We start from the raw sequence: 72,089 nt of genomic DNA on the forward strand, positions 1-72,089 counted from the left end.
TGATTGTTGCCACTGGCCTATGGCTTTTGTCCAGAGAAGATGGGAATGGGGGTCCAGTTACCCAACCCCTTCAGAACAGATGGTTTTTCATGCCCAGGGACCTTGGTTACGGGGTGTGAACAGGATTCTCCTAAATATTTCAACTTCAGAAGACCTGATTGAAAGTCATCTCAATTAAGCAAGGACTGAGAGCGTGCAAATATTATTTGAATGTTGGTTAACTTTTCCTTAAATGGAAATGAATGAGCAGAAAGTCACTTTGATGAATCTTATACAGAGCCTCTGTCCCAGAGTCCTGAAACTTCACCTGATGGTCATAAAGAATCAAAGTAAGTCCTCTTGCCAGGCTGCGTTGGGTTGGAGTGGGTGGGTGAAGTGTCCTTTCAAATTTTGTGGATCCCAGTACGTTGCATGTACAGGGTATGTGTTTAAACGATGGGTAATTGACCCACATAACTCCCCACCCTCCTGCCTCATGGTTAGAATGTGTGTGCATTAGGGATTCTGCATACATTTTCATCACATATCTACTTTTCTGGCTTCTAAGTAATATCCTCTCCTTTGTTTTTTGCCAACAGTGTTCATGAATAGTGAATGTAGGAAAGCATTATCATTGCTATGTTTTATTTTCACACTGTATCTCAGTATCAGGCTATACTTTCAATGTACTAACAACTGTCACTGAGGCAAAAAGTTTTAATTAAGCTCACACATTATTATTTTCCAGCAAACAGAGCCTAATTGATGAAATTGCTAATTGTACTTCCAGGTGCAGTCAGCAGCCAGTAGTGCATCGTTAGTATGCAATATGGCAAGGGCTGTTACATGGTGTGATACTAGATTATATATTTACTACGAACATATGTATTGTTCTTCAATGACATCTATTTGTTCATTCAAAAAATATTTATTGAGCACGGACTCTGTGCCAGTTATTAGTTAGAGTAATAATAGCTGCTGTGGCAAATGAGTTTCCTCACCTAAGAAAAATAAAAGTTAATTATTTTTTCTCCACATAAATGTCTAAAATGTTCTGCCGCGTGCCTTCCATGTCATGATTCAGGGACCCAGGCTCCTTCCATCTTGTGGCTCCCCCATCCACTAGGTTCTCAGACTCTTTCATTTCCAACTGGTGGTTGTTGAAAGAGAGAGTGATGAAGGCGTACCCCACTTACATCTTACCCACTTTCACCTAGAAGTGACACATCACTTTTATTGATGTTTCATTAGCAAGAATTGTCCTGCAACACACTTGGAGGAAGGGGGCTGGGAAATTCTGTTCCTGGCTGTGCACTTACCGTATCATATGTATTTTATGACAGTCTTTGTGGGATAGCTGGCCATCTCTGCCATGGCTAGACATCATTTCAGGCTCTAGGGAAATAGCAGTGAAGAGAAACAGACAAAAATATTTGGCCTCATGGAGCATAAATTCTTGAATTAAAATTCTTAAATTCTTCATGGGATGAGACAGACAATAACCAGGCTAAATCAGTATGTTGCAAAACAGTGAGAGCTGCTAAAACTAAGCAGAAAAAGGAGTAGAAAGCATGAGAGAGAAGGATTTGAGATGAGATAGTGTGGTCATAGAAAGCCACACTTTCTATGAGCATGAGAGAAAAACTAAAGCAGGAAAAGGGGTAGAAAGCATGAGAGAGGGGTTTGAGATGAGATAGTGTGCTCATAGAAAGCCTCTTGAAAGAAATGATATTTTAAGTAAAGAACCAGAGAGCATAAGGTGTCCAACTAGGTGAATATCTGAAGCAAAAACATTCCAGATGGAGAGAATAGCAGGTAAAAGGACCCTGAAGCTGGTGAAGATAATAAGGGTGAGAATAATAGAAGGTGAGATCAGAGATGCAATGGTCAGGCCAGACTGTGTTGGGCCATTTAGGTTATAGTAAAAATCTGGCCTTTTTTTTTTTTGTAACTAACTTTATTGAACTATCATTTTCATAAAATATGCCCATTTGGTAGGTTTTAAAAAATGTAGACATGAAGACATACATGTAATCACCACTACAATAAAAATATAGAACATTTTTGTCATCCCCTAAAAGTATCCCTATTTATAGCTCATCTCTGGCCCCAAGCAATCCCTGATATGCCTTCTGTCATCACAGATTAGTTTGTTTTTTTTCTAGGATTTCATATAAATGGAAAGGAACAGTATGTACTCTTCTGTGTCTGTATTCTGTCACTCAACATAATGCTTTTGAGATTCATTCATATTGTTGTCAGTATCACTACTTTATTTCTGTGTTTACTGCCATTATATGAATTCTATTATGTGGATATACCACAATTTATTTAATCTTTCACCTACTGAGAGGCATTTGAGTTGTTGATAATTTGGGGCTGCTATGAATAAATCTGCTATGAACATAATGTGCAATTCTTCTTTTTGGTGGACATATATTTTCAATTTTCTTACATCTAGGAGTGGAATTGCTGGAAACCATAGGGTAAGTATTGGTTTAACTTTAAAGATTAAACTGTCACTGTTTTCCTCAGCGGTCATGGCTTTTCACACGTCCACCAGCAATGTATGTGAGTTGTTCCATATCCTCACCAGCCCTTGTTGTTGGCAGTCTTTTAAATTTAAACCATACTAGTGGGTGTATAGTAATACATTATTGTAGTCTTAGATTGCATTAATCTAATGACCGTGAATATTGGACACCATTTCACATGCTTTTGATCATTTATACAACTTCTTTTGTTAAGTGTTCAGATCTTTTGCTTGTTAAAATAATTTTTTGTCCTATCGAGTTGAAATAATGTTAAAAATATTTTCTTGATGTAAGTCCTTTGTCAGATATATGCAGTCCATGAATTATTTTCTCCTAGCCTGTGGCTTGCCTTTTCTCTTTCCTAATAGTACCTTTAAAAGAGTATATGTTCTTAGTTCTGATGAAGTAAAATGTATTTAATTTTTTGCATAGTTAATGCTTTTTGTGTTCTAAAGAATCTTTGCTTAGATTTTAAAGATTTTCAAATTCTAAAGATTTCCTTTTGTTTTCTTCTAGAATTTAATTTTAATTTTTATTTTTTAGTTTTAGATTTAACCTTTAGGTTTATTATTGATTTCAATTTAATTTTAGCATACAGTGTGAATTGAGGGTTAACATTTATTTTTTTACATGCAGTTATCTAGTTGTTTTAGCACAATATATCAATAGAACTATTTTTTCCTTTTTGAATTACCATGGCAGCTTTCTTGAAAATCAATTTACCTTACAGTAAATATGGTAAATTTGTAACTCTATTTCTGGACTCTCTATTCTGTTCTACTCATCTAAAGCAATTTTTCACCTATACCACATTGTCTTGATTACTCTTGCTTTATTGTAAGTCCTGAAATCAAATAATTTAAGCTTTTTAACTCTATCCCCTTTTTTGAAAATTGATTTACTATTTGGTTCTTTGGAGGTTGTTAATTTCTTTTTTTTTCTTTTTTTTTTTGAGACGGAGTCTTGCTCTGTCGCCCAGGCTGGAGTGCAGTGGCGCTATCTCGGCTCACTGCAAGCTCCGCCTCCCGGGTTCATGCCATTCTCCTGCCTCAGCCTCCTGAGTTGTTGGGACTACAGGTGCCCACCACCACGCCCGGCTAATTTTTTTGTATTTTTAGTAGACATGGGGTTTCACCGTATTAGCCAGGATGGTTTCGATCTCCGGACTTCGGGATCCGCCCACCTCAGCCTCCCAAAGTGCTGGGATTATAGGTGTGAGCCACCGTGCCCAGCCTGGAGGTTGTTAATTTCTACCAAGAAGTCTTCTCAGCTTTTAACAGAAGTTGCATTGAATACATAGATCATCTTGGGGGAAAATTAACATTTTAACAACATGGATCTTTCCAACTGTGAGTGGTATACTCTCTATTTAAGCCTTCTAAATTTCTCCCAGCAATATTTTGTAGTTTTTAGTGTATAAATCTTGTATACATTTTGTTAAATTTGTACCTATGTGTGCCATATTTTTGGAGCTACTATAAATAGTATTTTTAAAAATTTATTTTCTAATTGTTCATTGCTGTCATATAGAAAAAATTTGATTTTTGAATATTGCTTCTGTATACTGCACTCTTGCTCAATTCACTTATTAGTACAATTAGCTTTGTTTGAATTGGGCCTTATACAACATAAGAAGTATTTTGGCTTTTATGCTGATGAATCATATGTGGGTATGAGAGCAAAAACTTTTGGATCTTAGTTTTTGAACATGTTAGAGGTAAACATGTAAGGCTGCTAGTTAAATGCATCTGGAAGTCAGAGAGGGTTCATGGGTGAATATGTGCATTTGAAATCACTAGCTTAGCAATGATAGTTAAGCCATAAAACTTATTCAGATCATCAATATTTAGGAGTTAATGATGAGTAATCAGCAAACCAGTTTGAAAAGCAACAGTCAGAAAGGTATGGGGAAAACCAGGTGAGTGCGATACCTTGAAAACCAAGAGAAGAAAATGTTTTAAGTAAATTGCTTTGGGAGGCCGAGGTGGGCAGATCACTTGAGGACAGGAGTTCGAGACCAGCCTGGCCAACATGGTGAAACCCCATCTCTGCTAAAAATACAAAAAAAAAAAAAAAAAAAAAAATTAGCCAGGGGTGGTTGTGCATACCTATAATCCCAGCTACTCAGGAGACTGAGGCAGGAGAATTACTTGAACCTGGGAGGTGGAGGTTGCAGTGAGCCAAGATCGTGCCACTGCACTCCAGCCTGGGTGACAGAGTGAGACTCCATCTCAATAAATAAATAAAAATAAAAATAAGTAGATTGGTCTACTGTATCAAATATTGCTTATAGATCAAGGAAGATGAAGGCGGAGCTAGACCCTTGGAGTAGTAGATGTCGTTCATGACCTTGACAAGCAGCTTTGGTGGAGTGCTGGAAGTAAGAGACTGCTTGGAGTAAGTTGAGAAGAGAAATTGGAGATGGTGGGTACAAAGAATCCTTCCAGGGATTTTACTCAAAGGAGAGAAATGCAATGAAAGTTGGAGGTAAGTGGAGTCAAGAGAGGGTTTTTTTTGTGTGTGTGTATGTGTGTGTGTTGTTTGTTTTAGTTTTCAGTAAGAGAAAAGCACAGCAGATTTTTATGTTAGTTTGGATGATGTTGAATGACCCAGGCTGATAGGGGAGAGTGAGAGGAGAGTTGCTGGACAAAGGTTTTGAATAGGTAAGAGGGCTTGGGATCTAGGTGACAGGAAAGGCACAGATGGCTCATCCACAGGGACTGGAGAGAAGGGAGGGTAGGTATATGCAGATGGATGTATAGATGGGTGGCAGGAACTTGTGAACATTCTCTTCTTATTGCTTTCATTTTCTCATTGAATTAAGTTAGGTTGGTTTGTTGTTGTAAAACATTTAGAACAGTGCCTGGCCTACAGTAAGTGTGATGTAATTCTTTGTTAATTAGGTGCTTTTTCTGGTTTCCCAGAATCCAATCATAGAATGATGATTGGATATAGATTTTCACCTTTGATGCTTGAGTTTTATAGGCTTTGAGTGACAACCAACACCCGAGTTTGGGTTATTGCTTGGTGTTACCTGTGAAGAACTGTGATCTTGTTGGGTAACTGCTGCATGTGGATCTCTGTTCTACAGATAGCATAAACAGTCTATAAATAGTATAGATAGCTAATAAATAGTGTAGTAGCCTTCCTTCCTACAAGGCTTCTACACTATTTATTCATGGAATGATAGAAGCCCTTCCTCTTCTCTAAATGATGAAGGCCTAGAGGCATGGGCCTGTTGTTTTGTGGCCAAGTGCATGGACAGGCTTATTAGTATTATGAATAGGTAATCTAAGCTAATATATATATACACTCAGCGTTTACCAAGTAAAGTATGTTATGCTAAGTGCTTTCTATTATTTTCTTTAGCACACTCAACAACCTTGTGTGCATGGTCTTAGAAACATTCTATATTTGTGGAAACTCAACTCAACCTGCACCAAGCCACTCGATAAAATTAGATACCAGGTTTTTGTCCTCTAATTGTGCTCTTCTGCTCCACCTGCTCCCACTGCCTCTATTGTCAGCTATCACTGAGCAGCGGACAGGAGCACTGGGCTATCAGGTGACACTGGCTCTTGTGCCAGCACTACAAATCACCGACTGATTGAACTTGGGAAGTGACTCACCTCTTGGGGGATTTTTCATCTGCATTCTGTGAACTCAGATGATCCATATCATTTCTTCCAGCTCTAACATTCTGAGACTTTAATATTTCCACGGCTGTCATGTTCACTCCCCACATTTTTTAAGTATCTAGGTCAGGGCCTCCCTAGGTGAAGGAGTGATTACAGGTTTAATCAGGGCAGATCCTGAGGCAGCTCTGGACAGCGTGAAGCCACCATCTATTGCTTTATCTCTGTGCCTTTCCCACGGGTTACCAGCAGAATTAAATAGCTGACACGCCCCCAACCTGGGCTCCAGGAAGAGCCACGAGACAACCTGCTAGGTCCAAGCCACAAGCTCCTCTGGCTCCTAGAACACTTGTCCAATGGCCTGACAGGCTAGTTTTAGTGCCTGGTGTTTATTATCTTTGCGGAACCTTGGCCAGGAGCCTGGATCCTGGACGTGCGGGGTTGAGTGATTAGACACGGGGCTCTCATACATCTAACTTTAAAAAATCTCAATTACATCAGAAAAAGGGTCCAGGGTAACAGATGGGGTCCTGGGGACGATCGTGTAAATAACAAACAAGTGCACTTGCCGTGATGCATGGCTGGTCCCAGGGAGCAGGAGGAGCTGGAGCTGGCATTTGGGCATGCTCCCCAGCTGGGGCGCCCAGAGGCAGAATATCCAGCAGGTGGCAGCGCTCACAAACGATACAGCCTGCACTGACACCTGCAGCGTCCTGGGGGGGCGCCAGCTCTGGGTGAGGGGGTTGGGGGCGGCGGTGGTGGGGTGTTCTGGGATTTCACAGGGGCTGGTCAGAGAAGTGTTTTATGAAGCAGGTGGGTGGAGTCAGGAAATGAGTGAACGTCCAGAATCTTGCAGATGCAGGGACAGAGTAGAGAAGGCACAGACCAGGGCAGTAAGTATGATTTGGCAGTGACCCCTTGGATGGGACACTGTACCCCTGGAAACATAATTCAAAAACAGAGGACACATTTTCATTGAAAGGGAGATGGAGAGATCTTTAATCCAAACAGCGTTTTTGCAGGTAAAGGATCGGAGGCCCTTGGGGAAGAGGCTGCCCAGCTTGGTTGGTAGATGGCCCTGATCTAGACTCCACAAACACCTGGGTCCCTGGGTCCTTCTCCATTCCTGCTACACTCAGCTCAGTTTCCTGTAGTGACCAGCTATGTTTATAAACAAGAATTTGGTCCCTTGCTTCTGTGGGTGTCCCTGAGATCTCACAACCTGACAAACAATTTGAGGCTATATGGACCTCCCTGGAGAGTACAAGGCTCCATGGCCTCTCTTTGTCTGCAGTGCCATGGCCAGAGAACCATCCTGTCTTTTTCTCATATGCACACAATGCACACACATGACACACATGCTTTGCTTTCCTGTCCTTGACGGCGGTCCTTTCTTTCTGCGTGTTCATAGTCACTCATGGTGAAGAGTGCTCATTGAATGGTTCTCTGGCCATTAGGCTGCAGGCAAAGACAGGCAGGCCATCGAGGTCCAGTGGCACGAGGAGCATGGGGCCCCATTGAAGGGCACTGCTCCTGCAATGGAATGGCCAAGTCTGGAGTCTCTGCTCTGCCACTTCTGGACTCAGAACCTAGAATCAGTCACCTAACTTATCTGAGCCACTTTTGTAGGATGGAGCTAGAATTTGGAAGCAACCAAGTGGCATATTCAATGTGAAGGGGCTTTGCATAACCCATAAAATGCAATGCAAATGTGAAACATTCTGATTCTAATATAAAGTCAGGGGAAGTTGTTGTTGGCTGGATTTAGGGATGGAAGAGTATTTGAATATGACTTACGTTGGGGCCTCAGAGGATGGGGGCTTGGGGGAAAGAGGAGGTAAAGATTCAAGAATAAAGACAAAACTCTGTACTCAACACAGTATGTGGAAGGGTTGGAGAGGAACCATCAGGAGGAGTTCCAGATGGGATAGGAAGAAAGGTTTGTTAGTGGGCACGCCGAAGATGGGTGTGAGGAACTTGGATTTGTTTCATGAAATGAGGAGTCACTTGGATAGTCTTTAATGGAGTGATATGACAAACAGTGCTTCGTGTGACCTACTAGGTGGTAGGTAAAAGAATAGATTTATTTATTTATTCAAAGTTAAATATTGAGTGCCTGACACTGTGGTAGATGCTAGGTGTATAACGGTCAGTGAAACTGGATAAGGTTCCTGATTCATGGCACCTAGAGTCTAGTGATGAACTGAGGATGTGGAGCTGCTGGAAAATAGGGAGGGAGGCTTCTAGGGTCTATAGGATCCATGCATGAGGTTCCATTCATACTCAAGATTGATCACCAAGGCCAGGTGCGGTGGTTTACACCTATAATCCTAGCACTTTGGGAGGCGAAGGTGGGAGGATTCCTTGAGGCTAGGAGTTCGAGACCAGCCTGGGCAGCATAGCAAGATTCCATCTCTAAAAAGAAAAAAGCAATAAATAAATGAGCTGGACACAGTGTTGTGCACCCGTGGTCCCAGCTACTTGAGAGGCTGGGGCAGAAGAATCACTTGAGCCCAGGAGTTGACTGTTACAGTGAGCTATGATCGTGCCACTGCACTCCAGCCTGGGTGACAGAGTGAGACTCTGTCTCTTAAAAAAGATTAACCCCCAAGAGAAGGGTGGTGGGCCTCTTGTAATGGGGCATTTTCCAAGAAGATGTAAATCTCAACCACGATTGTTAAAGGCACCATACCTGATATCAGAGCAGACCCAATCTTTTTTTTTTTGTGAAGCCTGAGATCTCCATGAAAAGCCTGCAACAGATTCTGGGGCAAGTCAGATCTCAAACGAATGGTTTGCAGTTGCTTTTAGTTCTGTGTGGGTTACCTCTTGATGCCCCAATATATTAGACGTGGACTTTACCTCTAAAAGTCATCCTTTTAGGGAGCATTGGTTTTATCTCTCTATTCCTCCTAACGATTTATTTCAGTTTGTGCCAATGCACAGTTTTTGAGCATCTTCTTTGTACAGGTTAGAGTCATTTATCTCAGCTCTTAGATACTGGATATGGCAGAGTGTGCTATATGAGTGGCAGAAATAAAAGGCCACCATCCAGGAAAGGAAAGCAAACCATGTGTGTGCATTTTGTGCATATGAGACAAGGACAGGATGGTTCTCTGGCCTTGGGACTGCAGGCAAAGATAGACCATGGAGGCTTGTACTCTTTAAGGAGGTTCATAGAGCCCCAAATTGCTTGTCAGGTTGTAAGATCTCAGGGACATCCACAAAGGCAAGGGGCCAAATTCTTGTCTGCAAACATAGCTGGTCACTACAGGAAGCTGAGCTGAGTGTAGCAGAAATGGAGAAGAAGCCGGGGAGCCAGGGGTCTGGGGAGACTAGATTAGGGTCTGCTATCAAGCAAGCTGGGCAGCCTCTTCCCCAAGGGCCTCTGTTTCTTAATCTGCAAAAATGCTGTTTGATTTAAAGCTCTCTCCATGTCCCATCACCAAATATTCAATTTCCTTTTCATTCCCAAATAGCAGGAACCTGGTTTTTAGGTGGGCACATTTCCAGGAGGAATAGCTAGGGTGCTCAAAGACTGCCATTCTAAGCATTTCTGGCAGCTAGGTGTGGTTACACAGCTAAGTTCTGGTCAAAGAGATGGAAACAGGTGTTGTGTGAGATTCTGGAATAGCTTTTTCTTTCTTTCTCCATTCTGATGCTTTTAACATGGCCCCTGGGTAGCCCTCCATAATCAGAGCCAGGGATGCTGGAAAGATTCTGGGTCTCTCATAACCACAGTGCATCCATATAAGACAAAACTTCCTATCTCTCGGGCTCTTTTCCTAGAGGAAGACATAAATTTCTATCTCATTTCTAGTGCCACCATCCAGGCACTGTGAAACCTAATCGTAATGGACACATTGGGATACAAGGTTCTTTTCTTTCTTTGGGTCCAATATTCACCCTCTGATCCCAAGTTGAACATCTCTGAACCAAGTCTTGACAGCTGGCCTAGGTCCACAATTATTCTTTACCTCCCCTGGGCACACAGCCTATGAAATACCTATGGTATTTCTACTCTTAAAGGCTTTTGGTTGGGTTTAGAGATGAAGAAACAGGCACAAAGCATATGTGACAATGATTAGCACAGGGTTGTGTAATAGCTGCTGAAGGAATAAACGTTACCAGCACCTAGTTTGAAGAATTCTGCCCACTTCCAACCTATCATGGGTGTGTGCTGATACATCTCATCACTTCTATTGTCAATCCCCACCCCTCTTTCTTTTGAATCAATTACTTCAGGAAATTCCACTTTTATTTTATTTATTTATTTGTACAGTTTCATCTCTATAGCTTTATTTCTGGGAAAACGGGTCCTGCAAAGCCCCAGCATCCTAGGCAAGTCCTCCCAGTACACAGCTCCTCTGGTTTCTCAGTACAAAACATGGACCGTACATAACAGTAGTTCAAAAATTCCTGCAATTACTGTCTTCTGCCAGACTGATTCTTGAGCCTATGTGATTTTATGAGAGGGTGTTGCTGCCAAAACTCTGCTATCTCTTTTTCCAGTAGTGTGACATGTAATCCATGATGGTTTATGGATGGGAGTCTGCCTCTTCTTTGCCTCCTGGGTGCCATGTTCATTTTTACAGAGGCCTGATGGTCATAGTGGTTAATGCAATAGGGGGCAGTATGGACACACAGCAGGCTGGCGGAGGAGCCATTTGCAGGCTGTGAGCTATTTGGCACCTTCCATATCACACAGCCCAGGGAGAGGCACCCTTAACGCAGGACTAGGTCTCCCCACCATTCCAAATAGAAGCAAGAGGGCACTTTCTATGGTGGCACTGACTTTCAACAACAGTATCTGGTTTCAGAAGCCTTTTCAAAAGGTAACTGAGTACAAGGATTCACTCCATCCAGATGGAATCAGAAGTAAAAAGGTCATTAGTCCTCTATTTTTTTTAAATGTGCATTTTCAAAAACCAATGCTATACGAAAGCACTGGTTTTATAAAAAGAAACATCAGATAAATTTATAAAGTGTTGTATGCGCACATAGTGAAAGATAATTCAGCCTTAAAAAAGAAGAAAGTCTTGCCATTTACAACAATCTGGATGAACCTAGAAGACATTATGGTAATCAAAATAAGTCAGTCACAGAAGGGCAAATATTGCATGATTCCAAGTATACGAGGTATCTGGAATAGTTTAACTCAGAAGCAGAAAATAGAATGGTGTTTGCCAGGGACTGGGGAGGGCATGGAAAGGGGAATTGTTACTCTGTGTGTATAAAGTTTTAGTTTTGCAAGATGAATAAGTTCTAGAGATGTGTGCACAACACAGTGCCTATAGTTAGCCATACCGTATTGTGCACTTTAAAATGTTAAGAGGATAGATTGCATGCTAAATGTTCTTATACACACATGCACACACACATACATGCACATAAGAACATCAGTAAATTTTTGGAGCTGATGGATAGGTTTAGTACCTTGATTGTGGTGATATCACAGGTGTATACATATGTCCAAACTCATTAAAATATATACATTAAATATGTACAATTATATATGTCATTTGTATCTTAATAAAGCAAATATATGTAATATATAATAATGTAAATATATATACATATATGATATGAGCCAAAAAAGGACATAAGAAAGAAAACCTCGAAAACATGATTTCCTTAGCACTCACCACACCCCACCCAGAGGAAACAGTGGTTAGAATGTGAGTGTGTAGGCCAGGCGCGGTGGCTCACACCTGTAATCCCAGCATTTTGTGGGGCCAAGGTGGGCGGATCATCTGAAGTCGGAAGTTTGAGACCAGCCTGGCCAACATGGTGAAATCCTGTCTCTACTAAAAATGCAAAAAATTAGCCCTGCGTTGTGGTGCATGGCTGTAGTCCCAGCTACTCGGAAGGCTGAGACACGAGAATCGCTTGAACCCAGGAGGCGGAGGTTGAACCCGAGAGGCAGAGGTTGCAGTGAGCCGAAGTTGTGCCACTGCTCTCCAGCCTGGGCGACAGAGTGAGAGTCTGTCTCAAAAAAAAAAAAAAAAGAACAATGTGAGTGTGTATTGCTTTGGAGCTTCTTCTGTGAATGTGTATGTGCCTGTGTGTGTCCTAGATGGCATCCTACTGCTACGTCTTCTTTTTCTCACCCAGTGACATGCCTTTCTATGCAGATCCATCTGGATCTGCCTTAGTTTTGTTCACTGCTGCATAGCCTTTCATGGTATGAATGCCAGAAGCCATTTAGCAGCTCCCATAATGAGGGGATTTATGTTTTTTCCAGACCAGTGGTCTACAAACTGAGCTCTGAGGGGTCTTCAGGAGCCATCAGAGGGGCCTCGGGGGACCCCAAAAGGCAGACAAGAAAAGAAACAGCCCGTGGGGCCTCAGACCCCCAAGCGGCATTAATCAAAGCAACTTTATTTTTATTGTTTCCTTTACCGAGCTTCCACAAAATTGTGTTTGGTAAAAAGAATTTTGGGACTAAATACCTTTTTAAACCAGTTATCTAGTCTAGAGTTCTCACTTTATAAGTTGTTTCAATGCAGGCTCAGAAAGGAGAGGTGACTTCGCTAGGATCAGACAGTCCACGATGGAGTCGGGCTCAAACCCAGGTCTGGGGCTCCATTTTAGTGTCTTTGATGCTCAACCCTCAGCCTCATCCTATTTTCTTTCAAGATTTGTTCACATCAATCACCGATTAGAATAGATTATCTGGTCCCAATCCTGAATTGAGGCAGAAATGTTATTATTACCAACCCACAGGGAGCTAACACGTTTATGGCTTGCCTAATGCTGGATGGCCTAGTTGGAGGCGAGGTTGAAGCCATCACAAAGTCCAGCAAGAAAGCCAACTTGGTGCCTCTGTCAGACGGGGATGGGGTCTAGCTGGCCTATGGCTTAGATGTTGTTGCTGTTTCTTTCATTGCATTCATTGAGTACCTACTTTGCTATGGGTACTATATTCCCATGGACATCATTCTATTTAAAATCATAAATTCTTTATGAGATATGGATCATTCCTACTTTAGAAAATGAGGCATAGAAAAACAGGATGACTAGTTGAAGGTTCAGTGAAAGTTTGAACAAATCACCTTGCTAAAATCAACCCCCTTTCTTCCTAGCTCAACAGCTTCTTCCTGGGCTTGGTCAAAACAGTGCCCAGCATGTTTGTGTGTGTGGCTGCCTTCTGTTCACAGGTCACACGTTTCCCAGCATCTGCATTAAGAAAGGATCCTGGAGACCAGGTCTTGGTGCACACACCTTGCTTTATCACTCTTCACACTTGTCTCCAGGCTACACCAGGAGCTGTGTTTTTCCAGGGTTGCCAAGAGCTGCCTTTTCCTTCTCTGGCTTCTCTCTCTTTTTTTTTTTAGAGCCCACTGGGCAGGACTAATATGCAATAAAACTGATTTGTGCACTTTCCAGCCCTGGCTGAGAACAACAGACGTATACATTAGTTGGGAGGTATTTAATGGATGATTTATAAGATGTTCAAGATAAAATTTGAGAGATACATGGGGAGCGCTGAGGTGCAACATTCTTGAGGAACAGAGAACATTAAGTGCTTGATTGGCTGAGATGATTTAGAGGGCAGCCTCGGGCAGCTGTCCAGTCATCCTGTTGTCATTCCAGCTGCATCGTGGGCTGCGGCTTCTCTTCCAAAGGCTGCAGCCCACAACGTGGGTCTGGGATAGAGATCAGGTCTCATTGGAAACTTGTGCTTCATCTATGACCAAGGCCTGAGGGCTTTCCTTCCCACACCCTCTTAGGGATGCCGCTTGAATTCTGTAGAACAGAGCACAACATTCAGAGGGTGAGCTGTGTCCTGGGGAATGGCCTCTAGTAGGTAAACTGATCTTGCTCTTTTTTAGAGCAGTTTAGTGTAACAGTCCAGCAAAATTCAAAAAGAAACCCTGAATGGGTGCCTGCGATGTTCTAGACAGTTAGGTCTGGGGGAATAGAGATAAGGAAGTCAACAGGGTCCCCAGATTCAGAAAACTCGTTGCTTTTCCTCTCTTGATATTTTCCAAACAAAGCAATGATATCTGCTCTAAGAGAAAATATCAAATCAGAACTATTTAGAAAAACTGTCTCTCTGATGACTGATTCCTAACACAATAAAGACATTGAGACATCATTTGTCTGAAAAGTTCTATTCTTCCCATATTTACTTGGTATGCACATAGTTCCCCTTGCTCACAGTCTTGGTCACTCATGGTCTCAGTGGGACCCACAGTACCTTGTAGCTTACTCTTGGCAAAACTATAACATAGCTAAGTGGCTCCATGCCTCCCCTCTCCAAAGATCTCCTTTCTTTCCTCTCCCATATCACCCTCCTCCCCCAAACAAACAAGATTCACCGATCCTGCACCATCTGTGGCGCCATCACAAAGCTCCTGTTACTGTAGCATTTCCAAAACTGTCATTTGCAAACAGACTTTCAAGGACAAAATAGCTCTGAGACCCAAACAAACGATTTCCCTAGTGGTGGAATTTCTCTCAGTGACAGGAACAGATACTTGAGAGGAGAAACAAGGAGATGATCCTCCCTCGCCTTGTCACATCCTAACCCATGGATAGGCACCTGTTAGTCTTTTTTTTAATTTTATTTTTAGAAATGGGGTCTTGCTATGTTGCCCAGGCTGGAGTGCAGTGGCTGTTCACAGGTGTGATCCCACTACTGATCAGCACAGGAATTTAACCTGCTCTGTTTTCTACCAGGGCCAGTTCACCCCTCCTTGGGCAACCCAGTGGTCCCCTGCCAGAGCCTTCTCATTTTCTCTAGCTGCCCCTCCCAGACCACTGGGATGGGTGAAAGAAAGAACCATGGGTGTTCACCCTCAGGAGGCGCACTCACAACCTTTTTGGGGTGTGATCCCTGGCATATCCAAACCTTTGATTCTGGAGGTCCAATCAGAAAACTAAAGTTGTTAGCTTCACTCAAAGAAACCTGGCTATTGCAAATAGAATACAAATTTACTCAAAGGATGGAATGGGGAGAAAGTTGTTAATTATAGAAAAATGAAGACATTGGGTCCATTTGCAAACATTCAGGAGCGAAGGAGGTTAGCTCCTGTGCCAGGTGACAGATTTGCTCATGACCGTGAGTCACCATGCAGCAGGTGATGGGTTAACTCATCCACATTCCTGCAACTTTTTACAGTTGAGAAATTTGAGGGCCAGAGAAGTTAAGTGGCTGGGGAAGGCCACCCCACTAGTCAGTGGCAGATTCCAGATTTGTATGCACATTACTTGTTATTAAAGTTTTGGCTTTAATCATCATCATCATCATCATCATCATCATCATCATCATCATCATCTCTGGAGTGGGGCCTCTCTGTGGGGAGGAGGGTGCCTGCTGGCCCACCCGCCCAGGGCCATGTTTGTGGCTTTCCGAAAGCGCCATCTGTGTGCATAGGGCTGGCCTGCCTGGTCCTTGCCCCTGCTTTCCGCTGTAGTGGCACCTTGTCTGACCCCAACCCTGCAGCTCTGGTTAATGAAAAAAGAATGCAAGCTAATTAGCCACATTCCTGTTTTATGAAGAGTGAGAGAGAGAGATCCAACAAGAGCTTCCTCTTTTTGAATAATGGCTGCACTGTGGTTCCTCTGCACTCAGCAGCCCCAAGGTCAGAATACACTTCAGACATCATCAATATCCTCAGCAAACAGTTCCCAACCATGGCCAAGGCACTGTGATAGGCCTGGGGAGAGAGGGGAACGTCAGACACTCTTGAGAAGTTAATTTAATTCAATGTAATTGGGGTTTGCTAAGGTCTATGTGTGGTGGATATCATGAAAGGTAATGAGAAGATTAAGATAGAAGTGAGATTGAAGGGTCTTATTGTCTAGTAGGAGAAGTAGGCTATGCTGATGAAAACTCTATTAAAATAGCAGATAGCATATGCCGAGAGTCCATATAAGTAGGGATTGAAACATGAAGAAATCAAATACTAGACGTGTTCTTGAAGACCTGGATTCAACTCAGCGCTTCACCTAGCTGTGCAGTCTTAAGCGAGTCACTTAACCTCTCTGAACCTCACTTTTCTGAACCACAAAGAAAATAGTTACAACCTGAGGTTATCCTGAGATGTAAATAAAAGGTACGATTAATTTAAAAGCATTCAACTTCATATCTGACATTTAGAGGCAGGTAAAAATTTAGACAAATAATTATATATCGGGGGCTGAACACGCTGCTTTATTTTTTTTTTTTAATGGTTTAAAAAAACACCACTTATTTAGCTCACAGTTTTGTTGGTTGGCGATTTGGGCTGGGCTCAGATGGGCAGCTCTTCTGTTGATCTTACCTGAACTCTGCTAGATCTCTATGTGTGTTTGTGGTCAGCCAGCAGGTTGGCTTACAGTTGGACAATCTAGAATCTAGAATGGCCATGCTTGCATGTCTGGTGGTCAGCAGGCTGTTGACTGATATTTCTGATATTTTTTCATCATCCAGCAGGCTAGGTCAGGCTTCTTCACATTCTTAGTTGAGTTTGAATCTAGCAGATTAAAAATCTAGGAAAACCCAACTAAAGTGGCAACAGATGCTTGGGTACTTTAAAGAGAGGATAAAAATAACTCATCATCTTCTGTCTTTCACCAGGGAAGGCTTCCTGGAGGAGGGAGATTTTGAGCTGGGACTGGGAAGATGATCAGGATCTAGGGCTAGTGTAGAACAGAGGGTGCTCCAAGGATCTTGGGAGGCTCTTAAGGGAGGAAACATCCTCACTGATCATTGACAGGGAAGGAAACCAGGTCTAATGTAAAGAAAATTCTCCCTTGTCACACGCAGTCTCCATGCCTGGCCATCAGCAGGTGCTTGCCCCAAAGGGTCTACCCCATTAAAGGAGAGGATAGGGGGAAGGAGGAGTCTGGGAGAGTGAATATAAGATTTATTTTGGAACAATTTTAGATTTACAGAGAAGTTGCAAGGTAATACAGGGAATTTCTAGATATCCTTCACCAAACATCCCTTAGTGTGAATACCTTACTTAACTATTGTACGCTTGTCAAAACTAAGCAATTAACACTGGCACAATATTATTAACTAAACTACTCACTGTATTCAGATTTCACTAGTTTTTCCACTGATGTCCTTTTTCTATTTGAGGATCCAGTTCAGGATATCACATTGTATTTAGTCACCATGCCTCCTTGTTTCTCTCCAGATCTGTGACAGTTTCTCATTCTTTGTTTCCTAAAGTATCCAGGTCATGAAAGAGTATCGGCACTTTGAAGAATGAGTTTCTGTTTGGTTTGTCCGATATTTTCTCATGATTACACTGGGTTTATGAACTTCAGAAAAAAATATCACAGAGGTGATGCATTCTTCTCGTCCGTTCTTAGCAGGGGGAACATGATCCTCACAGCTCTCATTGATGATGCTGACCTCGATCATCTACTGAAGGTGGTGTCTGCCAGATTTATTCCCTATAGAGTTACTATTTTTTCTTTTCTCTACTCCATTCTTTGGAAGAAAACCACTAGGTCCACCCCACAGCTAAGGGGAAAGGAATTAAGTCGGGGCTGACAGAGTGTTTTTAACTTTGTATTTTGAGATAATTGTGGGTGTGCATTCAATTGTGAGAAATAATTCAGAGATCCAGTGTGCCCCTTACCCCTTTTTCCACAGTAGTGACGTCTTGCATCATCATAGTATGATTTTATAACCAGGAAATTGCCATTGATAGAATCCACCAATCTTATTCATATTTCCCCATTTTATATGCACGTGTGTGTGTGTGTGTGTGTGTGTGTGTGTGTGTGTGTGTGTGTGGTGAGGGGAGGAATTTAGTCCCATGCAGTTTTATCCCTGAGTAGATTTGTGTGACCAGCACTGCAGTCAAGACACAGAACAGTTCCATCATGTCGGGAATCCCTGGTGTTGCCTTTTAATAGCCACATCAACCTCCCTCTGCCCGCCCACAATGCCTGGCCAATCACTCATCTGTTTTCCCTTTCCCTAACATTGTCATCTCAAGAATGTTATAGACATAGAATCACATAGTTGGTAACCTTTTGGTATTGGTTTTCTTTTCACATGCCATCATTCCCTCGAGATCCATCCGCATTGTTGCCTGTATCCCTAGCTCATTCCTGGTTATGGCTGAGTCCTATTCCATGGTGTGGAGGTGCCACCATTTGTTTAATCACTCGCCCGGTGAGGGATATTTGGGTCGCTTCCAGTTTTTGGCTATTACAAATAAAGCTGCAGTGAACATTCACGTGCAGGTTTTGGTGTGAACAACATTTGGATTTCTCTGGGATAAATGCCTATGGAAGACTGATTTTGAACAGAGTCCAGGGCATTCATGGTTTTGCTCTCTCCTTCTTGATGCCCAGTTTGATCTTGGGCTGGTCCCCTCCCTGAGGCTACTGAGCAAAGCAAGAGGCAGTGCAGTTGCCTTTCAATTGGCATGAGGTGGCTCAGTTCTTTCCTCTTTGGTGGGTTGTTATGGGCTAGGCTGACAAGGAAGGGAAGCAGAAGCCCTGGTTCTGCCAGGAGTGAACTCAGGGCTTCTACCGAAGATTCCCCCCGGGTCCCCTCTGCCCCTTGGCTTGCCTGTGGCAACACCATGAGGAATGTACCATCTGGCAAGGCTCAGGGAAGCAGCAGGAACCAGAGTCAGGCCATTTGGGGTGAGCTGTGTGAGCTGAGGTAACTTGCATGGTCTAAATGTTCAGTAGCTTCTCATTTATATGTGGCACAGTGAACTGAGACACTCTCACTCCCCTTCTTTTGGAGTAGAGATTTAAGTGTCAGGCATACTCTAACCGGGACCATCACCACTAAGAGGCTAAAATACATTCATTCACAGCTGTTATGGTGACCCTTGCAATGAGAAGTCCACTGCTCCATAGTGCAATAATATTAGGATTATAGTTTCACAGGGAGCGGGTCAAAAGCCCCATTAGTTGGAACAACATGCATCCCTTTTGTGAGACCGCGCTGTGTTATCATCGTAAAATAATGCTTTCTTTCACGAAGTGTCTTGACTTTTTGGGTAATTGGTGAGAAAATTAGGCACTATTCTTGCTGGCGGGAAGTCTGAGCAGAACTGGGCCATCCAACCTTCCCCTCGTTCTTGAGACCAGAGTCCTCCTCCTGGAAGCTGGGCCTGCACAGGGCAAGTCTCCTGGCCTGTGGCACTGGAGTTTGTGAGACATGGCGAGAGGACAAGCCAGAGCGCCTCATTCTTCCTTGAGCTGGAGCAGAGGGTTTGGGACATGGACTAGCAGCTGCCAGGGGATGACAGGGGGTTGAATAAAGAGCAAGAGAAGCAGGGGGCCAATACGTGAGTTAAAGGACTAGTCTTGGATCCTTCCTCGCATGCATGTGTTGGAATGGACCTGCTCACCATCACTGACCTTGGTGGGTTTGTGGTCTGGGGAAGACTGAGGCTCTGGTCTTATGGTGTGAGTCTCTGTGAAAGACTGTGCTAAGGGGCCACTGCCACTCATCTCTTCCCAAGGTGCAAAGTCCATTTTCAGGGTGAAACCTCTGCTTACCCTGTACCTGACCTCTTCTCCATGGGTTAGCTGTGGACACTGTGAGACTTAAGTGCCATGCTTAGATTTCACTTAAAATGAGGGGCTGCCAGAATTAAGATTTTATCTGTATACAGGTCTCCAGAATAAGATGTGCTCACCACAGGAGGTGCCCAAGGTAATCCATTGTGGTGCATAAAAACAATGGAACGTCCCTCCATATTATTATAAGCTTTGCTTTAAATAAATTATATTTCTGATTTTCTAATTTTTAGGTCAATAAAATTACACAATTTTATGAATAAATAAATGCTCACGTACTTAAAAAATATGAGGGATTACATCAGTGTGGTCCCCAAGCCTGCCTGCTCACCAAGACATTGAGAGATTCTGAAAAAAATGTCAAATTCTGGGGCTGATCCTAGAGGTCCTGAAGAATTTCCATGGGGGAGACAGGAATCTGTATATTTTATTGACTTTCCAAATGATTTTGATGAACAACCAGTTTTGAGGGCGGCTGTATAAGATGATCTCTAAGGGGGTAGAGGACGTGCAAACACAAAGATGGAAGCGGGCCATTATTTTTATACTCAGTATCCTTGTATCATGAAATTCCAAAGCTTTCTGCCTACTCTCGTTCCCTTAATCTTCCCATTTCAGGCATGGCAGTAAGAAAAATGCTACACAATTTGTGATGCTTTGGAGAGAAGGTGAAGCCCAAGAGGAACATTTCTTCTAAATTTCTTTCTTCTCAGAAATATTCAGAAATTATTCACCTGACAAAAAGGTCAGCTGGAAAGAACAGTTCACCACAAATTTGGATTTCCTGAAAGAGGCAAACAATGGAGATTCTCATTGCTTCAGAGCTACATTTTTGAAAGAACCTTCTCTGCTCACTCTCTACTAATCTCCCACTGAAATGATACCAGCTGGCAGCTTGATCTGTGGTAGTCTGACTTCCTCTCCCACTGCTGCCCTGAAACAGCTCTGGCTCACATCCCCAGTGACCTGCTCTTTGTCAGATTCAAAGGCTTTTCCATAGTTCTCATGCTGTGTACTGTGACTCACCCCAGACGACTCTCTGGTATTTTACAGAATAGATCGCTCCCTTCTGCTGTCTCCATGAAGCCATTTTCCCATGGACTTTTTGTAATCTCTGGACATTCCTTGTGGTCTCTTTTTCTCGGCATATCTTTTTCTGGCCTTTCCCAGATTGCTCTCCTCAGTCTCTTTTTCTGGAAAGCCACATGTTCTATACACCCATCCTGTGTGATCTGATTCACACCCCGGGCTTCCAGTATCACTTATACCTGGTGACTTCTTAATTTCAAGCCCATATCTTTTTTCCTAAATCTCCACTTTAAATTCTACACATCCCAAACTACGGGGATCTTCCTCCCCAAACACACTCTGCCTGCTTTGTTAGTTTCGTGAATGGCATTACACACAGTTGGCCGAGCTGGAAGTCCAGATGTCGTCGTCTCTGGAAGTCTGTTCCTTCTTTATCCCATGCTTATTCCTCTCTTATCCTCTCTTTCCTGGACTATAGCAAAGCCTCCTAAATGGCTTTCATGTTACCTCTCGCTGTGCAGTTTACAAAGTGATCTTTATATAGCACATATTTTGCCATGTTTTTGCCCAGTTTAAAACATTTGCCAAATTCCATCGTCTATTACCATCTATAGCACCAGCTCCTTAAGGCTCTTTGCTGTCTTGCTCTGTCTGGTCTCTCCAGTTTCTTCTGCCGTCCTGCTCCATCTACCAGCCCTTGTTGCAAGCCTTCTGTGCTCCAGCCACATTGGACTTCCAGAGATTCCTAAACATGTCCTGTGTTTCCTGGATGAGGCCAGACTCTGTGCTAGGAATGCCGTCTTAGAATGTCTTCTCTGCTTGATAAAACCCTACTCATCTCTCAAAACCTGTTTTATAGACAGAATGTTTTGTTTCCCAAAATTCATATGTTGAAGTCCTAATACCCCATGTGGTGTTATTTGGAGATGGGACCTTTGGGAGCTTATTGGGTTTAGATGAGGTTACCAGGATGAGCCCTGATCTGATGGGGTTAGTGCCCTTACGGGAAGAGACACCAGAGAACTTGCTCTCTCTTTCTCTCTCTGTCATGTGAAAATACAGCAGGAAGGTGGCCATCTGCAAGCCAGGGAGAGAGCCCTCCCCACAATCTGACCTTGTTAGCAACCTCATCTCAGACTTCCAGGCTCCAGAAATGTAACAAAATACATTTCTATCATTTAAGGACAAAGTCTGTGATATTTTGTTATAGAGCCCAAGCTGACTAAGACAGTCCAGTTATCACATTCTTTGTGAAGCATTTTTGGACCCTCTGAACAGAATTGACCTCTGCCTCCACTAGGCTTCCACATCATTTTGTTCATGGTGCTAATAGAGCGCTTAGCATATTTTATTATGATTCCACCATCTGCCTCCTTCACTACTGCCAGTGAGAAGCAGGGAGTGTGTTTAGTTCATCTTTTTATTCCTAATAGCACAGTAATTGGCACATGGAAATTTAATAAATGTTTATAGAACAAATGATGCCTTAAGCTTCCACAAAGAGATAAGAATAATAGCAATCATGAAAACCATATGAACTAGCATTTATTTATTTATTTATTTATTTATTTTTGAGACAGAGTTTCACTCTTGTTGCCCAGGCTGGAGTGCAATGGCGTGATCTCAGCTCACTGCACTTTCTGCCTCCCGGGTTCAAGCGATTCTCCTGCCTCAGCCTCCTGAGTTGCTGGGATTAAAGGCATGAGCCACCATGCTTGGCTAATTTTGTATTTTTAGTAGAGACAGGGTTTCACCATGTTGGCCAGACTGTGATCCACACATGTCGGCTTCCCAAAGTGCTAGGATTACAGGTGTGAGCCCCTGCGCCCAGCCCAAACTGGCATTTATTGAAGCCTACTATGTTCCCGGCACTTAAAATATATATTTAGACCTCATACTAGCTCTATGGAATGGGAATTCTGGGTATTATTTTCCCCATTTGATAGAAGAAAGACTGAGGCACAGCAAGGATCAGTCATTTTCCCTAAGTATGTTTGCAGGAGCCACGTGTGAAGTCCCAACAGCCTGACTTCATTCCCTACTTCTCTAGTCTAGAGCTGAAGGCTCATTCTTTCCTGAGTAGGGATTGATGAGGAGGGAGAGGGGCTGGGGGCTTCAGGGAAGGAGCAGAAGTGCAGAAAGAGGCTGGGATCTAGAATGAAAGCAGCTTCCCTTTGCAATTTAGCTAGGCTGGGCTGGCATTGCAACTGCAGTTTTCTTATCTCAGGCTGGGGGATTGAAAAAGAGAGTAACAGAGACAGAGAGATTTTCCTGACAAGCTAGCCCCAGCTTGACAGTTCCAGTCTTCACCATCACCTCAGTCAAATCTCCAAGTGAGAGAAGAAGGAGAAAATCACTCTAGGTTTGAGGAGTATTTCATTTAAAGCATGTAGTCAAATGGCCTCACCACCAGACAAGCGGATCACATACAGATGATTTAGCTGCCATATCGCTGAGTTCATGGAGTGAGGAATTCCCATTCCCATCTCCAAGAGGACTGGAACTAAATAAAGTTGAACTGACACCTGACAGTGCAGTGCTCGGGAATCTATTTGAGTTCCTATTTAAAGGTGCATAGCCTTATTTTAAATTAGTTTCCCAGGATTTGGATAAGACTCTCCAGGGTATCAAAATGTAAATTTTCTTGCACTGTAAAAAGCTTCCTTTGCTTAGAAAGTTTCAAAATATTTCTGTACCACATGCTTCTCTGTCTGTTGGGAACTGTAAGGCTCAAAATAATAGTAATAATAATTACTGTTCTTTCCTTATTTTTTTTTTAAATATAGAGAGAGGGTCTCACTGTGTCAACCAGTTTGGAGTGTGGTGGCATGATTTTAGTTCACTGCAGCCTTGAGCTCCTGGACTCAAGTAATCACTCCACCTCGGCCTCCCATGTAGCTGGGACTACATGCATGCACCACTAGGCCTGGCTAATTTTAAAATATTTTGCTTGTAGAGATGAAGTCTCATTATGTTATGCAGGCTGGTCTTGAACTTCTGGTCTTAAGTGATCCTCCCGCCTTGGCCTCCCAAAGCACTGGGATTACAGGCATGGGCCATCATGTAGCGTAATAGTTACTATTATTTCTGCCAAGTACTTTCCTGTATTATCTCATTGAAATAGCACCCATCCCTTATGGGGCAAGTAGTGTTATTATCTTAAATTTGCAAATGAGAAGACTGAGGCTCAGAGAGGTTAGGCCACTTGCTCAAAGTCACACAGCTAGTGAGGGAGATAAATGAGTATGTTTGCATTCTGCCCAATCTGTAACTCATGGAACTATAAACTTCTACTTCAACGTTAAGTAACACAGGCTACCCAAGCTCTGAACTCTGGAATTTAGGGCACCTAGCCCTCTGCTCAGGGTTTCTTTGCCAGGATCCAGTTTGGGCTGGAAGGCTTAGTTTGTTGGTGATTTGGGTGGGAGATAGCTGCTTAGTGTGTGGCCTTGAAGTAGTTTATATCCACCCCATGTCTCAATTTTCCCATGTATAGTAAGGGTGACAAGCCTCACCCACTAAGTTCAGACACATCTACAAGGACCACATGATAAATGGGTTTAAGAAATTTCAGGCTGGGTGAGGTGGCTCATGTCCATAATCCTCACACAGTTTGGGAGGCCAAGGCGGGATGATTGTTTGAGCCTAGGATTATAAGCCTTCAGTGAACTATAATTGTACCATTGCATTGCAGCCTGGGTGACAGAGTGACACCCTATCTTTTAGGAAGGAAGGAAGGAAGGAAGGAAGGAAGGAAGGAAGGAAGGAAGGAGGGAAGGAAGGAAGGAAAGAAAGAAAGAAAGAAAGAAAGGAAATCTCACTGTAAGTGTACAACACATGGTCAGGCCCAATGAGAGCGTAGGCCAGTGTAGGTCTTGGAGGAGTGTTGGTTGGTGCAGCCAGGAACCCTGGCTCCATAGCCTGCCTGAGCTCGCCTACAGCCTGGCCCATGGGCACCTGGCTTTCTAGAGCTGCTCAGCTTCTCTATCTCCGTCTCAGTGTCCACTTGGGGTGGGGGGTGGCAGAAGAAACTCTGATCCTGTGTTTATTCCCTTTATGCTCCTGGCCCTGTCAGGATTCCTTCCCAACCTGCAGTCTTAATCACACAGAGCAATTACATGAAAACAGAACAACAAATCGGGATCGATACAGACTCAACTGTTGACTGGAAGAAACAAAATTTATGACTTGGCTGGATTATGCTTACCAGCCAAGAATAGCTGTAATTCCAAGCAACCCCACCGACCAGGATCAATCATGGCATTTTATTACTTTGCTAAACCCTGCTAGCTCCCCACCCCACAACCCCCATCTAGTTAGAACCCAATCTCCAAGGAGAATATTGCACTTGTTATCAAATTTTAGAAAGAGAATTTATGGCAAAGGCAGATTGATTTAAAGCCTTCTTTTAAAGGGGAGCAGAGGGAGGTGGAAAGGTAAATTTTGCTTCGTCTTTTAGATTGGTTCTTTTGCTTATCTCTCCATTTTGTGACATAATCTGTTGTAGCATTACCCAGGGTCCTCTGGGCTAAAGCTTCTTGCCTGGCATTAGATAAGGGGGAGATATTGTCTGGGTGTAAAGTTTAAAGCCCGTGGCAAGGGCTCATTTTTCTCATTTCAGGCAAGGGAGAAAGGATATAAAGTGAAAAGCAAGCAATCAATAAAGAAGAAAGATAGAGATCTTCCCCAAAAAAGGAAAAAAAGAAATCTTCACCTCACTGACGACTCCTCTAACTAAGACTTTAACAGGCGGATAATGAGCTCACAGATCCTCTGGTTGGGGCAGGGCTGGAGAGCAGACCCCCAATGCCATCATAATCCACTCCCCCTCTCCTCTTGCATCCTGCAGTAATGGGATGCAACTCCCATTGTGAGCTTTTGGATGTTTTTATAGACAACTCAGCCTTCCTTATTCCTGTGAGTCAACCTTTAAAGTAAGAGCAGAATGGTTAATTACTTATCTGGCAATCAGGATGGGGAATTGTGGTGGTTAGTTAAAATCAAGTAATAAATGCTGCAGTCCTACCTGCTGAAGTGGAGGTATCTACCCCCCACCGTGGCTCATGAGAAAATGAAGGAAAGTATGAAAGTATTCTTTGGTTAATCCTGGAGTTTATGATAGACTAGTCTGATTTAATGGCTCTACAGTCATTCTGTTGTTAGAAAATCAATATTTTCCTAAGAAAGTGTATGGACTGCCATAAATACTCTCCCAGTTATATGAACCTTGGCTACAGAACTTACATACTGCAGAGACCATAATGAGTGGTGAGGAAACAGCCTCCCAAAGCAGCAGGAAAGCAGAGCAGCCCATAAAGAAGCCTAAGGACCTGTCTGTGGGTTCAGCCCCTCGGAGACCCCGAGAAGCTCTCCTGCAACCACTGGGGAGAGAGGGGAATCTATGATTGGTTTTCACTGTGGAGTTCCTTTGGGTCACGCATTCCGGAAAAATAGAGGGGATCATAGACAGGGAACATACCCTCAGGGCCAGACACAATGCTTTCAAGAGGGATAGAGGGGAAAGAACCTCAACAGAAAGGCAAACAATGTCGTGGGATGAACACAGGAGTAGCAATTGGAACTCTGAGTGTGAATCCTTACAGAGGAGGAAAATGAGGCTGAGACAGGTTTATCACAGCTAATACATGCAACTGTTTTGAGTTTAAAAGAAGGTACATGTTGGACATTGCCGTTTATTTTGGCTCCCCAGCATCAAATCCCGCCTTCTGTGTTCAGGAATTTTACATCTCATTGAATCTTGGTGAGAGTTAGAGCCCTCTGTCTGCTAGAGAATCTGAAAATATATTTCCCAGCCTCCTTCACAGAAAGGGCATTTGGGCATTTTCTAGCCTCTTTCACAGGTAGGACACCGCATCCAATGCAGCTGTGGTCAAACACACCTGCCCCAGACTGGAATCATCTGCTTGCATGGTAAAGAAGCAACATTGGTGGGGAGTTCCCTGGCAGCAGTGATGGTTGTGGAGACCTCTGGATTCTGGGTGCAGCTGTTGGTGACGACTGTCCAATGGCCGCAGCATGGGCAATGCCAGCTGTGGAGTCTGGGGTTCAGCATGGTAGCGTGTTACCTTATAAGACTATGTGTAGATAGATTTTAAATGTCATATCCGCCTGTGCAGGCTTAGGGGTTTTGTGCACATTGTCATACTTAATTTTGTCACAAAGTGGACTCCTTCGTCGGAGGGGATGTTTAGAGGTTTGTTATGAAACACGGGATGCTCTGTAAGGCCTCAGATGGTGGAGCTGACAAATGTACTGTGGGTGGGAAAGGCAATGAAACACACCAAATACATCTGAAATACACCCATCTGGAATCACTGTCTTCTCCAGGAAATAGGGATCCAGTGTGAACATCTTATCACTAAGGGACCATGTGGTCTGCTCAAGAGACGGCACCACGTCAGGGGCACAGTATCAATAATTCCTATTGTTGGCAGGTCAGATGTTCAGAAGAGTGGTAATGATCAGGCTTGCTGACATGGAACCCATGCCGCTCAGCCCATGCATGCATAGCCTCTCCCTCTGCTCTGTGACTACTCCATGCACAGGCCCATTGTGCAAGAAATGGCTGAGGATGGGGGCTGAAGCACTTCCATGGGATATGTCCTCATGTCCACTTGCTGGTCGAGAGCATCTTCCCAGGTGAATGCTCTCTTCTCCACACACTCTGTGCGCACTCCCGTGAGTCCACCCTGCTTTATTCCCAGACCTCTTTGTTTCGGATTGTTCAAAGTGACTCCTCCAAGGCCCCCAAGCAACGATTCAATCCATTCGCCACTGCCTAAGAGGAGACAGATATCTTTACCTTGGGCTGCTTCACTCTCCATTCAGATGTTTACTGCTCAAAGTTCTGCTCACTGGAGGGTTTTCCATGCACCACCATCTTTCAGAACTATTCCTGAGGGGGCTGTGTTATTACCGCAGTCCCTTTTACACTCATAGAAAAATAGCAAGCTGACCCTACCAGGAACCAAGCCTAGGTGTTGTACACTCTAGTCAGCTGAGGAGGCCAGAAATATGAGCCAAAAAAGAGGTTCAGTGCACAGAGGTAGCTGGCATGGGGGTCCAGACCACCCTTCATTGTAGAATGGATTGCTGCTGTGACCCTTCAACCTTATAACTTAATGTGTCTGAAAATATCCAGCTCATCTTTGGCACCTACAGTAATATAGTCATGGATATTGCATAGTCAGATGACTTAGTAGCATGCCAAGAGCTGCCTTTTAAATAGTGGGTAATGTTCTGCTGTAGATGTCTTGCTCCAAAGCCCTAGGATTCTGCACCTCAACTCTGCAATTTAGGCTTTCTAGAAATGCCATTAAGCACTCTTATCTGCCACGAATATGTCTAAAAATCATGGAAGCTGATGAATTATATGGGCAAATCGTTAGGGCCACTTGTGCCACAACCTATTGCAAAATGCTGTTTGGCCCTTGTCACCACTCAAAACTGACAATTCTAAGTCATCAGGAGTCACAGCAGTATTCCTAAGAGTGACATGTGCTGCCATCAAAAATCCAAAGAAGCCCACAAGTGCTGAGTCTTTTTCCAGGTGGTAAGAGACGCAAGATACAATAATTTATCCTTTACCTTGGAGAGAATGGCTTGACAGACTGCACCCCACTGGACCTCTAAAATCTTCAGGGATGGAGTCGGCTCCTTGATCTTTGCAGGTTTATTTCCCAATAACTGGTGCACATGTGTCTTTACAAGGTATCCAGAGATCTTGCTATTTTTCACTCATCAAGTCCAATTAATGTGGTTTAAGTGCAGCCACCCAGATGTCCCTATTCCGGGCATCCCTTTTCTGAGTCTAGCATAGGAAAATTACCAGAGCTGTGAAATCAGCCATATTTAAAATTCTGTGATGTTTGGAAATCAGATTGGGGGCCTGATTTTTGGCAGTCCTCTCTTCATCAGCAGAAGATAAGGCCTTCTTTAAACACTTTCATAAAATGATGAATTTTATACAACCATGTTGTGTCTTATTTGTCTCTATTTATTATCAGTAATGGAACCCTTGTCATAAGGCCAGCGAGTGATCTAATTTTAGAATTCCATTCTGAGAGTCTCCTTCTTAATACTACTTCTGGTACCGATTGACTTAAGATTTTCCAAGAAGACCCTGAGACAAGGATATAAGTACCAATATTTTATTTGAAGGAGATGTCAGCTATGCTGGTAAGTAGACAGTGAATGGGAAAAAGTCAATAAAGACTGTTTTCAAGCAAGTTTGCGCTGTAAGCACCTGGAACATAATTTTTCTGGGCGATCTGTTTCCCTGCCCAAATCTCATGTCAAATTGTAATCCCTAGTGTTGGAGGTGGGGCCTGGCAGGAGGTGATTCGATCATGGGGGCATATTTCTCCCTTGGTGCTATTCTTGAGATAGTGAATGAGTTATATAAAAGTATGTGGGACCTCCCTTCTCCTCCCCACCCTGTTGCTCCTGCTCTGGCCATGTAAGACTTGCCTCCTCCCCTTTTGCCTTCCACTATGATTGGAAGTTTGCTGAGGCCTCCCCAGAAACCGAAGCTGCTATGCTTCCTGTACAGCCTGCAGAACCGTGAGCCAATTAAACCTCTTTGCAAATTGCCCCGTATCGGTTATTTCTTCATAGCAATGTAAGAATGGACTAATACAGCAATCTAGAAGCCAGTGTCGAATATGCACTTCAAGGTCATCTTGTCTGAGAGGTAAGAGAGAATGGATATTTATTTATCAACTCCTCTCAGTCATTGTTTGAGGGCACCAATGGCTAGAGTGTGACCCAGTGCATATGGGAAATGGCTGGATACCCGCAGGACTTGCTTCACTTCTGCTCAGCTATCTCTGTGCAGGACCAGGCCAATGGAGGCAAGCAGTGTAAGGTGTAGGATGTGGGGCTATGTCACTGTGTGCCTCTGTGCTGTGCCTAACTCTGAGGGGAAATACGCCAAAACAAGCTCTCAGGACAGCCTTGCATATAGCAGATGTTCAGTAAATTAATCCTGAGTATTTGAGATCCGAGGGATTTAGGGAAGAAGGGGGCTACCAGAAGTATAGCAGACAAGAAGACTGACATCATTAGAGGGCTGGCCTCTGCTGCCCAAGTGCCAGGGCAAGAGAGTCCATGTGCCCTAGATCTGGGGAGATGTCTTTGTACCAGTCCATGATGCCCAGAGAATCTTTTAGAAAGGAATGAGTCCATTCTCCCTTTTCTGTCCCGTTGCTTAGGGCAGGTAGATGGTGCAGGGTGGCTCCCTGGGCAGCAAAGTCTGGTTGAATTGTGAGGCCCAGAGGGCCTCATTATCTCCTCCAGCCGCTTGCCTGGAAGGCTCCTATCCTGGGAAACACACCTGGGAAGTAGGAAGAGAGGAAGTGGCTGGGGAAAGAATGAGCAATTACACATGGCAAGCACCAGCCCCAAACATGCAATTACTTTTCAAACAGGCTATTTACAGCCCATCAGACAGAGCCTGCGGGGAGTGGGAAATGTGTAGTCTGAGACTGGACAAGGCTGCGAGAGGCAGGGAAGGGAGCATCAGGGCTGGCTCATTGCTGTGTGAGGCAGCGAGACAGACACACTGCAGGGAGCCGGCAATTGGGAGAGGATGGAAAGGGCAGTCAAGACCCCCCCCTCTGATCTGCCGCCTCACCACTGACACTTCTGCAGGAGCCCAGCTCCTCACTGTCCTGGTCAAGTCCACCAGGCCCACCCCCTCTCCAAGACTCCACCTTCACTGTCTTCCCCACCCACTGCCCCTCCTTGTCTTTCTCCTGGTCCTCAGCCTAGTTTCTACCGCCCTGGGCAAAACTCCCCTGAGTGCCCCCACCCACCCCGATAATTTACTTTCTGAACCATTGGAACCTTAATTCTTGTTGCCATTCACTTTCCACAGATTGTTTTGTCAGTGTCGTCTGTTCCCAGCTAAAATTCATTGGCTTCTTATTTTTCGTTTGTGTACTCTTGTGATCTTAGTCCAGTGAACAAGATCACTGAATCACTTCTGACTTAATCACCACATGCCTCCATTTCCTTGTTCATGAAATGGGATTCAAAATAGTACTTTATTCTTAGGGTTGCTGTAAGGGCTATAGCAGTGATTGCTACTTACGTGCTTAGCACAGTGCCTGGTTTAGAGTGCAAACTCAGTCAACGTGGAATGGACACATGTGAGTGGCCTTTGCTTGCTAGGGACCTGTGCGGTGTTTCTGGGGCTCAGATAAAATCACGATGGTCAGGTCACTCTTTTACTTCTTCCACATTTTGACTCATTTAAGTTAGAATAGGAAAAATGTATATAATTATAAGATGTATTTTAGAAGAGTTTCTTGCAAGTCTTTCTTGTTTGGAACTATTTAAATTAGTTCTGCATAGTCAAGACCTAAAGACCTGTATTCCAATACCTGAATACCTGTATTGGAACTACTTAAATTAGTATGTATAGACAAGACCTGAAAGTCCTCTTTTGTGCTCGTTAGAGAGGAATTTCAGAACTGTTATATATACCCAGTACAGGTTTTTGGTCAGCCTCATTTTCAAAAGGGATTGTTCCCTGGGGTCATTTACAATTATTAGAGTGAGGCAGATCTTCAAAGTCATGTCTGTGTTAGGAGAAGCAACTAGGACCTTGTTGCCGTGCTGGGTTGACTGTGCTGAAGATGAGAACATTCGATGATGTCATTTAGGATGGCCTTGGCAGATACTGCACCTGCTCCTGTTTTAGGTACGGCTACTGTTAGTTAGATACCGGGTTGGAGCAGCTGTCCCCTTTGCCTAAGTATAAAGCAACTCTGAGCCCCTCGAGGAAAAACACTGGAGAGCTAAAATCAGAGCAGTGCTTAGATCTTAGCTCAGACTTCATGCTGCATCTCCTCTGTTTGTCTTCCAGATCCTTCTTTACTCCAATCCTTGCTCTCAGTCCAGGGACATTGACCTCTGGGGACTGTCTCAATTTGCCCTTTTGCCCTCTGGTTTCTACCTGGGTTTAGCCGACGGGAGGAACCAACAGGAAATCAGAGAGAGAGGTTGGAATAATTATTCTTTGGTTCTTTCCTTCTGTCCTGCAGATTGGCAGAGATTGATCTGTCTGTGCAAGTCTACAGCTTCCCCAGGGCTGCTGTCACCTATAGCTTTCTAGTGTCTTTCTAGCGGCTATTCCCTCCCTTGCCTTGAGAGCCAAGGGATGGGAACAGCCGTTGTTGCCCTGACATATTTCACTACTTCTCTTAATGCTGCTCATAACTTTGTAAAACAGCCCCTGCATTAAACTTTGCTCAGACATTCACTTGTTCTCCCCCTGACATCTATGAGGCAGAGTGGTACAACTGGAAAAAGAGTGTAGGTTCTGCAGTGAGACTTTCTGGATTCATATACCACTTAACATTTTAAGTTTCTCTTTAAAAATTAATTTTAAATCTGTAATTCATATATAACAAGCATACATATTTATGCGATACAGTGTGATGTTTCAATACATGTATACATTGTATAATGATCAAATCAGGGTAATTAGCAGATCCATCACTTTAAACATTTATCATTTCTTTGCAGTGATAACATTCAAACTCTTCTAGTTTTCCCAAAATATACCCTACATTGTTATTTGCTATAATCACCCTACTATACAATAGAACACAAGAACATATTCTTTCAGTTTAACTGTAACTTTGTAACTATTGACCAACCTCTTGCATTACTCCCCTCTCTGCCTCCCAGCCTCTGGTAATCACTATTTACTCTCTACTTCTATGAAATCAACGTTTTAAGATTCCGCATATGAGCTAGACATACAGTGTTTGTCTTTCTGTGCCTGGCATATTTCACTTAACATAATGTCCTCCAGGTTCATTCACCCTGTCGCAAATGACAGGATTTCATTGTTTTATGGCGGAATAGTGTTTTATTGTGTGTGTGTGTGTGTGTATATATATATATATATAAAACATTTTCTGTATTCATTCATCTGTAGATGGGCATTTAGGTTGATTTCATATCTTGGCTATTGTAAATAGCACTGCAATAAACACAGGAGTGCATATAACTCTTCAATATACTGATTTCATTTCTTTTGAATATGTACCTAGTAATGAAATTGCTGAATCATATAATAGTTTACATTTTAATTTTTTGAGGTACTTCCATACTATACTATAAAGGCTATAGTTTTTTTACATTCCTACCAATAGTACCTAATAGTTCCCCTTTCTCCACATCCTCACCAGCTCTTGTTACATTTTGTTTTTTCGATGATAGCCATCCTAACTGGGGCAGAGTGATATCTCATTGTGGTTTTGAATTGCATTTCCCTGATAATTAATGATGTTGAGGACTTTTTCATGTATCTGTTGGCAATTTGTATGTCTTTTTTTGAGACATGTCTATTCAGGCTTTTCCCCCTTTTTAAATCTGACGATTATTGTTGTTTGCTATTGAATTGTTTGAGTTCCTTATATAGTCTGGATATTAACTACTTGTTAGATACACAGTTTTTCTCTCATCCTGTAGGTTGTTTCTCCACTCTGTTGTTTCTTTTGCTGTGCAGAAGCTTTTTAGCTTGATGTAATCCTATTTGCCTGTTTTTGTTTTTGTTGCCTGTGGTTTTGAGGTCTTATTAAAAAAATCCTTACTCAGTCCAATTTTATGCAGTGTTTTTTCAATGTTTTCTTGTGGTAGTTTTATAGTTTCAGGTCTTACATTTAAGTCTTCAATCTATTTAGAGTTGATTTTTGTATATGGTAAGAGATAGGGGTCTAGTTTTATGTATTTATTTATTTACGACAGAGTCTTACTCTGTTACCCAGGCTGGAGTGCAGTGGTGTGATCTTGGCTCACTGCAACCTCTGCCCCCAGGGTTTAAGTGATTCTCCTGCCTCAGCCTCCCAAGTAGCTGGTGTGCACCACCATGCCAGCCTTTTTTTTTTTTTTTTCTTTTTGTAGTTTTAGTAGAGACAGAGTTTCACCATGTTGGCCAGACTGGTCTCGAACTCCTGACCTCAAGTGATCCACCCACCTTGGTCTCTCAAAGTGCTGGGATTACAGGTGTGAGCCACTGCACCCAGCCAGGGGTCTAGTTTTATTCTTCTGCAGGTGTATATCCACTTTTCCCATCGCCATTTATTGAAGGGGTGTCCTTTCTCCAATGTGTAGAAGACATGTGCAGAGTTGAGTGAAGATATTGAACTGTGTAATGGTTAATACTGAGTGTCAACTTGATTGGATTGAAGGATACAAAGTATTGATCCTTGGTGTGTCTGTGAGGGTGTTGCCAAAAGAGATTAATATTTAAGTCGGTAGGCTGGGAAGGGCAGATTCACCCTTAATCTAGTGGGCACAATCTCATCAGCTGCTAGCGAATATAAAGCAGGCAGAAAAAACGTGAAAAGGAGAGACTGGTCTAGCCTCCCAGCCTACATCTGTCTCTCATGCTGGATGCTTCCTGCCCTCGAACACTAGACTCCAAGTTTTCCAGTTTTGGGACTCGGACTGGCTCTTCTTACTCCTCAGCTTGCAGACAGCCTATTGTGGGACCTTGTGATCATGTAAGTTAATACTTAATAAACTATTCTATATATATATAATATATGTGTGTGTGTGTGTGTGTGTGTGTGTGTGTGTATCCTATTACTTTTGTCCCTCTACAGAACCTGACTAACACAAACTGGTATTGAGTTGACCGATCTAAAGAAAAATTTCCAGGGAATAATATTGGGCAGATAATAGCTAAGAATATTGGAGGATGCTGGGGAGTAGGAAGGGTATAGAAGTATTCTGTTTTTGGTTTTTTTTTTTTTTTTTTTTTGAGACAAGGTCTCACTCTGTCACCCAGGCTGAAGTGCAGTGGCGTGATCATGACTCACTGCAGCCTCAACCTCCTGGGTTCAGGTGATCCTCCCAGCTAAGCCTCCTGAGTAGCTGGAACTACAGGTGTGCACCAGCATGCCCGGCTCATTTTTTTTTTTTCTTGTATGTTTTGTAGAGATGGAGTTTTGTCATGTTGCTCGGGCTGGTTTTGAACTCCTGGACTCAAGCAACCCTCCCACCTCAGCCTCCCAAAGTGTTGGGATGACAGGCATGATACACTGCCTGGCCAGAAGTATTTGTTTTTGAGTGTGGTTATTTGAAGAAGTATAGGCAGGACTTTTTGGCCAATGTAATATTCCTCCAAAGTGCTGGAAGGCTGGAATTCCATTAAACTCTCCAATCTTCCAGACATAGGTGAACTCTATTCTAGACTGGAGGTTCTCGTCCCACATTGCCAATTCAATTTTTCCTCAATTTGATTCTTCTTGGAGCAGTTGATGAGCTTCTGTTTCTCTTATAATATGTGGGACATCTTGGACCCTCCATCTTACACCTTCCTGACTTACTTACCTGTGACTTCGGCAATTGCTGCAACAGCAGGTTGCATGCACAGGTAGCCTGATCAGAGTGGCCAGAGCCTTGTGGCTTATCTCTTACTTTCTGCCCTTGAGCTTCTCTGTGTCTACCTTGGAGGATGCTGTGGGATATTGCTCAGTTGTGCTGGTTCAAATACCCATCTGGAAGAGCTAGGGAGTTAAACAATGTCTGGGCAAATTCTTTACCGGTGGATAAGGAGCCAATGCCTGAATATTTCCTTCTCCTTATTGTGGACAATTCTGAAGCAGGGTACACAACTCTTCAAGGGCCTGGTGGGATTGAGTCTCAGTTATTTGCGACTATTGAATCAACTCAGTCATACACCCTGGGATTGACTTTTTCTCCTTTCCCTTTTTACTCTTCCCATTCCCTCCATCCCATTCCATAGGATTGCCATCCCAAATAAACTACCCACTGGCAAGCCCTTGTCACAAGTTGTTTTATGCGTGATGAATACATTCTAAGCTAAGACATCATTTTATTTGGTTTTCAGTTATTATATGCATTTTATGGTTGCATTTTATGCTACTTTAATGAACATAGTTTATACCCTCTTAATAATCCACAAATAGCTGGAAGTGAGCCCTTCATAAAGAAGACCACGATTTCAACAATGAGTCTTAATGGCCATCTTCTTCAGTGAGTTACAAATTCCAGCAAGCTTGGCATCTGTTGAAGCAGGATGGTCCAGTGGAAAGAGCGATAAAGTGGGAGTCAGGAGCATCAGCTCCTTGATCCAGCCCTATAATTCTCTAATTATATGATTAAAAATACTTGTTTTAACAGCTGTATTGAGATGTAACTTATATACCATAATAATCACCCAATTAAGGTGTATAATTCAATGGTTTTTAGTATGTATAGAGTTATACAACCATCTCCATAATCTAATTTTAAAACATCTTTGTTACCCCCCAAACAAATCTTGTGCCCATTAGCAGTCACTCTTCACTCCCCTAATTGTCCCTTCTCGCTCCCCAGCTCTTTCCCCTGCCTTCCAGATTCAGGCAGCAACTGATTTATTTTCTATTTCTATAGATTTGCCAATTCTGGACATTTTATATAAATTGGATCAGGCAATTTTGGTCTTTTGTGACTGGATCCTTTCACTGTGCAGAAAGTGTTTGATGTTGATCTATACTTTAGTGTTGGCTGTGTGATTCTGAGTAACCACCAACCTCTATGTCCTGCTTCCTCCTCTGCTCCCTGGAAGAGGTCTCTGAGGTCCTTTCCAGCCCTAGGAGTCTCAGGCAAGCAATGTTAAGTAGCACAGAAACCTAGAGGAACTATGGGCCCAGTGTTTAATTTTTCACCTATGAGCTAAAAGATGAGGAACAATGTTTATTGCTGAGCTCCTATTCGACAGTTGATACCCGTGTGCGCACAGAAACCAATTACCTATGAGGAGTAATTGAAATCATTAATAGCCACAAACAAATGTGTCTATTCTGCAAGTAATTTGCAGTAACATTTAGTAATTGATAGTAATTTTTAGTAATTAAACACTAAGTAATTCATTTGCCAAGCTACACAGTCATTTTAATGGGGTTCCTTGGTGTTCCCACAGCAAATCTTAATTGTTTAACCCAAGCACCACGAATATTTCTGTCATTTATGAAAAAATATACAGCATGTGCTATTCTGGGTAAGCTGCAGTAGAGAGGAAGCCAAGGAGAGGAATTATTTTCCTGGGCAGTAGTAATTAAAAGACTGAAGCTATCGTTTGGGCCAATAAAAGGTCGTGGAGTGAATCCGTGTGTGTGCGTGTGTGTGTGTGTGTGTGTGTGTGTGTATGTGTATATATATATATATTTGTCTATCTATCTATCTATCTATCTATCTATCTATATTTTGTCTATGCTTCACAGAAAGTCAAAGTGAAATCTGGGTTATAACAACTTATTTCTCTCTCCTCCTCTCCTAAATGTTTTGGCCTAGACTTTATGAGGTTTGTTCAGGCTATTACAAACCCACGCCTGAGGTGCTTGTGGCAGGGAGCAATCATAGAAACCCCCTTTTTTCTTCAGGATACCATCTGCAGTTCTGATTTTGATATTCCCGGTTATTCAGACACCTAACTTCAATAGGCCATTCGTAGTGATTTATTAGTTGTAGAGGACAGATAGTAGCTTGCTCAGCATCTTGCCCTCCTTCCTTTTTCTTCACAGTACCCCAACTTTATTCCGGAATCCATCCCTTTTCCTTGCAGCCTATGTGACTGGGTGAAGCTCTTGCTGGGGTTGATCTTAATTAGTCTAAGCCGGTCATGGTGATTCCACTACAGGCTCTTGCTGGAGACCAGTTCAGGAAGTCAGGCTGCTATTGGTCCAGGAGTGATCATGTGACTCTAGCTGGCTCAGTGAGAGAGAAGAAAAGGGCCTTCCTTTCGCGGGTAGGAGAGAGACTGTCTTCCCTCTCCCTGCCTTTCTGGGTATGAGGAAGGGAGCACATTGGCTGCAGGGGCTGCAGGCAGCCATCTTGATGCCACGTGGAAAACAAGGTCTCAGAACAAGGTCTACCCAAAGATGGACGGAGTCAAGAGAACTGCAGAGAAACTGAACCTAAGTTCTACTGTGCCTAGAGTTCTATTTTCTCAACTTCTAGTCAAGCGAGATGATACATTTTTCTCAGGTTTTTGTCAAGTTTGAACATGGCTGTCTGCCATTTGCAGCCCCAAGTATCTTGACTCATTTGACACCAGTCTTCATCTTTCACCCTAATCCAATTGCTGCATTCCTGAAATAAGTCTCCATACTTGGCTCATGTATTATTGTCACGGCTTGTGCCCCTTCTCTCTTTCTAGGGGAGATTCTGCACAATCAAAACTGAACTTTCAAGCTCGGCTCCAGGCCCACCTCCTCTGTGAAGCCTTCACTGAGCACCTCAGTCCTCTATGAAATTCTGTAAGTTGTTGTCTGAGCGCCGTATTCGACATTCCTCATTTGCAGACAGCATGTACACATCTTCTCAACTACATTCTGCACAACAGTGATGGTGTCACCTGACCTGACAATCCGGAGGGAAAGATGAACTAGACACCCATAGAAACTAACACCGAGAGGTCTTGTCGAGGTAGAAAAGAGAGAGAAGTCTGGCAAACACTGCAGACATTCAGAGGAGGAGGAGGTCATTTTGGACAAGTTTAGCTGGGAAGATGGGGAAGTTTCTTGAAGAGTTAAAACCAAAATGGGAGCTTTAAAATGCAGAGGATAAAGGTTATATGTGAATGTATTCTTTTATTCATTTTGTTATTATTTATTGAACATCTACTCTATACCAAGCATCGTGCCAATTTTTTCCTCCCATGTATCTCATCTTATTTAAATTTCAAAACAACATCCATGGAATATATATGGTTTCCATTTTACAAATGGAGATACTTGTCATCAGAGAGGTATATAATTTTTTCCCAAAGTTGGGGATAGGCATCAAACCTAGATCTCTTCACCCAAAGTTCAAAGCAGTTTCTGTACCTCACAGCTACAGTCCAACTCTCATCAAATGGGGTCAGCAAATAGCATCAGCAAACATTTTTTCTAAAGGCCAGATAGCAAATATTTTAGGTTTTATGGGCCAGTCTCTGTTACAGCTACACCAGTCTGCTGCTGTAGTACAAAAGCAGCTATAGACAATGTGTAAATAATACATGTTCCAATAAAACTTTACTTAGAGCATTAAAACATAAATTTAACATAATTTTCACATGTCATAAAACAATATTTCTTCTTTTTTTTTTTTTGACTCCTAACCACAAAAAAATGTAAAAACAGGCAGTAGGCCAGAGTTGTGGGCCATAGTTTGCTGACCCCCTTGTTTTTTCCTGCCAGGATATTTTTATTTTTTATTTTATTTATTTATTTTTTTTGAGATGGAGTCTCGCTCTGTCGCCCAGGCTGGAGTGCAGTGGTGTGATCTTGGCTCACTGCAAGCTCCGCCTCTTGGGTTTACACCATTCTCCTGCCTCAGCCTCCTGAGTAGCTGGGACTACAGGAGCCCGCCACCACACCCAGCTAATTTTTTGTATTTTCAGTAGAGACAAGGTTTCACCGTGTTAGCCAGTATGGTCTCGATCTCCTGACCTCGTGATCCGCCCGCCTCGGCCTCCCAAAGTGCTGGATTACAGGCATGAGCCACCACGCCCGGCCCCTGCCAGGATATTTTTAATTTCGTGTAGCAAGAACATTTAACATAAAGTCTACGCTTTTAGCAAATTATGACGTTTACAGCACAGTATTATTAACTTGAGGCATGATGTTTTACAGCAGATCTCTAGAACTTACTCATCTTGCATTATTGAAGCTTTATAACATTGAATAACCATGCCCCATTCCCTCTCCCTGCAGCCTCTGGCAGCCCTCATTCTACTCTCTGTTCCTATGAGTTTCACTATTTTAGAGACCTCATGTAAGTGAAATCCTACAGTATTTGTCCTTCTGTGACTGGCTTATTTTACTTAACATAGTGCCTTCCAGGTTCACCTATGTTCCCAGGACTTCAAATCATGAGACTATGGAGAAGTAGGCGGGAAGGTTGAGGGACAGTTACTTCTCCCATGTCTCCCTGTCTCCCATGCCCAATCCTCACCACCTCACAGAGCTCATGGATGACAGTAGAAACCTCCCCAGCAGCATGGGCCTTTATATCCCTGTGTGCTCCATTGGCTGGCTCCAGCCTGTTTATCAGCTCAAGACTCTGTTAATTTAGCAATCTGCAAAGGTCCCAGATGAAAAGCTTTCACCTGCTCTCTTTCTAGAGCCTGACATAATTGGCTACATTTCAGCCCCACCTTCTATTTTCTCCTTTAACTAGCAGTGCCAATCCTGAATCACTTTACAGGAGCGAGCTGCCCCTTGGTATCAATTAAAAGGGAAATGCTTTTCAATGCATAAACTGTAACAATTGTGAACAGGTACAAAGAAAAATCTAGAGGTTCTGGCACTGCTAACAGAGCATAGCACTTTGCAGAGATTGTCTTACACTCTTTTGGAGGAAAAACAAAAACAGGTCCAGCATGCTAGGTAATATGTTACTCCTGAGGGAAAAGGCTGCGCTTGAAAATCTACAAGCCAGAGATTTGGGAGCAGTCCAGTGAGCAGGCCATTCGTGTGTGCTGAAATACTTCAGCTGGGTCTTCTTGTCCTCTCAGATGAAGAAACCATGTACAGCCCCAGTGAGTCACGTCCGGGGGAAATGATTTACGATGAGTGTTTTAGCCCGGTGTGATGTTACATCTCTCTCATTTTCCTCCCCTAAAGTGAACAATCATGCAAGCCTTTTCCTAGGCAGGGGGTGACGGGGAGGTAGTGGGAGGCTTCATTAATCTCTGGGTTCTCCAGGAAAGCCAATTTGATCATCGTGGAATATCAAGCACTGAGTGTATTGTTGCTTGTTAGCTTGGATGTGTGCCCTCCAGAAACTCCATGCTGGGAAGACTAGTCCGTGTGCTAGGGCTGGATGTGAGAGGAGGGGCTGGGAGAGGAGGGGTGTGGTTGCAGATCTATTTAAATTATACCTGCAGCCGAGCCTTGTGTGGATCAGGTAGATACCTGTTAACAGAGTCACCTAGGCAAAACTGGGATGCTGGCAGGGTTATTTTTTGGGTCCTCCAGCTGATTCTTTGAAGTCTTGTCATCTCTTTGAGTCATCCTGTCCTTAATTTTCTGAGATTGGGAGCAGTCATTTACATGTTAGTGTCAGTGCCTTTTGGCACCAGGACATCTGTTTCTCTCTTACTTCTGGTATTAAAGACAAAATTATTTGACGATACTGTACTTGTTAAAGCATGGTAAGTTATATGGTTTGGCTGTGTCCATACCCAAAATCTCATCTTTAATTATAATTCCCACGTGCCAAAGGAGAGCCCAACTGAAGGTAATAGAATCGTGAAGGGTGATTTTCCCCATTCTATTCTCATGATAGTGAGTGAGTTCTCACGAGATCTGATGGTTTTGTAAGTGTGTGGTAGTGCCTCCTGTATTCTTTTTCTTCCTGCCAACTTGCGGAGAAAGTGTATTGCTTCCCTTAACCTTCCTCCTTATGTGTCCGCTTCTTGAGGCCTCCCCAGCCATGCAGAACTGTGAGTAAGTTAAACCTGTTTCCTTTATAAAGTACCCAGTCTCGGGCAGTTCAATTTAGCAGTGTGAGAACGGACTAATACAGTAAGGAAGACTTTATTCAGGACAATCACAACAGCTATAGAACCACTGCAATGGGGTCTTACAGTGGGGGAGAGAGACTGGGCTCGACTCTGAGTACAGCATGAACAAGTGGAAATGTACAGCCAAGGAGCAGTGCGGGGCTTAGTGGATGCAAAACTATTAAGAGTAAGCATCAGGGGCGCTATAGTTTGAATGTCCCCTCCAAAACTTCCTTTGAAGTTTAATTGCTATTGTGACAATATTAAGAGATGAGACCTTTAAGAGGTGATTAGGTAATAATGGCTCCACCTTCATGAATGGATTAATGTCATTACCATGAGAGTGAGTACCTGATAAAAGGATAAGTTTGTACTTGATTTTCTGTCTGTCACGCTCTCAATTCTACCTTCTGCCATGAGATGAGCCTCACCAAATGCTGCACCATGTTCTTCACTTATTAGCTTTCAGAAAGCTGAGCGAAATACATTTCTATTTCTTAAAAATGACCCAGTCTGTTGTATTGTTATAGCAGCAGAAAACAAACTAAGACAAGGGGTAAAGACAATTCTGGATTAACCAATCTCACATGATTCTGGCTAAAGACAGCCCAGGTGATCAGAGTTCACCTAAGGAATGGTAGAAGATGAAAACCTGATCAGGACCGGGCGTGGTGGCTCACATCTGTAATCCCAGCACTTTGGGAGGCCGAGGTGGGTGGATCACAAGGTCAGGAGATCGAGACCATCCTGGCCAACATGGTGAAACCCCATCTCTGCTAAAAATACAAAAATTAGCTGAGTGTGGTGGCACGTGCCTGTAATCCCAGCTACTTGGGAGGCTGAGGCAGGAGAATGGCTTGAACCCAGGAGGCGGAGATTGCAGTGAGCCAATATTGTGCCTCTGTACTCCAGCCTGGCAACAGAGCGAGACTCCGTCTCAAAAAAAAAAAAAAAAAAAAAAAAACCACACCTGATTAGATATTGAGCATAAGTAGATCTTGAGGATGGAGAGTTCTTGCTGAATGGACACAGCAGGGTTCTCTGCTAAAATGGAATTTGACAAGGAAGTTCTCCTAGGCCCTTCAGTGAAGGTTCAGAATCTTGACTTAAGTTTAGCCAACGAAAGAATTTTTCAGCCCTGCTTCATGTTCAAAGAAATAAAAGACATTCTTTTTTCCTTTGAATAATATGCCAGTTTTCTTGTTTGTTTGCCTTGTGTTCATTAAGGAGCAGCTGAATCATCTGTTGGGACTTAGTAGTGGAGGACTCCTGGATAACGTGAGCCCTCAGGTCTTTAATGAGGGGAGTTTAATTTCTGTGAAAATAAAAGAATAAAACGAAGATTAATTGTTGGAACAAATGATGAAGTCAGTTTCTGAGTCTGGGAGGCAGCCAGTCAAGATTTCTAGATGGTGGACTTGAAGCATCTTCAATTGGAGTGAGGATAGGCATTGGCAATCTAACAGACTTTCTAGCAAACCATTCCAAATGGTTTGCAATTTGAATGTCACAAAACTTATTCATACATAAGCTGTTGTGGTGATTTCTCTGAAGTTTATATCAATTTGTCCAGCTTCAGCTTACAGGGCTTCAGGAAAAGAGCAGTTTTAATTTTAGTGATTAGAAGTCATAAATGTGGAAGAATATTGGAAATATTATTGTCAAGAGTCATAGTCAAATATTGGAGGAAATTGGAAGGATTCAGGATGAAGTCCAGATTGCAGAAAAATGATAAAACCTCAAAGCAAACAAGGCTAGAATCTAGTATTGGGTTTACTATAGTTTTCCTCTGAAACATAGTTTTTCTCTATACTGTCACTTCACCTTCTACCAAAGATGATCAAAGTAAGACTGATGTGTTTGCAAAATGAGTTTAGCCTCATTAAATATGGCCAGATTATTTACATAGTGCAACAAAAATAGTGATAGGCCATACAGGTTAAAGTTTGCTTTACTCAAACTTTTGGCAAGAAATGTCAGATTGGACTGGTAAAGGCTTCTGAAGGCTAGGAAGCCAAACCAAGGATGTACCATCAGGCTGCATCTGTGACACCTATGGATGTAGGTAAGATTCTGTCTTCTTGCAGTCTCTAAGATATCATAAGGTTCCTGGGCCTGCTAGAAAATGACATTACTTACTCACCTATAAGGCTGGAAACCCTCAGGCCAGTTTTGTCAAAGTGTTGCTTTGTTGGCTTCATAAAGTCAAGCTTAGTTCCTTAAAGTTGTCTATCCTATCTGAAAATACGGTATTCCAGTCAAAGCCTTGATAATATAACCACTGTTTCCAATTGTGTATTGTTACAAGAACAGATTCTTATTGCACTTATGCAAATAACTATATTGCCATAAAAATAATAATACTTATGAATAGTTTCTGAATTCTGGAGGGATCAGGTAGGGAAAAAAAATTGTTTCAATTTTGATTTACAAAGGCATACTTTACCAAATTGTAAGTTATAGATAGCTTTAAGGGAAAAGGCTTCTTAAATCTGCGCAACAAAACATTTGAAAAACCAGCAATGTTTCAAACAAAATGTAATTAATGTTCAACAGTCCATTTAGTTCCTATGCTTGATATTGAATTAGCAGTTTCATGAAGCCATCAGTTTCTTCATTAGAGTTCTGAAAATTTAGTTTAATGGTATGATCTTAATGTTAGAAACCTGTGTTCGAAAGTGTGTGTCACTTTTATTTTATTTTTTTTTACATGAATCTCCTTGAAGGAGAAGCAATTTTGGACTGTAGCTAATTTCAGTTGTTTTTATGGAAAAATCAGAACAATAACTGTACATGACAAAGACTTAGAATGGCCATGGTTAAAAATATGAGTTCATTATAAATAGAAATTGACAAGAAAATTTGGCTATTTCTGTGGCATACAACATTTAAACATAATAACCAAAATTAGGTATATATTCGATTTCTAGACATCTCATACAATTTTTGGAAAACTCATATCAATAACATACCCATACATATAACTTAAAGAATGTTCAGCATCATTTATTTGACAATGCTTCTTATATTATTTAACAAATAAAACAGGTGTAATTAGTTCAGTATATATCTTTTTAAACGAGAAAGACAGGCTTTGCACTTTCCAGGGGCCCAACTGGAAAATCTCAAGGTTAATTTAAGGTCACAAAGAATTAATTTGAATTTAATTTTGAGAAATTTGTCAAAAATGTCAACAGGTTTAACATAATTAAATATGGTCTTGGTTATCCATGTAGTGGAACCGACAGTAAGTTATTTTAAAGGGAAATACAGAAGATTACATACTTATGATAAAATACTTAGCTCTTTTAACATTGAGAAGACTTGGTTTTCTTAACTAATAAAAGACATGATAAAAGACAACATCAAGCATAAAAAATTATCTTGCCAAAAGATAGTATTTGTTTTCTAGGCCAATTACTAAAAAAAACTTTCACATTCTCAGATCAGTACTCCAAGAAAACTTTGTAATTTTATTAGAGAAGACCAAATTCTGGTTTTGCATCAGTGTACTACCACAACTAATTTTTTAATTGAACTTTATCAATAAAATCATCTAACCTTAGTCAATTTGACCACACAAAATAAGTTTCATTTTCCATGATTGGGTCTAGACTTTTAATGTGTATGTACTATTCAATTTAATTTAGCAGAACGAAGGTTTCAAGTTATATTGAAAAAGTTTTTTAAACCATTTTTAAGTAGACATAATTTAAAACATATTTTTGAAAAGTTTACTTAAAAGCTTTTATTCCACTTAGTTACCTAGTTCATTCTCAACAATTATGTTTGAATTACTCATGAAAAATTTGAGACACTAAACAAAGTTACCTCTATTTTTCTTTGTTATTGTTGACAAATCAGGCAAATATCAAAAACATCACAAAAGCAAATAAACTAAAAAGTTAAAAGTGGTTTTCTCTTTTTCTGCCTCTTCCATGACTGACGTGCATCAAACAATTAAGGAATTTACTTTCTCTGTGCACTTTTACCCTTAGGTTGAATTTATGGTTTTATGTCCTTAAACATCTAGCAGGGACAACACAAATATATCTGGCCAGAAAACCCAGGCAAAAATAAATGTCTGTATTGTATTTAATGCTGATAAGTTTGAAGACATTCCTGTTTTTATTTTACCAACAATTTTACAACTAACTCATTTATCCATCATTTACCCAGCTTACATGAACTAGAAGACAATTGGGTTAGTTTCTGTTTTTCTGAGATAATACTTTAACCCTTTTCCTGATTAGAGAAAAAAGTGCAGCTCTCTGCCAGCACTCATTAATTTTATATAAACACGCTCTTTGAGGCAGAAGCAAATCTGACTGATTTTCAATGTGAAAATGTAAAAACTGTTCTTGGAATTATTTTTAAACAGAACAGACATTAGAATCATGTGAATCATCAGAATCATCTATTTCAAAAAAATTGAACTCATCAAATGAATCTTCAGCCAACAACTGTTCAAAAATCATGTTAACATTCTGCATAGAAATGCTACATTTTCTAGGATTTGACATTTCAATGGTTGAGAATGACTAAATTTCATGTATGGAAATACACTACCAAAAACAATGCTATAAATAGAATGATGTCTTTTGTTTCCACAGTTAATATACTAGAGCAATGCAAAAATAATAATAAAAGCAAGATATTTTGGGGCAACGTTATCTTGGGGTAGGTGCTGCAACAGCACTTACCCCAAGGTTCTCAGTGAGTATTCTCAGGACAAATGGGAAAAGGATTAAATAAGCACTTATTTTTTAAGCCAATTAAATGGAACTCTTCTATATGTTTTGGCAACATTATCCAGAGGTAGAAAAACACATACACATAACATAGATATGTACATAAATATACATACAGGTGCAACCAGATCTTCTGGCTTTTCATTTTTTAAATTTTAGTTCAGTCAGTAAAACAGAACAATACAAACCTGTAGGTGTATCTCTACTTCATATATTTATTCAAATTGTGTTTTCAATGAAAATGGGACAAGATGAGGTTACCTGTTCAACAAGGGCTATAGCTTTTTACCAATATTTTTGAAGGTGATCTTTTAGGGTTTTTATTTGCCCAATTTCCAAATAGTTTATCTTTTTTCCTCTTTTTAGTCTCAGGTGCTTGGTTTTGAGTGGCTGCTGAGTCCCTTGAAAACACCCCAGAAGAGAGTAGGGAGCCTAAATCTCAAGTGAGTGAGGGGCTGGAGTTGGAAGGGACAGGATCTGGCAGGGGTAGACAGAGTTGGCAGAGCATAGTGTCAGCGAGAGCTTGAGAAAGAGGGGTTTCAGGTGACAGAGAAGTTCCTATGGGAGAAGCAGGATCCAATAGAGAAAACAGAGAAAATAGACCACACAGAGAGCCAGAAAGAAGGACTTCCTGCCAAGAAAGTCAGGGAAGAGTACCACTGAGAACAAGGAGCCAGGGAGAAGACCTTCCAGCTGAGGAGGTGCCTTTGAAAAGAAGCCTGAGACTCTAACCCAGCTTCAGAGTCTACTCGTACATTCAGAATTGAAATCTGTCTTTCCCGGATTGACAGATATTTGTCCAGAGCAGGAGTTGAGGAATCTGACTCACCAATGAATCCTGGATTGGTTAGAAGTGAAGACAAAAACTTCAAAGGTACACACCTAGGATCCTAGGTGACAGGCCTAGGAGTCCAGTAATGAATCTGATCTTAGCCATGGCATCATAACGGTTAAAGAGAAAAATATTCAATGATGCTTGTTAAAGCCCGGCAAAAAAGGCTTTATTCAGGACCATCATGATAGATAAGGGACCACTGCAACAAAGTCTTGCAGTAGGGGAGAGGAATTAGGCTCAACTTCAAACACAGCATATGCAAGTGGGAGTTTATAGCCAAGGGCCAGTCTGGTGGCCAGGGGCTGGAAAATTACTAAAAGGAAACATCAGGGTAAGGGGGATTCTGACTAAACTTACCTAACAGGATTCTTGTTCAAGACAGGCCATGGTGATCAAAAGTCACCTGGGAGATGGTGGAGGATGAAGAACCTGAACATATTGAGGATAATCAGATACTGAGGGTGGAGGGTCCTTGCCAAAGTGACTTAGCAAGTTTCTTTGCTAAACTGGATCTTACAAGTAAGTGCACAGAAGGGCTTAGGAAATGGTTCAGAAGCCTGACTAAAGTTTACATAAGTGAAGAACATTCGTGAGTGGAAATAAGTTCTCTTTGAATAAGTACCTAATCAGGGCATTTTAAAGGTCTAAAGTGGTTCTTCATGTCCTCTAAAGCCATTCAAAGTGCACAACAACCTACCGCATCCAGGGATCAGGCTGGTTGTAATACCCTAATATGGTGGATTCACAGTTGCTGTCCCAGAACAGATTGCACAAGGATGCGGCAGCAGCTATTATTGCCCATGGGAGGTACCTGGTGGAGAAAGAGATGCCACCCTGGTGTTGGGCCCCCAGGATTTACCTTCTTTTGATGTAAGGAAGCACGTTGATCTTAAGTTGCTAGAGTGCTTTTCAGTTGGCAAAACACTTACATATTATTTTTCATTGATCCCCTACCCACTAGCAACCTTGAGACATCAACAGAACTAGGAAAATAACTTCCATTAAGTGTATATATTAGTATTTATTATTATAAAATCTTTATCTTCCCATAGAAACAGGCTGATATAAATGTGGTAAATAATAATGGTTGCCATGTGCCTGGCCCTGTTTGCATGCCATGTTTTTTTTGTTGTTGGTTTTTGTTTGTTGTTGTGTTGTAGTGTTGTGTTTTCTTTTTGAGTTGGAGTCTTGCTCTGTGACCCAGGCTGGAGTGCAGTGGCATGATCTCGGCTCACTGCAACCCCCGCCTCCCGGGTTCAAGTGGTTATTCTGCCTCATCCTGCCTAGTAGCTGGGACTACAGGCATGCACCACTGCCCCCGGCTACTTTTTGTATTTTTAGTAGAGACAGGGTTTCACCATGTTGGCCAGGCTGGTCTCGAACTCCTGACTTGAGGTGATCTGCTTGCCTTGGCCTCCCAATGCTGGGATTACAGGCATGAGCTACCATGCCCAGCCTTGGATGCTGTGTTTTAGATGCTGTCATCAATTCTCTCTTGTATTGCATAAGGAAATAGAGATTCAGAGGGATTAAATAGCCTCCAATATCCCATGGTGAGAGGAGGTAGCAGAAAGGAGATTGGAATCTGCATCTAACTTACTCCTGAGTCAGAGGTGGTGAAGCAGAGCAGGTGACACTCAGATTGTCCCCATTTGTCACACACAGATGGTAGAGAAGCTAGCTGTCCTGAACCACAGCTCAGAATTCTTACTCTTGGGAAAAATTCTTGATAGAACTTGTAACTGGTTTCTCCAGGAAACCTAACATCACCAGGATTTTTATATGGACCCATGGCAGTGGCAGCCAAGAAAGAGCTATGTATTGATCTTGTCATTTGTAATTAATGACAACCACAAATTAATAACCACATGCATACAAATTGATTTTCAGAGGTGCAATAATTAGATTTAATGCCTGCCGCAGCATATATTTATGTATTTAATTATCACCTTCATTATTAATGTTAATAAACTTTCAAGATATTCACATACCATTAGATATGTGACTTCTTTCTCATTTATAGATGGATTTTATTCCCTCAGGTCATAGAGTTGACTTTCCTTGGTAAAGAACACTAAATTTTCTATATTCTATTCCTATTTCTCCTCCTCATTCCCACATAGAGAAATTGCTTTGGCAAAGAGATTAGTATCTTTCCTCAAGATTTTTTGTCAGAGAGAAGGAAGTAGAGGAGGAAGTGGTACCCAGCAGTCCCAAGTCTCAGCCTCATTGCTACAGTAACTTACTGTGTGACCTCAGGGAAGTCACTTCATCTCTCTGGGCCTAAGCTTTCTTTTTATTTTTTTGAGATAGAGTCTTGATCTGTTGCCCAGGCTGGAGTGTAATAGTGCAATCTCAGCTCATTGCAACACTGCACCCTCCACCTGCTGGGTTCAAGTGATTCTCCTGCCTCAGCCTCCTGAGTAGCTGGGATTATGGGGATGTGCCACCACGCCCAGCTAATTTTTGTGGCTTTAGTAGAGATGGGGTTTCACCATGTTAGCAAGGCTGATCTGGAACTCCTTGCCTCAAGTGATCCGCCAGCCTCAGCTTCCCAAAGTGCTGGGATTCCAGGCGTGAGCCACTGTGCCCAGCCAGCTTTCTTATCTGTAAAGTGACAAGAAGAGAGGGGATGGAGGTAGAGACTTTGTAATATCTGAAATGGGAATTAGAAGGTAGAGAGTTGGTAATATCTCCAGCTCAGATTACCGGAGACCTCAAATTACCAAGGACTGTTTCTATAAGCAAGAGAGTGAGACTAGGGATGTGGGCATCATTTCCTTGGCCTTCCCCTGCCTGAAACATGGACTCTGTCTTGGCAGGGTATGTGTCTGCATATTCTGTTGTGGGTCTGGCTGTTATTACAGAGGCAGCACTTGGGCTCCAGCCGGGATTACTACCACAGCATTCAGTCGCAATTTGGAGCCTGGGCCACTGGGAAATTGCAGACAATTTGGATGAAAATGGTTGGAAAATTGCAGTGTTTAGGCCTCTCCTACCAGCCCCTTCATTTTTTTTTTTCTTACTTTCTTTTTTATTTCTTTCTTTCCCCTCTCTCCCGCTCCCTACCCCTGAAATTACTTTAAAAGCAGAGGAACAACAGGCTAGACTGGCTAGATTTTTTCCCCAGTCTGCAATATATTTTGTAAACAAACATGTAAATTGATACAGAATTTAACCACCCTCAGACAAAGTGGCTGAAAGATGTGGAGAGGGGAAAAAGGCTCTATGTGAGATCCTGGATTGACTGGAACGCTGGGGTCATGTTGGTCTTGATTAACTGAATTTCTGATTAGCTATGTGTTAGCTAGGAAACCTTTATCTTGTTGCAAATTGCTCTAAAATGAGCCCACTTGCCTCTCTTAGTATTTAATTAAATATTTAAAAATTTTCATACCCTGTCTCATTTTAAAAGACTTTAAGGAACCTTCCTTATTAATAGTCAATTAATCTTTAATTGATAATTGGGATTCATGGTTATACTGCTAAAGGCATTTATCATAGTCCAGCCCAATATATGGAAATGTATAAAGTATGGGAGATAAATTGTACAGATTGTCAGGGATGCAACACACATCAAAGGTTCTCATCAACTTGCCCACCTAGTATATGCTTCTCTTTTATAGTGTCCAGTTGATTTCTAGTTTTTACTTAAGTACCACCTCCTGAGGCAGTGCATTCTATTTTTTGACAGATTTAGTTATCATAAGTTTTCCCCATTATGTTGACCTAAAATTTATTTTCCTACATTCAATCAGTCATTGATCTGAATTCTATCCCCTGGGTCAACACAGAGCAAACAGCTTTCTACATCCTCATGCCAGCGCTTCATGTATTTGAAGAAAGTTTGTTTTTTCTCTTTCAGTGGCATCTTCCTCAGTTCCTACAGAGACAGGGTAGGGGGGTTGGTAGAATTCCAACCCAGGAGACAGCCTGGTGTGCAGCTCTCTGCTTAGTGTGTGTGTGTGTGTGTGTGTGTGTGTTTGTGTGTGAGAGAGAGAGAGACAGAGACCGACCAACCTTGGGGAAACTTCTCAGTCCCTTTGGCTCCATTCCCCAATCTAAGAGATGAGGATGTTAACAGTAGAAACTCCTGGCCGGGCGCGGTGGCTCACGCCTGTAATCTCAGCACTTTGGGAGGCTGAGGAGGGTGGATCATGAGGTCAGGAGATCGAGACTCTGCTGGCTAACACAGTGAAACCCGGTCTCTACTAAAAATACAAAAAGAAAAATTAGCTGGGCATGGTGGTGGGCACCTGTAGTCCCAGCTACTCGGGAGGCTGAGGCAGGAGAATGGCTTGAACCCAGGAGGTGGAGCTTGCAGTGAGCCGAGGTCGCGCTACTGCACTCCAGCCTGGGTAACAGAGCGAGACTCCGTCTCAAACCAAACAAAAAAACAGTATAAACTCCTAATAGCATTGTTCTAAAGACTAATCAGGTAATATAAATAAAGTGCTTAGAACAGTACCTGGCATATAAGTATGGTTGAAACATTTCTTGTTATCATGGCATTGTTCTGTTGTGTTTTTCCTTTTTAAAATATTTAATTGTTTTAAAAATATTTAATTGTGGTAGAAATACACATAAAATTGACCATTCTTAGCCATTTTTAAGTATACATTTCAGTAGTGTTAATTACATTTACAATGTGTGCAAACCAATCTCCAGAACACTTTTCATTTTACAAAACTGAGACTTTGTATCCATCTGACAAGAAGTCTTCATGTCTTCAGGTCACCCTCCTGGCAACCACCTTTCTACTTTCTGTCTCTATGGAGTTGTCTACTCTAAGTATCTCATTTACATAGAATCATATGTTTGTCTTTTTGATACGGCCCTGTTTCACTTGGCATAATGTCCTAAAGCTTCATCCATGTCCTAGTATGTGTCAGAATTTGCTTCCTTTTTAAGGCTGAATAATATGCCATGTACATACCTGAGGAGATTTTTAAACCACCAATGAATGCTTAGGCCCAATCCAGACTAATTAAGTCAGAATCTTGGGGAGGTGGGGACCCAGGTGTTAATGTGTTTAAAATGGTCCCTAGAGAATTCTGATCTGTAGCTGGGCTGAGAACCACTGATGGCTCAAACACTTAGAGCCCATTAACTCATTAATTTCCCCCACTCCTGCATTGCTCCTAGATTCCCCTCTAAGAGAAGGGAATAACCCAGTGTCTTCCAAACTTTACTGTGCATTCCAATCACCAGGGTTTTTTTATTTCTAAAATCGTGCATCCTGGGTCACATTCCATACCAATGAAGTGCCAATATCTGGCGGTCAGATCCTGGCATCAGTATTTCTAAAGATTGTAGGTAATTCCAGTGGGCAGAAAAATTTGAGATCCACTGCATAACCATGGACCAATTCTCTCAGGCTAGAAACTTGAGGGTTGCCTTTGATTCCTCCTTTTCTCACCCTTCAAATCTAAATTCTCATCAAGCCCACTTGATCTTATCTCCTTACGCCGTGGTTCTCCAAGTGTGGTCTCGACTGCGTGAAGTCACCAGTGCATCCCGGTTTGCCCGGGATTTTTCTGGTTTTCACGTTCCAAATCCCCAGGTCCTGGAATCTCTCTCAGTCCCAGGCAAACCTATGTAGTTGGTCACCCTACCAGACCAGCAGCATCAACATCACCTGGAAATGTAAATGATCAGGGCCCAGCCAGGGACCTACTGATTGACAAACTCTGGGATGGGACTCAGCATGCTGTGCTGTCACATGCTCTCTGGATGAGTCTGATGAACACTCAAATTTGAGAACCATTGTCTTAAGTCACTCCCAAGTTTTGGCACTATAAAGATTGGAGTTGCTGCTGCTACTGAAGATGAGAACTAACACTTAAGGAGAACCTACTCTGCAGTGGGTGCGTTCTTGTCTGCATGGACATTGTGGCCTTGAGACAGCCAGGTGGGAAGGGGTCCCCAGAGAAACTGTCAGGTTCAAGTTCAGGTTCCAGCCCATGCTGAGGTCTGAAGGGAGTGGGTGGATAAGCAGACAGCTGAAAGAACACTCGGGGGGCCCTAGGCAGGTGAAATACAGCTTTATTCAGCAGCTCTCTGATGAGCAGCTTACTTACACTAGCTCTTTTACACTGTTCTCTCAGCGGCTTTCTCACACTGTCAGCCCTGTCTCGGCTGCATGAGCCAGCCCTGTGGCTCCTCTCAGCAGCTAGCTCCCACACACAGCTGTGCAGCTGGTTCTCCCTTGGCTTCAGGGTCAGTAGCTTAACTCTTTCTGCAGTGAGCCAAGCTGTGTCCCGCACCTACCCCTCCCACCCCAGTCCGTCTGCAAAGACAGCTCTGACTCTTTCTCTGGGCACAAGCTCATGTACAGTGTCAGCAGGGCAATTACAGCTTTTACAGACAATAGCGGTGTAGGGCCAAGAGATGGCCTTCCCATGTTATGGCTACGTGGCTGTGATAACAAGTAGAGTTATATGTCTGCACTCTAAACTCACTGAGTCATGCAGGATGTAAACATCCTAGCTCAGCCTATCCTTGACCAAAGCACAGCCATGTTCCTTACAAACTCCAACCAGCCTGCACACTGGGAGGAGTGCACGCTGGGCTACAGCCACAGAATTTTGTACTGTTTGCAGCAGGGAGGAGCCTGGCCCCTCCTTTCCTAGGTAGAATCTGGAATTCAATCTGTGAGGTGGGAAGCATATACTAGGAGGACTCTCACTCTGCTGAGTCCCTGTTCCCCCTCCCTTTTTTTTCGTTTTTGCCCAATAAACTCCTTTATTCGCACACTTCAAATTGTCTGTGAGACTAATCTTTTGTGGCCATGTGGCATGGATCCTGTCTGTAGCTGAAACTAAGAAAAAGCCCCTCCCGCACAGTCTGATGTTTCCTCAGTCAGACACTGCAAGCTGTGATGTTGGGGTGACTACAGGACATTTGGCAATATTTGCAGACAGTTTTGGCTGTCAGAATAAGAGGGAGATGCTGTATGCAGACACACTTGATAGCAATAACTTAAGCCCACCCTGAGACTGAGTCTGCATGGCGATGCACCTGAAGGCAATAACTTAATCACACCCTGAGAATCACCTGGGGTCTAAAAAGAATGTGTTGGGAGTTCTAAGCTAAGGAATCCATGAGTAGCTAACCTGGAAATTCATTCTTTATCTCTGAGGACCATCCAAACCCCTGACTCATCTCATGGAACACAGGCCATACAGGGTATTGAGGCTCTTTGTTTTGTGTTAAATGAAGGTTGCCAGGTGGAGGTTGCTAAGGGAAGGTGCTAAGTGAAAATGCCATATGAACTGCATGTTTTTTACAAGTAGTAGTGGTTTTCCTGTCTAGCCTAACATACGGCTGGCTGGTCTGCCCTGTATATCAGTACTCTTGATAAACCCTAGTTCATGGCATTGTTTAAGGCCCCTGTGACTTGTGGGCTCTCTTTTCTGAAGACTCTAGTTTATTTCTGTTATTTTCAAAGTGTAATATTCATTCAGCAACTTTTTATTGAGCATTTACTATGTAGTAGATCCTGGGATATACAAGTAAAGTAGATGCTGCCATCATGGAGTGACATATATCTCCTAGGAGAGACATATATACAAAAATACTTTAATATAGCTATTATATGTGCTACAAAATGAAATTAGGGGATACCATAAGAGTGAAATGCAAGGGCACTCAATTGAGAGTGGAAATGTGAGACATTTGACACGGGAAGAATAGGTAGAAATGAACCAGGCAGCCCAGGGACTGTCTTACTGTGCCCGTAATCCCAGCACTTTAGGACGCCACAGTGGGTGGATCACTTGAGCCCAAGAGTTTGAGACCAGCGTGGGCAACATAGACCCCATTTATACAAAAATTACACAAATTAGCCAGACATAGTGATGCACACCTGTAATCCCAGCTACTCAGGAGGTTGCAAAGATTGCTTGAGCTTGGGAAGCAGAGGTCGAAGTAAGCAGAGATGGTGGCATCACATTCTAGCCTGGGCAACAGAGCCAGACTGTGTCTCAAAAAAAAAAAAAGTGAAAAGAGAATAAATGAACCAGTTGAAGCAAGAATAGAGAGGACTGAGGTGAAGAGAAGGCCATGGGGTCAGAAGTTGAAATATGTTAGGAAATAAAGTGATGTTTCTGGAAAGAACGACTCGGGGAGAGAGTTGTGTGATGAGATTGGAGCTGTAGACAAGAGGTCTCAGGTCATGTGGGACTTTATAGATCATAGTAACAATTTTGTTTTTGAAAAGTTGTAGGAAAACAAGAGCAATGATTGAATTTATATTAGAAATATTTTAGTTGCCCTGGGACAGTAGATACAGAAGACGAGTAGGGGGGCTATTAACTATTAAGGGAGTCCAGTTGAGAAATCATGGTAAGATAGACCAGAAGGGTGGCAGTGAAGGTAGAGAAAAGGCAGTTTTGAGAGAAGCCTAGCTAGAAGGAACAACTGGACTGTTCATGGATTAGATGTGAAGCAGGAAGGCACATCTGCAAGATATCTCCTGAGTTTCCATCATGATCAACTGGGAGGATGGGAAAGGGATGCTGTTTTGAGATGGGCCCCACTGGAGCAGATCTCAAGATTGAGGCTACCGTGCTGTGCAGTGCTCTGGGGAGTTGCCAAGGCAGCCTTTGACATATAGTTCTCAAGCCCTAGAGCCTGGTGATACAAGATTGGCAGATAGATGGAAATTGTAGTCATAGTGAAACAGGAGAGTTCCCTGATCCCCCTTGCAGGATGTGTGACAGGGGTGTGGCTCACCTGTTTGGTTGCCATCGTTGCCCAAACCCCTGAAGGGAGGGGGAGTGTGCAGATGGACAGGTGCAGGAGCCCAAGTGGGCATGTGTTACAGTGGGCTCCTTTAGCCCTGCTGTCTGTGGTTGGCTTGAGTGTTAACCAGCTCAGTGGGCCCCCTGCCTTTTCACAAGGGCAGAGGGCCAGTGTGACAGCTTTCTGTATCCCAAATTCTTGCCTAGCATCCCCAGAAGAATCAGGTCACACATGAGATTGAAGGAGGAATTCTGGGTTTTATTGAGTGTTGGAGGTGGCTCTCAGCAGGATGGATGGGGAGCTGGAAGGGGAGATGGAGTGGGAAGATGATCTTCCTCTGGAGCCTGGCTGTCCAGCAGCTGAACCCCTCTCCAACCACCCCCAGCCGAACTCCTCTTGGCGTTCAGACGTTCCTCCTCTTCTCTCTTTCTCTGCCATGTTCTTCCATCTGTCTGCTTGTCTCCTCATCTCCTCGTCTGCCTCTGCACCCTGGGGTTCGGGGTTTATATTGGTACAGGATAGAGGGCATGGCTGGCCAAAAGGCAACTTTTTGGGTGTGAAAACAGGAATGCCTGTCCTCATGTAGGGCTGCGGGTCTCCAGGCTTGAGGATGGGGCCTTTGCTGGGGAACTGCCCTTTTACCCAATGTTTCCCTGTCTCCTGTCTGTAACAATATGGGATGTGGAATCAGCTAGGGAGAGAATGCAGAAAGAAGAGGAATGGGCATGGGGAGAGCCCTGGAAGGCCAGTAGGTAAAGGCTGGGTAGAAGATTAGGAGGCTGGAATGGGGTTGAGAAGTTGACCAGAAAGGAAGAAAACTAGGAGAATTGTCCGCAATGATTGAGAAACCCAGACAAGAGTGTTTCAAGAAGAAGGGAGAAACAGGTTAACAGGGTTGTTGAAAACCGACTAAGAGGTCATGTGACAGGAATGCTGAAAAGTGTCCAGTGGATTTAGTGATATGGGGGTCATTGGTGATGTTGAGAGCTGTTTTGGTGGTGAAGTGGAGGCAAAAGTCATATTGGACTAGACTGAGGCATGAATGGGAAGTGAGGAATTGGAGAAGCCAAGTATAAACAATTTTGGGGGTGGGGGAAATGTGTGGCTGTGAAAAGAAAGCTAGAAGGGAATTCAAAATGTAGAGATTACAAATATTCTTACTTTCATTAATGGAAAGATTAGATCATGCTCAAATGGTGATAGGGTGGATCTAAGAGGGTGGGGAGGTTAATGGTGCAGGAGAGAGGTAGTAACTGATGACATTATTTCAGGCTGCTGAGAAGGGCAAGACATGGGGTCCAGGATACTCCCTGATGACAGGAGGGTACGGGACTCAATGGAGATGCAGTTGTTGATTTCGGGGGAGTTGAGGATGGATGGCTTGGATAGTCCCAGCAAAGTAGGAATCCATGTTTTAGGTTAGGAGTGAGGATCATGATAGGGAGGATTGGGGGGTGGGGGGGTTGGGATGAACAGTAAGGTTGTCCTAACCTCTGCCAGATGCTGCATTAGTATTCTTGTTTCCTGAGCTGTGATTGGCTCTGGAGGTGGCATGTTATTGAGCTCACTGTCCTGCCTACTGTCAGTGTATCCTCAGGACTGCTAAGCCACAGCTTCCTTACCTGAACATACATAATTGGAATTTCTGATTCAAATAAATACATGTAAATGTGTACGTGGGTCGATTTTTTTTTTTTTTTTTTTTTTTGAGCCAAATCTTCTCCTAAAAGCAAAGATTGGCTTTTAGGAAGAGTATATATTCCTACTAAAAGCCTGCAGGGTGTGTGTGTGTGTGTGTAAGTGTGTGTGGGGTGTGTGTATATGGGGTGTGTGTATGTGTGGGGTGTATGTATGTGTGTGTGTGTTGTGGGGGGTGTGTGTATATATATGAGATAACCGATAGCCTTTATATATGATATTTCCTTTATATATATAGGAATATAGGACCATAGACTGGGACAGATTCCAGTGAAAGTATTAATGGTGCCCCTTTTACCTCTGAAAGCATCCTGCTTGTAAGGTATACTGTCGTTCAGCATTTTAGGAATGGAGTCAGAAAGCAGAAATCATTTCTCTTTACTGAGTGTTCAGGTGAATTGCATCTCAAGAAATCCAACTTAGGTGATATCCCAAAGCCTTTTCGTTCTTCTTCCTCTTCCTGTAAAGTTTGAGCCCTGGGGTTAGACTGGATAAACAGACAACTCCCTCCTGTCCTCCCATGCTAACTGTGACTGTGACTATCTGCCCTACCAATACACACAGGTGTGGCATAACCTTAAAGGACTGAAAACTGAAAACATTTGTATTTAACACACAGTGATGAATTAGGGATACCCATGAAGGAGACAGGCCATTCTTGTTCCCAGGATTTTGTTCCTGGCCCTACAGTGGTCCCCAAGACTAATTGGATAGTATTTCCTGGTAATTCATGTGCTCTTGGTCCTCGTGCCTTATTGATCTCTCTTGCTTTTGGACACCGCACAACCGAGAGCACTTTGCTACCGTAAAGCAGCCACAAGCTTAGTCCATCAATCTATAAAAGCCTCTTGAAACAGAGAGGCTTGTCTGGCTGGGTTTGAGAAACCTCAGCAGAGTTATTTCCTCCTGGTTCAGACACAGCCAGAGATGCTTCCCAAGGAGAAGGGGCAGATGTACACCCTCCTGGCCCCTTCATTCTAGGACTTGTTTCCGAAGACCTGGCTTCCTGACGGTGTTCAGGCAGGGGCCAGGGAGTGGCGGGAGGGTCCCAGAGGGTTGCGCTGGAGGCAGGAGTCGTAATGGTCTGTGACCTAGATTTTTTTTTTTTTTTTTTAAAGGCAAAATGAATAAAAAGCAAGTACCAAGGCATGAATGAGTAAAATCAGGAAAGAAGCAGTGAGTGCCTGAGCCCCAGCACCCTGGCCTTGGGGTGCCTGTGAAAGAAAGGCAGGGAGGTGAGGTTCAGGGACCCCGGGGGGAGCACAGCAGTTACTCAGCTAAGGGCTCCAGCAAAACAAGGCTTTAGGTGGATTTCAGTTGAACAAATAGTTGTTTGTGAGTAATAACGCCTTGGAAATAGCCCCAGGCCATATGTTAGCTCAGTCAAAGCAGTAGTCAGGGGCTGGGAGCCTCTTTCAAGTACAACATTTTCTCGGCAGAAGGGAGAGGGGTCTTCTTAGATTGTCTTTGAAAGCCCAGGAGGCTTCCTCACTGTCTCTGGGCTTCAGAAGACTAGACCCTCGGTAGTGTGCCATCAACGTTCCTGCTCCAGGGGTACTCAGCACCTTCGGGTGCTCTGCAGCCACAAATAGTCAAGTGCAGAAAAGAACCGGATGCTGGCCTGGGAGAATTCGGCTTGGGAGAATCAAAGTTTGATGAGGCTGGGGAGGCCACCTTTAGCTAACAGGTCTGCTGCACCCCAGCAGACCAAAAGCCACATTTTGAGAAGAGCAGAGTTGATGTAGGGAGGATGTCAAGGTGGCAGAAAAGTCATCAAAGCCACATTCTGAGACCAATTCAGGGGAACATCTGTGAGCTGAGGATAGCTGTGAGATGCTTTGCTCCTGAAGGCGTTTTCCAGGTCAGCTGTGGGGTGGTGGGCATAGTGACATCTAGTCCAGCTCCAGAACTTAATTGCTGGACACACATAGAAGAATCACTCAGCCTCTGTGATCTTCCAATTTGCATCTACAAACTGAGAATGATCATCCCTGCCCTCCTTACCTGAGATACATGTTAAAACCAAGCTAAGAAGGCTGAACGGGTGGGGGTGCTAATAATAAGACACGAATGGTTCTCTTTCTAGAATATCAGTGCTGATGGAGCCTCATTAAACTTTGGTCTTTTCCCAAGTTACTGGAGGCAGACCTGGGATTCCAGCAAGGTTTTCTTTCACGTGGCTAAAGCTTATCTTTTTGCAGTTATAAATGTATTCTGAGCAAAGCTGTGATCACAGCCATTTTGTTTTTTGTTGTTTTAATTCCCAGCTCGAATCTTTCAGAGCACACCAGCCTCAGTGCCCTGCACATAGTAGGGCCTTGAGAAAACTTTTTGGCATAGCTGAGCATCAGGGCTCAGGAAGCCAGTTGAGGGTGTGCGTGTGGCAGTTTATCACTTTGAGACTCAGAGGGTTAATCCCAGCCTGGCTCCCCTTTGGCTTTGCCCTAGAGACCTTCATCCCTAAATCCCTCTGAAACAAAGGCTTGGACCCAGGTCCTGGGCAGGACAAAAAGAACATAGGGAAGCTGCAGGCAGCTACAGCTGGTTTTCTTTTTTCTTTTTTTTTAAGACGGAGTCTTGCTCTGTCACCCAGGCTGGAGTACAATGGTGTGATCTCGGCTCACTGCAAGCTCCGCCTCCTGGGTTCACACCATTCTCCTGCCTCAGCCTCCGGAATAGCTAGGACTGCAGGCGCCTGCCACCATGCCCAGCTAATTTTTGTATTTTTAGTAGAGATGGGGTTTCACCATGTTAGCCAGGATGGTCTCGATCTCCTGACCTTGTGATCTGCCCGCCTCAGCCTCCCAAAGTGCTGGGATTACAGGCACAGGCGTGAGCCACTGTGCCTGGCCTACAGCTGGTTTGTTAATGACCAGTCCCATTCCATTGCCTCTCTACATCCAGGGATGTTTGGGTGGGGATGCCGAGACAATTGGCTTGGGGAAGTTAAGGGCAGGCAAGTGGACTTAGCATGCAATGGTGTGGGGATGCGGTTGCTCATGCTCTGTTTCCTTCTGCAAACAAAGTGTTGAGATTGTGAATGAGGAAAAGAGAAGACAGCTGAAGGGACTCACAGGGGCATGTTCCAGAGCCTCTGAGTGGGAGAGTATGACTTCATTTAACGTCAGCTGTCAATTTACATTCTGTCACAGCCAATGGATTCCCACTCAGAATGGGGGCTGCAAACTCCCAAGTTTGAGATCTTGATGGAAATGCACTGGACCAGGAGGGTGGCCTCTTGGAGAGGGCAATCCTCTCAGCTCCAGGGCATTCCCCAGTCCCTGGGAGCTCCAGGCTGCCATAGGGGCTCTTGCGGTTTCTGCAGGGATAAAGGTCTTCAGTGCCTTCCTTTTCTCTAGTCGTGAATGTGGCTAAAAGCAGCGACATCTGTGTTCCTTCTGTGGGATGCACACTAGATGGATATATTAATAAAGCCTGGGTTGGAAAGAGGCCAGAGTGGGTGGGGTAGGGTCAAAAAGGGTGGTCAGCTGTGGTGCTGAGCCAGGTTCCTGTGCTCAGAATAGTAGAGCGGGAGGAAGGTCCAGTATAAGAGTGTGAGTGAAGTGTGTGTGTGGTGGTCTGAGACAGGTAAGACAAAGTACCTTGAAAATAGGGTGCTGAGTGGGTGGGGAGCAGGTGTAACAATACCAGAAGTGCCTAAGGCTTCCCAGGAGCTGGAACAAATAGGTGTTTTCAGGTGAGAGCTGCGGGACCCTAACACAGCTGTCTAGGGAATTGTGGTTTTTTAGACTGTGGCTTCTGCTCACCAGCATCCCAGAATAAAAACCTGAAGAACCAATCACTCTGTGTTCAGTTGACAGCTCTACTGTGAGCTGCCCTTGCTTTCCTCCAGGCCAGGCTCTGCTGCCTTTTCAGGCTGTTACTTCCCAGCAGAGGCAGGTGGGTTTGTCTGTCTGGATTGGATGAAGTGTGAGGTCAGCCTCCCAAGGCCTCTCCCCACATTGGTGTGTTTCTCTGAACTCCCGTGTTCTCAGCCTCTTAGACAGTGAGTGAGGCTGGGAAAAGCTGCTTGAGTTTGAATCTTACCTCAGCTGTTTTTAGCCAGCCTTCCTTGAATATAGCTCCTACATCTGTAAAACAGGATGATGTTACCAATATAGCTATTGTGGAGATGAAATCAGAGGTAATGCTTCATAATTTTTAAATTGTTTTTCAATTTTTATTTTAGAGACAGGGTCTTGATCTTTGACCCAGGCTGGAGTGCAGTGGTGTGATTATAGCTCACTGTAGCCCTGAACTTCTGGGTTCAAGTGATCGTCCCCACTTGGCCTCCAGAGTAGCTGGGACTACAGGTGTGTATCACCACACCCGGTTAATTTATAAAATTTTTTGTAGAGATGGTGATATGGTTTGGTTCTGTGTTCCCACCTAAATCTCATGTCAAATTGTAATCCCCATGTGTTAAAGGAGGGGCCTGGTGGGAGGTGACTGAATCATGGGGGCGGACTTCCTTTTTGCTGCTCTCCTGATAGTTCTCACGAGATCTGATTGTTGGAAAGTGTGTTGCGCCTCCTACTTTGCGCTGTCTCTCCTGCTGTGGCCACGTAAAGATTGTGCCTGCCTTTCCTTCACCTTCTGCTATGATTGCAAGTTTCCTAAGGTCTCCCCAGCCATGCCTGCTAGATAACTTGTAGAACTGTGAGTTGATTAAAACTCTTTTCTTTATAAGTTACCCAGTCTCAGGTAGTTCTCTATAGCAGCATGAGAACAGACTAATAAAGACAGAGTCTTACTGTGTTACCTAGGCTGATATCAACTCCTGGGCTCTAGCGATCCTCCTGTCTTGGCCTCCCAAAGCTCTGAGCCTACAGGCATGTGCCACCATGCCCAACTAATTTTTTTTTTTTTTTTTTGAGATGGAGTCTTGCACTGTTGCCCAGGCTGGAGTGCAGCGGCGCCATTTCGGCTCGCTGCAACCTGTGCTTCCCAGGTTCAAGTGATTCTCCTGCCTCAGCCTCCCAAGTACCTGGGATTACAGGCTCCTGCCACCAATCCTGGCTAATTTTTTGTATTTTTAGTAGAGATGGGGTTTCACTATGTTGGCCAGGCTGGTCTTGTACTCCTGACCTTGTGATCTGCCTGCCTCGGCCTCCCAAAGTGCTGGGATTGTAGGTGTGAGCCACGATGTCTGGCCGCCCAGATAATTTTTAAAAATTTCTGTAGTGGCAGAGTCTTGCTGTGTTACCCAGGCTGGAGTGCAGTGGTGCAGTCATAACTCACTGCAGCCTCAAACTCTTGCACTCAAGTGATCCTCCCACCTTGGCCTCCTGAGTAGCTGGGACTACGGGCATGTGCTATCGTGTGCAGCTCCATAATTTTTAAAAATTAGGCCTTTGTGAGGGTTAATTGAGACTAATGCAGAAGGACTGTTCCAAAATAGTAAAGGTGAGGGAAATGCTTCATCTGGATTGAGAGGGTTGGACTCCATAACCTCTAGGGCACCTTCCAGCTCTTGGACTCTAAGGGTCTCCCTGGCCTCTGTTTCTATACCTTCTGCTTGGTACCTTTTTTTTTTTTTTTTCCCAGACGTCCTCATCTCCCACCTTTAGGTTGTTCCCACCTGCCACTCAGGTTCAATCCAAGCTGAGCCGCCACATGAAAGACCTTGGAAGGGAAAATCAACTGTTTATCAAATTAGCTGAATTCTCAAAGCCTGGCTACTACACAAGGAATCAGATGCTAATTAATGAACAGCCAACACAGCTCCATTGCCGATTTGCATAAATATGGATTGTCAAACTGTTAGGTAAACAAAAGCGGATAACTGCCACAGAGCCAGAGTGATTATGCCGGACCCTCCTAGTGAGACTTTGCAATAGGGATTACGGCCTCCATGATTTTTTTTAAAGTCATCCTTTTATGTTTCTTTGTACATGCCCTCCCTCCTCACTCTGCTTCAGGTTCAGCTCTCTTTGCAGTATCAGCTACGAAACACTGCACGATGCAAACCAAGGCAGGGCTGGCCCTCCAGTGAGCAAGATGACTTTCTTCTGCCACTTCACATTGCCTGGGTCTCTTGCATCTGGTTTAGAGACGGAGGGGGAGAGACTAGTATGAGGTTGTTCCTGCCTCCACCCTTATCTCAAATGAAGATACAAGAAGCTTGGGGGTCTAGCCATAAAACTTGCCTGATGGATGTTTTTAATCCTTGCTAATTACAGCTAATTGGAGCCGTCAATCATTTAAAAACCCTGAAACTGAGTCAGAGAGGTCAGGTGATTCAAACTTACCCAAGTGTACCGATAATAATTAGATATATTGACGTTAGTAAGTATGAAGAAAAGGGGAAGCTCTCACTTGCCTGTGCATAAGGAATCTTGGAAGATGCAGCTGTGCTGAAGCCAGACTTGTCCTAGAGAAGAAGTGAGATCTGGCGGCCTCAACCCTCCTCAGTCTCTTAGAGTCAGCGGTGGCAGCACGGATGGTACCTGTCAGTTTATTTCAGAAAATATTTATTGAATGTCTGTGCTGTGCTGGGTGCTGTCGGAATCAGGGTTCTGGCCTTGGAGGAGATCCCTGTTTCATTGGGGAAACAAATACAACCAAATATGTAACGGAGGCTGGGTGAACACCTAACTAGTCTGTGGTAGGGCTCACTTTTGTGTCCCCTAGAGTATCTCTGAGCTAATTTATTGATGAAAGGGTCCTATTAATGAAGTGAATCTACCTTTGGGGAGGAATTTTCCATTTGGGGTGGATGTTTTCTGGTTTATCTGTCTTCCTGCCGCAGCATGAAGTCAGGCAGGTCTGTGTTCATGTGCTCATCTGGGATGACTCTTCTGGCTCCTGAAAAATGAGGATGCTGATTGCCTCCTCACCTAATCCCAGTGGACAAAGCCAGCAAAGAAGCCAAGCAGGGCTTCTGGGGAAGAAAGTCCGGGGCCTTGCAAAGGAGGGCAGTTTCCTGTGGGCCAGTTTGCAGAGTAGCATTTGCCCATGTGCTGAGTCTTGAGCTCCCATATAGGAGTCCTCATGCCTCCAAATACCTACCAGTACCCCTAATATCTACCAGACTCATCTCATGGGTCTGAGATGCTGAAATCTCCACTCAGTTGGGGAAGGAATGGGAGTTTACCTGTGGTGAATGTCTATTTTACTGAGCAATTTGTATCTTTTGTTACCTTTATTTCTTATAAAATCATGTAATTCAGGTACTAATGTACCCACTTTATAGCTAAAGAACTGGAATTCAGAAAGCATAAATGACTCGTTCAAGGCATCACTGCAAATGTCCGAGTCAGGATGTATACTTAGCTTGGTATCAATCCACAACTCAGCTCTTGATCCACTTGTGCCCTACTCCTTGCTGTTGTCTTTGTTTACTGTAGACCCCTACCCTGTCAATAATAATAGTAATGGTAACTCTGACCCCAACTTTCATTGATGATTTGGGTAGCAATTAATCCACTGGGAAGACATGGCTCCGGGTGGAAATGGCATAATTCTGAAGCCCACTTCCACAAGGCCGGGAAGCAGTGGCCTCATGGTTCAACCAGCTGGCTAGGAAATCTGCAGACCTGAGGGCACACGCCACAAAACTTCGCCCACCCACATGTGGACCTGTCTGGCCGGCGGCAGAAAGCCCACTGTGAGGTATCATGGGGCAGTTCGGGGTGGCAGAGGGTTTGCTTCAGAGACCTAAAAGTAGATAGTACTCTAAGAAAATGGGGTGGACTATGGGTATTTCTGTGGCTTCAGAAGCCACAATGCACAGCTTATGTGCAGTGGATAGAGGAAGTTCAAGCACATTCTCTTCCCCAGGAGGTCCTCTGCTCCAGAAGTGAAATGGCTCTACAGAGGAATTTGAGTCCCCCTTTACAATCCCTGCTGACAAGATCCATAAGCCCCGACAAACATGTATACAGGAAGGAAAAATCAATGTAGTAAAAGAGAAGGGAGAGAACTTAAAGGAATTTGCCAGTCTTCATGTGGCCCACATCAATGCCCGGCCCATTAGTCACTGGTGTGAAAAGACCCAGGAAGCCACAGGAAAGGATGTGGAAAAGAAGTCATTAAAAAAGGTTTAAAACTTTTGGCTAGGAGTGCTGGCTCATGCCTGTAACTCCAGCACTTTGGGAGGCTGAGGTGGGTGGATCACTTGAGGCCAGGAGTTTGAAACCAGCCTGGACAACATGTTGAAACCCCATCTCTACTAATAATACAAAAGTTAGCTGGGCATGGTGGTGGGTGCCTTAATCCCAGCTACTTAGGAGGCTGAGGCAGGAGAATCACTTGAAACCAGGAGGCAGAGGTTGCAGTGAGCCGAGATTGCACCACTGCGCTCCAGCCTGGGCTACAGAGCGAGATTCCAAAAAAAAAAACAAAAACAAAAAACGTTTAGAACTTTTAATAAAACAGAGTAAAGTTTCTAACATTTACATGTGCAAATACACACAAGCACAAAGCCAGTATCTCCATTTGGACATTGAAGAAACGAAGTCTTAGAGGGAAACTGCAGCACAATTTTGTGAGGACTGACAGCATGGATGGGGAAGGCATATTTAAAATATCTGAAAGTAGGAAAAATACAGAGAAAAAAACCTTCAGCCCCCATAGGCCCTCAAAAATGCAGGACCAACAGGGAATGTGGTACTGAAAACAGGGTTTTGAGTGAAGGAGTCCCTTCACTCAGAGTTGAGTCTTTTTGCTGGTGGCAAAGCAGAAAAAACAAAATTCATAAGGTGTCAGCTGGAAAACATGCTGGGCAGGGTGGCCACGTGGGCTCTAAGAGTGTGGGTTTCCTTCCTTATTGGACCTGTGACTTTAGAGTCTCTTGGCCTTTCAGAGCCTTTGTCATGTCATCTGTGATGGCATGTGTGGAGTGTCTGCCTGGTTCATTCACTTCTGTTCCCTTTTGGAAACTGGCTGTGAGCACCTCCAGCCAGGATGGGCTGAGATACCCCTGTATGAGAAGAACCCCAAAGTAGAAGACCCTGAGTTAGCAAAGACTGGAGCTTAGGCTCAAAGATGTACTCCTGGCCATGTCCAGCCTCTGCTTGCTGTGTTGAAAGAACTTTGTTCTATGCAGATTCTGATGGGACCTAACAAGTCTCAGGGAACCAGGGACAGAGGTCATGCTTCAAGGGAGGGTACTTTTGGGCTGACATCTGGTTTTTCCCTGCTACCCCCATAGACTAGAGCCAAATGGCCTCTAGCCCAGCCCAGAGCCCTCTTGGCAGCTTGGCCAACTATTAGCAGCAGCAGTACTCTCCCAGAAACTGGTCCCCAAGAGCTGAGCTCCTTCTGTTCTGGACAAAGGTGACACAACCTCCAGAAGCTGTCACTCAGAAGCAGATATGAGAGATCAAAGAGGAGGCCCCAGGAGAGGCTTCAGGGCTTGTTAGATTCAGCCTCCTAAAAGTTCAACGAAGTCAAGGGCAGTATGGAGGACCAAAGTCTTCATAAGCTTGTGCTTCGTCAAGAGCACTGGGCCACAGTATACCTCCTCTGTGGTTTCTGTGTACCTTGACAGAGTTGGGGATGGCCAAGGTTAAGGGTATAGGGCTGGCTAGATACTATTTGAACTAGGTACACATAAAGCATCATCCTAAGACAAAACAACAGTGTGTGCAAGCATGTTTAGAATGTTAATTCCCTGAGTTCCCCCAGAGTTGCAAATCCATCATCTCTCTTCAGTGGAAAAGAAGTCTGATATATTGGCAATTTTTCCCCAAACAGCTTATACCAGGCCCTGTTTTCTCTTCCTTCATGCAGTGTTTATAGTCAGAGCCTCACAGTCCATTACTTGGTCACTCTCCATCTTGTATTCTTTGCACTTTATTTTTCATGCCAGCAAGGTTTTACTTTCCCAACCAGACAGTTCCCTGAAGGTATATTCCATGGCTGGCAATAATGTAGTGCTTGGCACTAAAGCGTTCCACATTTTTCAAAGCCTTTTCCTGCCTTCCATGAATTCAGCCATGGCAGGATAAGCATGGCCATGCCCACATGACAGACATGGACACTGATGCATGGGAAGTGGAGTCACTTGATTGGGTACATGCTGCTCTTTGGAACCAAAAATGAGACTTCATGTTCTTGAGTGAATGTCTGCTACCCACTGGCCCCGATCAGGACTTTATGTTCATTTCCTAGCACTATTCCCTATAAACAGAAAAGGCTGAATCAAGAATCACTTATTTAGCTTTTAAAGTATTTTCCTATGTTTAATTGTTCAAAACCTCAGTGTGGCCAATTAATGACTACAAATGTGTGACGCCTTCTTCCATCAAGAAATGGGGTCTCATTCCTATCCGCTTGAGTCTGGGCTAGACTCGGTGGTTTGCCATAACCAATATAACATGGTGGAATTGACACTGTGGATCTTCCGAGACTAAGTCAGAAAACGTCATAGAGTTTCCACTTTGCTTGTTGGAACACTTGCTCTTGGAGCATTGAGCCACCATGTACGAAGTCTGATTACTTTGAGATTGCCAGAGAGGCCAAGATCAGTGTTTCACCAAGGGCAGCAGTCCTAGCTAAGCCCAGTTTCTGAGCCATCCCTGCCAAGGTGCTAGGTATGTGAGTGAAGCCACATTGGGGCCCCCAGATCAGACCATCCACCAATAAGTGGCCATCATTTGTGGTACATGAGACAGCAAGCTCACCCAGATGAACTCAACATGAACTCCTGTTTTGGGGTAATTTGTTACATAATAGTAGATGACCCAGAAAATTCTTCAGTCTTCCCCTGAGCCCACTGAGAATGACGTATCAATGGCTGAATAGAAAGTGGGTTTACAAGGGCTCACATCCTGCTTAACTCCATATGTTAGATTCCTGCAGTATTATTTTAGCTTTCCTCACCTTTTGCTGGAGGAAATTGTGTGGACATACTGAATTCTCCCAGAGAATTAGATTCTGTTTAGAAACATGCTTACAATTATGAGTTGTGCAATTGGCTGTGAGAGTGTCCACATAAAATTATGCATTTTTGAGCACGTCCATGTTTTCATCTCTGGGTTTAGTCATACATATCATTCAGGTTCCAACTTGGGTGCTTTTTCTGCCATGAAATCTCCTTTATTTTTTTTGCTCCTACTCTGAAGAGAGGTCTCTCTTCTGTGCTCTCAGGCCAATATGTCTACATGTCTACATTTTTATGACTCGATGATTATATGTTGCCTTTTCCTTGGCTCTTTTCTTTTCTTTTCTTTTTTTTCTTTGAGATGGAGTCTCACTCTGTTACCCAGGCTGGAGTGTGTAGTGGTGCAAGCTAGGCTCACTGCAACCTCTGCTTCCTGGGTTTGAGCGATTCTCCTGCTTCAGCCTCCCGAGTAGCTGGGATTACAGGTGCTTGCCACTAGGCCCAGCTGATTTTTTTGTGTTATTAGTAGAGAAGGGGTTTCACCATGTTGGCCCCTGGCTGGTCTTGAACTCCTGATCTAGTGATTCGTCTGCCTCGGCCTCCCAAAGTGCTGGGATTGCAGGTGTGAGCCACTGCTCCCAGCACCGTGGCTCTTTTTAAACCTAAGTGTCTCTTGTGATGCTCAAGGTCCTTAAGTCAGTTGACCTTTGCTTTTTGATCTTATTTTCTTACGGCTCTTACTTACTGCTTATTGTGTAAGAGATACTGCTATGTGTTCATATGCCTTTTTCCTTCTAGCACATGGAAAGACCTGATGCTCTGTCCTGAGAACCACGAGATTGATGCCTTGTCAAAGGGATATAAGCAGAAGTGATGTATGTCCCTTTCAGGTCACCACTTAGAAGCCCACCACTATTACTCTGCCTGCCACTACAGCTTTGGAAGCTAATGTGTCCCAGATGGCATAAACTACATGACAGAGGAGGGTGGTCTGATTCACATTAAGCTTGGTATGAGTGAGGAATAAGCCTTGATTTTGTTAATGCACTGAGAGTTTGAGGATTTGTAACTACAGAATAGCTTATTGTATTCTGACTAATAAAATGATACAACAACAATTATAATAATAGCTATAGCTCATATTTGCTGAATGTCTCTTATGAGTCAACTGTTAAATGTTTTATATATTTAATATCTTAAAACACTTCCAACAACTGTATATAACAAGCAGTATTAGTCAACTTCTCATTTCATAGTTGGAGATATTTACACTCAGGATGATGACAATAATTATTAGTAATTGGCTGAGCTAGGACTTGAACCCACGTCTGTCTGACTCCAGAGCGATTTTTCTATTTTACTCTATAGACTCTATTCCTATGTCTGTAAATTCCAAGTGGTTTTGAACTGGGCCTTATCAGAGCAGGAGCTCTAGATGAGTGTTTTCGGTTTTTGTATGATTCGAATTAAAATAATAAGAGGATAAGATCTATTTTGAAGGAACTGACTATAAAGTCGTTTCATTTAAATCTTCCATTTCTATCATTTCTGGGTTATCTTCTGAATACCGAAATCAGTCTCTTTAGATGTTAAGAGGGCTCAAAACCACAAAGTTCACCTTTCCTCCCTCCTCAGCCCTACTCTGATGCAGCCATGAGATAGTAGAGGAGTTTCTCCCTTGAATTCTGAGCCCCAGAACCACAGATTAAACAAAACACACTTGTGGGGTACTGTGGTCTGAACGTCTGTGTCCTCATAAATTTATATGGCGAAATGCTATTACCCAAGACGATGCTATTAGGAGATGGGGCCTTTATAGGTGACTAGGGTGTGGGGGCAGAGCCCTCGTGAATAGGATTAGTGCCCTTATAAAACAGGCCCCATAGAAACCCCTCACTCTGTCCACCACATGAGCACACAGCAAGAGGGAACCATCTAAGAGGAAGCAGGTCTTCACCAGACACTGAATCTATGGCACATTGATCTTGGACTTCCAGCCTCCAGAACTGTAAGAAATAAATTTCTGTTATTTATGAGCCACCCTGTGGCATTTGTTGTATCACCTGAACACACTAAAATTGTGGTGCTTGGGGTTTTCATCCAAATTTAAACCTAGTCTTTTTTTCCTGCTTGTGCCACAGATTCCCTGGCAGCCTCCCCATTTAAGAATGGTTTTGAGTTCCAAGGCAATAGCATGGCAGTTGTTTTCCAGATGAAATAAGAAGTTGCATTCAGATTTCTCCCCTACCAAGGGGCATTTGTCTTGAGACTGCCCCACTGATGAAACCTTGGGAGGGGTTTGCGTGAATCCCGCTGGCAGCCAGAGCCAAGTGTGTTGCAGCAAGATCTGTAGTGCATAGTTTATGGTAGCAATTACTGAGCCAGATTCTTAAGTAGTCATGATACCTTCAGTTATGGGCAAAGTTGGGGAGGTCAACATAATAAGTGTTTGCATTTTCAGGACCCTGGAAATCCATAAAGATCACTGGAGTATATTATTTCACTCCTACTCTGCCTTCTTGGCCTTCTTCTCTGATTTAAAACATTCTCAGCACAGGGTATAAAATTAAACACATGGCATCAGTGAAACTAGCACAACAGAATAAAAGGGGGAAAAAAAAACCCTTGACGATATACTGTAATTGTGAAAGGCAGGGCCTGCCACTCTTGCTCTTGAACAAAATTTGCAGTTCTAGTTGTAGATTTCTAAAAAATATATAAATGTTGAAAAGTTGAAATACCCTCAAGCATACAGAAAACTTGCAAATACAATAAAAATAACTTATTTTAATCGAACCATTTAAGAGAAGTTGCTGACTTAATGCCCCATCACCCCTAAATTCTTTAGTTGTATTTCCTACATACAAGGACATTATTCTAAACAACCACAAAACAACTATCAAAACAGGAAAGGGACATCGGTACCTGATTACCATTTAATCCTCAGACCCCATTCACATTTCTGCAGTTGCTTGGTTATGTCTTTCAGCAAGTTGATCCAATCCAGAATCATGCATTGCATTTATACATGTCTCTTTCTGTCTAGAAGGGTTCCTCTATCTTTCTTGGACTTTGATGACCTTCACTCTTTTGAACACAGTTCAGGTATCTTGCTAATATTAGTCCTCCATTTTATTTACCTTTTTTAAATTTCAGTAGTTTTTCTGGGGCAGACAGGTGGTTTTTGGTTATGCAGATAAGTTCTTTAGTGGTGATTTTTGAGATTTTGGTGCACCCATCACCTTAGCAGTGTACATTGTACCCAATATGTAGTCTTTTATCCCTCACCCCACACACACCCTTCCCTCAAATTCCCAAAGCCCATTATGTCATTCTTACACCTTTGCATCCTCATGGCTTAGCTCCCACTTACAAGTGAGAACATGTGATATTTGATTTTCCAATCCTGAGTTACTTCACTTGGAATAATGGCCCTCCAGCTCCATTCAAATTGCTGCAAAGGCCATTATTTTGTGTTTTATGGTGAGTAGTAGTCTATGGTGTATATATACCACATTTTCTTTATACACTTCTGTGCTGATGGGCATTTAGGTTGTTTCCGTATTTTTGCTATTGCGAATTGTGCTGCTATAAATGTGCAAGTGCAAGTGTCTTTTTCATATAATGACTTCTTTTCTTTGGATAGATACCCAGCAGTGAGATTGCTGGATAGAAGGGTAGTTCTACTTTCAGTTCTTTACAGAATCTCCACACTGTTTTCCCTAGCAGTTGTACTAGTTTACGTTCCCACTACCAGTGTAAAAGTGTTCCCTTTTCACCACATCCACACCAACATCTATTACTTTGTGACTTTTTAATTATGGAGAATGTCCTTTATTCTAGGTTTCTGTAATGTTTTCTCAAGATTAGATTCAGAAGTGTGCTGGAAATGAAACTGCCATCTTCTTACTGCATCTTTTTTTTAATTTAATTTTTATTTTTTACTATACTTAAAGTTCTGGGATACATGTGTAGTGTGTATAGGTTTGTTACATAGGTATACACCTGTCATGGTGGTTTGCTGC

This window comes from Pongo pygmaeus, chromosome 7 (assembly GCF_028885625.2).
Source record: "Pongo pygmaeus isolate AG05252 chromosome 7, NHGRI_mPonPyg2-v2.0_pri, whole genome shotgun sequence".
Classification (NCBI taxonomy): domain Eukaryota; kingdom Metazoa; phylum Chordata; class Mammalia; order Primates; family Hominidae; genus Pongo; species Pongo pygmaeus.